Here is a 72,089-nt window from a genome sequence, read left to right as displayed (position 1 = left end):
GCATGCACTTAGCATGAGTGTATACGCACACGTATACACAGTGGCACATTATAGTTTTGACCATGGCTATTCAACAGTGGCTCTGCTCAAAAACATCATTCTTGCTATGAGGAAGTGGATGGGTTGAGAGCCTAAACGTACACACACCTTTAACACTTTATGCGCCAACAATTATGGAAAAGGAAACATCCTTATGTAGGTAGGTGCATTGGCACCTACTCAGTATGTTTAACATTTGAACTGGTTTTGTGACGCACTTTGTGGTTTATATTATGTCTTTTGATAATGGTCTACACCACTCAGTACATATCTTTTTCACACTTCATTAAGTTAAGATGCTAATATGCATATGGTTTTCTTGTATGTTTGGGGATGTGCTCTTACATATTGCTTCAAACTTGGGTGGCAAATATAATTTTTCATTTGAATTAAAGCATACGAATGTTAATGGAAACTCAATAAAATATATTATGGATTTGATCTTGTCCTGGCTTGAAATTTTTTTGGTTGTATTACAGTACATAATCTTGAATGATGGTCCATGTCGATTTGTAATAGAATTGGCCTATTTAATTTGTGAGTAGCGGAAATTAATGAGAGTACTTTTGAGAAATGACTTTGTGAGCATAGCGGGTGAACATAAGTGAAGATAGCAACATAATCATAGCAATTAGTTAACTTGGCATGAACAATACTTTTGCAAGAGAGAGAATTTTGAGATCATGACAACAGTTGAGGATCGGATTTATGTGGAGCCGGTCCCCCCTCCAATAGGCATTTGTATTATGATTTCTCCCATTAAGAGAGACTTGTTACAATACAATCTTTCTGTTCCTTGTGACCTAGGTGATGCAATGAACTTCATGCATCACAAACATAACATAAACTTGAAGAAAGCTTTAACTATCCCAAGCCTCAGTCCCAAGACCTCAAACACCTTCGAAGGTGGAGAGAGCTAGTAGGGAATGAGGGTAGGGAAGAGGAAGAAGAAACATTTCGTAAGAGAAAGAATTAGTTCCTCGCTTATCATAACTCTTGTTGCTAGCATACATAATAGCATAGTAATGAAGAAGAAGGATATGGCAAGCTTAAGCATTGAAGCATGGCTCTTGGTTGGATTTGCACTCCATATCCAAGAGTGTTGGTGTCGGCTCTCAACCTCTACTTGCTTGGAGAAGGAGAGGGAGCTCTTGCACTTTGCATAGCACACAATGAGAGTGTTTGTGAGTGTATGTGGGTGAGTATACCCCCTAAGCAACCCCCTAGCTTGCTTGGGTTGACCCCCCCTTGTAGCTCATGCTTGAAGCTCATTGGACCCCTCCAAGCCTAGCCAATCACAAGCAGGAGGCATTACAAGCAGCAAGGGTAGCCTTGATACAAGTGTCCCCCTTTCCCCTTTGAGAGAGAGGGCTAGATAAATGATAAATCAATTAATTAAATCTCCTAAATTATTATTGGACCCCTTGGGTGGCCAACCAATAGGCTTCAAGCACACCATGAGGGCAACATGAGGAGGAACTTGACAAGTGTCCCTCTTGCTTTCTTTGTACCATGCATGCCTTGTGTGAGTGTGTGGGTGTTCTCTCTCATCCCCCCTCATGTAGGGCTCGCCCCCTCCTTGTAGGGATTGATTATTTGACTTTTTGACACCTCAAGCCCCTCATACATAGGCCCAGTTCCCACCACAAGCTTGGCCGTTAAGCACTTTAAGCTTGGGCTAGGTTCTCACCTTAAGTGCAACCCTAGCATCTCAAGCATGTCAAGCACCTCAAGCATCTCAAGCACCTCAATCATCAAGCCCCTCAAGCACCTTAGTCATCAGGCATGACAAGCAGGACAAGCACCTCGAGTTGGGTCGGGTTCCCGCGCCTCAAGCTCAGCCCTAGCTTACCTAAGGTCAAAGGCCTTTTACACACATTATTGGAGGTCTTCAATGAAGCTAACCCTAAGGTCTTATGCTCCATTAGTTAGCCTTGCTCTATGATAGACCATCTCTCATTTGGGCCCCTTTACCATTGGCCTCGTGCTGAGATAGATCTATAAGCACATGTCTATATCTTAACACTTGTTCCCGTTTATTCTCCCACATTAAGTGATCAATTTAATATGAGAAAATCATTTGGGTTGGTTAGATATTACATATTAGATTTTATGACACGATTGGTTGTCTGTTTATAAACACGTTGTGAAGTCCTTTATTGTGAGTTCAAGACTACTTACCTAACTAAACTGGCTTAACACCATTATGTTTTCAATTCTTAGCTACTACTAGGCTGATTATCTTATGACTTTTTGAATCTTGAAAAGGATTTTGAGCCTTCTACATTGGAAAAAATGACAGTACTGATGGTCATCGGTTAAAAAAACAGCTTGGGAAGTCCTTTATTGTGAGTTCAAGACTACTTACCCAACTAAGCTTAACACCATTATGTTTTCGGTTCTTAGCTACTACTAGGCTGATTATCATAGTTCTTTTTGAATCTTAAAAAGGATTTTGAGCCTTCTACATTGGAAAAAATGACATTACTGATGGTCATCAATTAAAAACAGCTTGGGAAGTTTACTCCTTTTCTGGTTGATGATACACATAGGTTTTGGATTTAATTTTTTGTCCTGTTAGTACTCAGAAATGAAAATTCTATTAAAGATATTCTTCTGTGAGGACTTACATACATAGAACAGGTTATTAACTTGTGCATACTAGTTTTATGACTAGTTTGTTAGCTTAACACTAAGAGAATCATGATGATACTTTTTTCGTCTGGTTGGCTACCATTCTTGAATGACTTAATCATTCTACAAATTGGTGTATGCAATTCCTTTGATGGCATTATTTTCCTCCTTATTCTAAGTCTTATTCTAGCTTATAAAGGTAAGTATACACTGGTAGCCTGGTGGGATTCAAAACTAAAAAATGGTTTGTGAAGCAATCAAATAAATGCAAGATCAAACTATTCTCAACATCTTAAGCTTGTGCGGCAACTCACTCATTATGAAGGTAAGTGAGTTAGTTATGGAAAATCACTTTGAATATTTTATCATACTGAAAAATCATCCTTATCTAATAATTATAAGATTAAACTATTCTCAACATTTGAGCTTGTGTAGAAACTCCTTCATTTTGAAGGTAAGTATACATTGATGGGAATGAAACCTTGAATATTTGGCTTTTGAAGGCATTTCTTATTGGTAATTCAAGAGACTTAATCCTCATGTGAGGGTCTCGATTGAGATGGAAATGGATTGGGTTTTTTGAAAATTGATCCAAATTACAAAGGAGATGCTGTCCAATTTTTTCTATAGAAACAATGATGTAAACATAGTAGAAAATATGGACTCAGTGATTAACATAATACTCGATCTATGCTAAGTTGTTAGTTTTTGTTGTGATTTTTGACACCGATAACAAGGGGAGGAGGTTGTTGACACCTATCTTCCCAATTAATACCAAGTACTGATGAACTTGTGTGTTTCTTGTATGGTGACAGGTAAGAGGCTTCCTCCTTGGGATTACGACAACAACGTCAACAATAACATATGATCACCCATTGCCCAGCTATTTATATAATCGATTGATAGCCCTTTTATATGCTTCTTTGATAATTTCATATATTGACAAATAACATTGTAAATGTCAATGTCTAGTCTATATGTCAAATGTAGTTTTATCTCTGTCAAGTTTAAAGACTACTTCTTATCTAATGTAGACATAGTTCTTGGCTATTATATACACTTTGTCTTGTTTCTAGTCCCATTCTGTGGTTCAATAGTTTGTGAAATCAAACTATTGTTAGATAATCATCCTTAAACATAGACACACACACACACATGCACACACACACACACACACACATTAGAAAAGAGTAGAAGTAGAGCTTTCTTACCTCTTGCATGGTTATTGTATAGGCTTGTTTTTTTGCTTGCTTGCTTGCATTCCTTAATTGTTGTAGAGGCTTGCTGTTTACTTGCTTGCTTGCTTGCGGTCTGTATGTGATTAGTGTAGATTAGTGAGAGAGAGAGAGAGAGAGAGAGAGAGAGAGAGAGAGAGAGAGAAAGGAGAAAGAGAAAAAGATGGATTAGTGTAGATTAATGGTTAATGATCAATTAGTGTTTAATGTTAGAGTGAAAATGTTTGCAATTAGTGTTAAGCTAGAGTGAAAAATTGCTTCAATAATGTTTAGGCTAAGTTTAAGAAAAATATTTTACCTTTTTTCTTTGTCTAAGCCTCGTGGCATAGTCTATGAATGAGCTAATCATGTAAATTTTTTGGGTTTTCTTGATTTTTTTTTTAACACACTCGAGGTGAGTTTTGCAAAAAAAAAAAAAGTTTGAAAAAAAAGATTGAGTGAAAAATTGCTTGAAACATGTTTATGTTAAGTTTGAGAAAAAAATTGAGTAGAAAAATTAGACAAAAAATGTAAACATTATTGTGTGTAATTGCTTGAAAAATGTTTATGTTAGGTTTGTGAAAAAAATTGAGGAGAAAAAATAAACAAAAATTATGAACATCATCGTAAAAAGTGCACTTGATAGTTGAACACTTCCTCTTGAGTAGGTATAATCCCTTTTTTATTGTGGCATTGTGGTCCTTGATCCACTCATGTATGGATTACTACCAAGTACCCTTGGGTTTACCACGATTGATTTAGTGATGATATCTAAAGAAGTACCACTAGACTATTGCCAATATTAGCCACTACTTAGGTCTAATAGTATGGTCCATGTCTATGTATTTAATTATAAGTGTATATATGCAACTTTTTATATGTGTCCATATATGAGTGTGTAGATATGTATGCACGTATATATGTATCTATGTGAGTGTGTGTATATATATACATGATAGTGGGTACTATGTAAGGGAGCATAGCACCTGATATCTGAACGCTTCCTCTCAAATATAATCCATTTTTAATTGTGGCTGGGAAAGAAACAATTGGTGCAGTTTTGCTACAATAAGATCCCTATAGTACCAGGATGCGGCCCATCTACTTTGCTAGTAGGGTCATGAATGCTTTAGAGAGAGACTACACGGAGGCAGAACTCATGATGCTTTCTCTCATGTTTGAGATAAGGAAGTTTAGATCCTACTTGCTCCCAAAACCTTTTGTAATCCTCACCGCAGAGAATTTGTTCCCTTGGGTGTCATCTCAAATGAATCTTAGTACTAGGATCTCAAAGTGGATTATGGAGTTGCAAGAGTTTCAATACTCTTTCAAGGTAGAAGATAGTGTGCGTGCACAATTGGCAGGGATTCTCACTTATAGGGTGCATGAAAAGGAGATTAAGGTGCCTGAAGTAAAGACCCTACCATAGCCACCACCAAAAAGTATTCCTAATGTCTTTACCTTGTTCTTTGATGGAGCTTTTCGACGAGCCACAGGGAAAGCAGGGGGAGGGCTAGTGTTGCTCAACCCAAGTGGAGAGGTGGTCATGAAAGAGAAGGTCAATCTACCAGGTTCAACTAGCAACAATGAAGCAGAATACGACACACTACTTCATGGTTTGAAGATGTGCATTGGCCAAGGGATACAACGTCTCATGGTAAAAGGAGATGCACTTCTCATTGTTAAACAGATTTTAGGCATTTGGGTATGCAAGAATGAAAGCTTACGGACAAAAGTTCATGCCATTCGTAGATTGTTTAATCAATTTGAAGAAGTGCAACTATATCATATTCCTAGGAAACAGAATGAAGATGCCGATTTACTTGCACAGCAAGTAGTTACATGTGTTGAGAAAGAAGTGCAGGTCATCATGGTGGCAGCAACTATCAAGCAACCGAGATACCAGGGATTGGAGTCATTGACTCCCATTATTAGCTACATTTTGGAGGGCGAGTTTCCACAAGACTTCACGAAGGCTCAGAAGAGGAGACTCATGAAGAAGGCAAGCGCATATCTCTTCCTAGAAGGCTCCCTCTATCAAAAAGGGAAGGATCAAGTGTGCAGAAGAGTACCAACTATCGAGGAAATTCTAGCCATTCTAAAAGGTTTGCATGAAGAGGCATGTGGTGGTCATTTTTCCCAAGAATTAACTGTGAAGAAGATTTTGCTTGCGGGGTATGTTTGGCTAAGTCTGCATGTGGATGTCCAACATTGGTGTAAAAGTTATCACAATGGTCAGGTAAATGGGAATAGAAGATTGATTTATGGTCCAAGGCAAATTGTGCTTGCAAATGGACCCTTTGAAAAGTGGGGCATTGATGCTATGGGTCCTCTGCCTAGGACAAAAAATGGTAAACTCTACATTCTAGTGGCTGTAGACTATATGACTAGGTGGGTGGAAGCACAAAGTGTGGCAAAGGTAAACGAGAGGACAGTGAGCAAATTCGTCTACACTCACATTTGTTGTAGATTTGGCACACCTTTGGAGATTGTTTCTGATAATGGTCCAGGGTTTAGAAAGGGATTGCTCACAGAAGTCTGTAAAGAACTTCAAATTCTACATTGTCACAGTACACCCTACTATCCCCAATCAAATGGTTTGATAGAAAAAGCTAATGGTGTCATTGCAGGCATCATTAGAAAGATGGTGAAAAACAAGACAAAGTTGTGGGATGACTTCTTGGATGGTGCCTTGTGGGCGTATCGAACCACATATAGGGAAGCCACGGAGTTCACACCATTTCACTTGGTCTATGGTCAAGAGGCTTTGCAGCCTATCGAGCTCAACATTCCAACAATGCGACTTCATGGAAAAGGAGCACAAGATGATCAAGAAGCATGGATGGATCGACTTCTTACCTTAGCTGAGCTTGAGTGGAAAAGAGAAGCAGCATACGAGTGCTATAAGAGGAAAGCCACACAGACAAAGGAGAAGCTTGACAAGAAACTGAAGGACAAAGACATCAATGAAGGAGATCTTGTGCTAAGGTATGACAATCGACTCGATAATCGTTTTGATGCCAAATTTGAAACAAGATGGCAAGGACCATACATAGTCAAGAAGGCTTTCAATTCTAGTTACTATCAGCTTATGGACTTGAATGGTAAAGAGCACTCCAGGAAGGTAAACGGGTATCGCTTGAAGCCCTATTTGAGTCGCCTTCTACCAAAGGATCTACCAAAGATCTGTCCAAAGGCCGCTGTCTCATGTAAGTATTGTTACATGAAGCATGAGTGTAACTCCAGCCAAAATTCTGAGGGGCCAAACAATAAAGATCTCGTCAAGGACTCTGAAGCACTCTCTTTGGAAAAGATGCTCTATGATGGTACATGAATATACCATCATCCAGGGGGAGGGCTAATGATAGCCGTTTTTCGGCTCTTTGTAATTGCCACAGTGAGTTACCTCACCCTACCAAAATCACCCAAACATTGTGGCTATCCCTACCATTTCACTGTACATAGGCGTGCGTGAGTCACGGGACTTTTCCCATATCTTCTTAAAAAACCCTCAATTAGCTAGTCATTGGGCTAGTTGAGCCAAAAAAATAAAATATATAAGTATATTATGGCCCATGCGTATGTAAATATTTCTTTGTATATAGGGCCTAAATAAAAGATTTTTTCATAATTATTTTGGTATTTATTTAAATATTTCTACCTAGGTGTGTGTTATTTATGCTCTATACATTGCCTCACCATTACCACAATTTTTCTTACCATTTTTCATACTCTTTATTCCATATAGAAATATTTTCATGTAAGCTTCTCTTATATTTGGTGTAACTCCACCCCAACAAAAATCCAAAAAAACTAGTTTTATTTATGTGTATATTTTTTCACTATTGTGATTTTTCACTTCCTACATCTATTTTGTTTTTTTTCTAAAAAATTAGAACACCAAAAATATTTATCTTTTTATGGTAGCCTCATAATGAGAGAGATTTCTTTTGACCCCTTTATATTTTTTCCACATATATTATTTATATTTGACATGTACATATTTTTTAGACCCCTCAATATTTGATTTTCTTAGTTGTACTATTCACTTATGTCATGATCTCAACAATATCTTCAATTATAGACCTACCAAATAAGGTCAAGGGTAGGTGGCACGCATACATGCACTATGGAGGGCTCACTCTTGGAGGTATTCAAAAGAATCATCCAAAGAAGGACCCCACAAGGACCTTGTGTAGTGGAAAAAAACGGTCGGTTTTGTTGAATTTTTAAAGTTCACTTGCTCTCCGAATTTGAAAAGGTGATACAAACAAAAGTTGTAGCTCGTGGGCTGAACTTTTGCCTCAAATTTTTTCATATTTTTTTGAGCTACGAGCTGTGAGCTATGATTTTATTAGTAGACCCCATTTTTCTCATGCTATGCAGCCACACTCTCTCTTCCACTTTATCATTTTCCTCTTTCACACACACTTCTCCACTCATCATCCCCACCTCTCTCACCACTCCTCTCTGCACCCTACTCACCTTCTCCTCAACCTTGAAGAATAAGAGAAACCATGGTGAACTCATACCTCCCACACACAATTCCATTCCAAAATTGACCACCTAGTCTCATTTTTCCTCCTCCAATTTACCCATATCTATAAAAAAAAACCAAAAAATTCAGCCTCTTCTATTAAAAGACAGCATCATGGTGGTTGATTACTCAGCTTCAATTACCTTGTCTCTCAAGGAAGGTCAAGAGTGGAGAAAAAATGTACCGTCAAAGCTAGTGGACCATCAACAAGCGTCAAAATTGGCCCTACTCAAGACACTTGGAGCATCAACCTTGTAAGACATCCACCTTTTCTTACCTCTTAAGAGTTTTTCTTCCTTATTTGTATCCTACATGGATACTCCCATTGTAAATATCCAATTCCATTTGTAAATTAATACTAACTCTACTAACACTAACCCACTATGAAAAGTCCTATCACCTCCATTTCTCTCCTCTCTCTTTCCCCACCAACTTCTTGATAATTCCAAGCAAAAGAAATTAGATAAATTGCTGAAAATCTAACCCAACCATGGTTAGAGGAGTAACCCTAGCCTTCAAAATTGCTATAAAGGAGGGTGTAGCTAGCACAACAAGGGGGAACCATAATCAAGAGCACTATGCTATAGCTTGAGAAGCCAAGCTCAACCTCTCTAGAAGGAGCTCTTGAGTGGAAGCTCATTGTCTTATGCATGTGCATGTGTTGTAATAGGGGATTAGCAAGGGAACTCTATGCCATTGTAAGAGAGAGAGTGATCATTCAATTGAGAGTAGGAAATCTATCATTTCTCCTACTAGTGTAAGCCCAACATTTGCTGAATCAAGGAGGGTGGATTTGGACTAAGCTTGGATACTTTGTCTCCCTTCCAACGTGAAGAAATGGACAACAATGATGCGTAAGTGTCTTGGTGTTTTTTGTTAAGTTCTTGATAGCTTGTCTCTGGTGTTGTCATCAATCTAGCCATAAATCCCACATACTGTAAGAGGGCGACAGGTTGGAGAGGACTCCCCTGGCCTTAAGACAGTGATTGGGGTGGCTTTTCTTGTGATGTGTTGTGGTGAAATTTATGCAAGCTATGTTGAACAAATACTAATCTCACTTTGATTTGTCATGACAGATTTGTAAGAAGGTATTAATGCAACAAGCACCCCCTCCCCCTTTCTCTCTCTTTCTTAAATATATAGTTGTGTTTGCTTGATCATTGCCGATACGTTTCAAAGCAGCCCGAGCACTATCTCTCTCCCTCTCTCTCTCTCTCTCTCTCTCGTGTTTTAGTGTGTGAGAGTGTTCCAGTGGTGTTAGGGTTAGTGTAAATTCCTTGCTTGTTTGTGGGTTGCTCTAACGATTCTCCTCTTTTGCGTCCTAGTTCGCTCTTAAACTAGGTGGTGCCTCTTGTGTAGTTGGGATTTGGCTGTGGGTTTGTTGTTTTGGTTTGTGTTGTGTTGTACCCCAGCCCCATTGAGCAGCACGGGAGCCTTGAAGGGTGTCTAGAGGTTGCTCTTCTTGTTGCCCGCCCCGGACTGCCTCAATATCATCTACACCTAATCGTCTTCTAATAGTGTGTGTGTGTGTGTGTGTGTGTGTGTGTGTGTGTGTGTGTGTGTGTGTGTGTGTGTGTGTGTGTGTGTGTGTGTGTGTGTACATATCATCTACACCTAATCGTCTTCTATTTACCCTCTCTCTCTATGCCCTCTCCATATATATCCCTCTTGATGCTCTCTCTATCTACCTTAGGTAGAGAGATAGAGGTGGGTAGATTAGGAGTAGAGAGAGGTAGATAGATTAAATCTCTCTCTCTCTCTCTCTCTCTCTCTCTCTCTCTCTCTCTCTCTCTCTCTCTCTCTCTCTCTATACATTCTCCATTTACCTCTCCCTCTATGTCCCTTCTATCTACCTTGATCTACCTCTCTCTCTATCTACTTCAGGTACAGAGATAGATGTGTGTGTATTAGGTAGAGACTAGGTGTAGAGAGAGAGGTAGATAGATGTATAAAAATCTATCTAAATCTCTCTCTATGCCCTCACTATCTACCTCTATTTACCTCTCTCTACATCCTCTCTAGCCTGAATTAGCTGATCTAACTCCCTCTCTATCTACTTTAGGTAGAGAGATAGAGGTATTGAGATTATGTAGAGATTAGGTGTAGAGAGAGAGGTAGCTAGATGGATAAAAATCAATCTAACTCTCTCTATGTACTCTCTATCTACCTCTATTTATCCTCTCTCTATCTACCTCTATTTACCTCTCTCTACATCCTCTCTAGCCTCAAATTAGTTATAGATTAGGTGCAGAGGATAGAGATCTACCTCTCTATCTACATTAAGTAGATAGATAGAGGTGTGTGGATTAAGTAAAGAATAGATATAGAGGATAGAGAAGCAATGTAGATTAGGTGTAGATAGAGAGAGAGGCACGATGTATATTAGATATAAAGAAGCAATATAGATTAGGTGTAGAGGATAGAGAGAGAGAGAGAGAGGCACAATGTATATTAGATATAAAGAAGCAATATAGATTAGGTGTAGAGGATAGAGAAGTGGTGTAGATTAGTTGTAGATAGATAGAGGTGTGTAGATTTGGTAGAGATTAGGTGTAGAGAATAGAGAAGCAGTGTAGATCATAGAGAGAGATTAGGTGTAGGGAGGTTAGAGAGAGATTAGGTCAATACTTACAAAATAATCTCTTGTAGATGTCGGGGATGAGACACCACTTGCTACGGAGCAGCCCCCAACTTCTTTCTTTGGTTGGTTCACGTCACAATTGGCCCCCCCCACCATGGTGGCTGTCACCTCCAATTGATTTGGCTCTTTAGTCGGTAAGTCCAAGCAATAGATTTAAGTTTATATGTAGTTATTTAAAGGCACTGTAGCTATCTTCTTGTTATTAGTAGGCATGGCCCTCTTACATTTTTGGTGGGGCTAGCCCATCTACTCAGATTCCTCAACCAGTGATGGATGTGAACCTACAACATGCAATCTCTTTGCAAGAGGAGTACCTGCATTTGACGTGGGCTTTGTTTAGCCGCTTCACTCCATAGTAGCTAGTGGCCTATGGTCTTTCATAGCATACCACACTGTGTACATTCAAATCCTCGCACCGACATCACCCCCTTCTACCATGTCTTCTTACCTCCTTCTTATCGACCCACCCCCCTTCTTTGTAGGAACCCATACCATTCCATTCTACTCCTGCTTTGCTTGAGCCTCATCCACAGTCCATGGGTGGTCGATTAACATCTTTTAGCAGCACACATAGGAATTCCTCTTAGGGTAGCAAGCCTCGTGATAGGTAGAGCAACAAGGCTCCCATTGGAATGCTTGATGGTAGGTGGATTGGATTACTGCTCCAATTGTAGAGGACCAGGACTATGACACACCCATGCTAGATACAGACAGGTGATACTATGGGTTCAAGTATGGTGGCGGGGTCGATTTTGGCACTACATAGGCTAGAGAATTTTGGTGCCACTTTAAGATTCCTATACACTCAACAGATAAGAATTATTTTATTCAGTTTAAAGACCAAAATCCCGATCATGCATGCTATGTTGAGAAATCATTGCATGCTTGCTTTATGAACCCCTCCAATGAGCATTTCTCCATGCAATGGTTAGAGGGGAATATCAAGAAATTTCTAAAAACTAAGCAATCAAGTATACGATTCACTGTGGCCAACTAGGTTGCAGATCTAGAGTAGAGCTATCTAAAAGAGTACGCTTGTGTGCATAGTAAGGTGCGGGGAAGGGAAAGAAGCAGAGGTGCATTGCTATGTGGGTGGAGCAAACCTCCAAGTGGTAGAGAAGCCCCTTATTCTTTTTGGTATATGAAAATTAAGGTATTGCATATGTATACACAGTGGATGGTTGCGTCCCGATTGAGAATAGAGGGGTAATGCCTTTACCCCAATACTCTGCAATGCACAGACAAGTGAGTGCTACTAGCTAAACTACTAGCGTGTATGTTATCATGCCACCACAATGGACGTTTGTAGCATAGCTATTTGGCACTAAAATAATGTCAATACTCAGGGAAGTGACTCAGATAGGGCATTGAGACTCTTTGAATTTGTCAATCTGAAGAAGTGAACCTAACAAGAAAACACACTAACTCAACAAGCAAACCACCACTCAATGATCAGGAAATCTACCTATGTCCTTTCTCACCGCTCTAGGTCATCACGTTATTTTGGCACTCAAACAAATTTGAAATGCAACAAAACTTTAGGCGGAGGTCTAAGACACCTAGGGGGTAACTCTCTCCCAGGATACCTCTCTATGTATTGTTTGAAGAAAAGCAAAGCTTCCTTCACCTTCTTGTTTGTTTTTTGCTTGAAGGCATAGATTTGTGATGTATTGTGTTGTGCTTAATCCCTCTTTTTTTAGAAATCTTCTACGAATTCATGTAAGAGTTGTGCTATGTTTGGGAAATCATCTCTGTTCTCAATGGTTGGAACCAAGTCAAGGCTGTTCCTTCCAATATCAACTCAAATCCCTCATATTGAGTATGAAAATACGCAATTTGTTTAGCTCTCAAAACTTGTTTGAAGACATGAGCATATGGATCCCCTAACCCATAGTACTTTGTTTTAACACATCTATCCACTTGAAATGGTCTCAATTGTTTTGGTCCACTCACCCATCTAATTGATTTGTTGTCTCTTGCAAAGTCGACTCTTGCTCTCCCCTTTCCTTGTGGAGAAAATTCTGGTGTAATCCTCTTTTAATTGTGCTTTGGCATCGTTTTAGGCTGAAAATAAGTAGAGATTTGAGTACCCTTGTATGTATACCTTTCTAAGTCAATTGGATCGACAAGTTTGTACTCTTGTCTATACTTATCTACCATCAATACTTGCACTCCGTGGGCATCTGTATATATGGATGCATAGAGATTCTTATGGGTTGTTAGTTCTCTCACATAGGGTTCTACACACTTGTAGAAGGTATATGGATCTCCATTTGTGAACCTATACAGTACTTCATGAGCATAATCTATTAGAACTCTCATGGCTTCACTGGGTTTTGATGAATCTCACATTTGGTTTGTTGAGCAGAGGATGCCTCTCCTCTGGATACATATCTCTAAGCTAAGTAGAAAACCCCGGTTGTGTATGATTTGTCATGGTTAAGGCTCACTCAAACTCTCAAGATAGTCTTGGACAAGCCCACTTTGGCTTAGTGCAACTTATCCCTTATTTCCCTTAGTCAAGTCTCTCAACAGTTAGGTCTTTGTGGATCTTTGGTCTTTGGAAATTGGTTTTGGGTATCCTAAAATTTTAGAATTAGATAACTTGGAAAAATTCATCTTGAAAAATTTGAGTGTATCCTATTGCTCGCAAGCTTTCTTCCTAGCTATACTTGACTCAATTTAGAGTTGTCTATCAAAATTTAGAGCAATTTTGGTGAACTATACTTAAAACAGCACTCAAAATAGTCCCAAGACCCTGCAGGACACATGAACTTTGGCTTGTATCTTGGTCTCCATAAGGTATTTTGAGCTCAAACTTGAGATTTGAGATGTACTCAAGTATATCTACAAGCCTATCAAGTCAGATACGCCCACTATGAAGAGATACATGGATTGCGATCCATGACCCCTTGTCAGATTTTCACTCCAAATTTTGACAATATGTAGACCATTTCATATCAAGCTCTGTGCAAATTTTCATCAAATTCTAAGGTAGGGGGACATGGATCACGATCCATATTCAACCACATCTAGACTTCATCTCTTGGCAAATTGTTACTCGCTATGTCCACAAGCTAAATCTCACATCTTTTTAGATTTGGACTTGTTTTGATAGGTCAAATGCACAACCCTTGGTCTGCACTATGGTTTTCAGCATGTCACCTGTTTTGCTGTCTTTTGGTCCAAATTTGCTCAATTTTTCCAAAACTAAGCTTGGAGATATGTTTCCTTGTGTATGCAATACTGATATGGAAAATTTTACGTCAAGCTGCCACTATGGAGACATGGATCGTGATCCATGTTTGGAGGCCAAATTGACTTTTCTTGGTACCATCAGGATCATCATGATTAGTAGATACTATGGTCTCAAATTTTGCTGGGTTTGGATCTCTAGATTGAAAATTAGGTCAATTTTGGCACTTGCTTAGAATGCTTGATAATTTTGGGCTTTTGACTTGGTTTTTTATGTCCAAATTTAGTTTCGGAAAGACGACTAGGCTCCTTTTTGTGACCTACTGTAGCTATGGTACAAGTTTTGTATTAATCTGTGACAGAGAGACATGGATCGCAATCCATGTGCCCTTGTGTCAAAACACACTAAAACTTTGCACACAACTTCCCCTTGGTATACAGATCCTAGCTATATGGTTTTTGTGTGATTTGGACTTGATTAGGTCAATCAAAAGTTAATCCCTAGGTTTATTTTGGTGATTTTTCACTTTCAACTGTTTTTGGTCTTTTTGGCCCACTTCTTTGTTGGAATTAGGATTGCAGCAAAATGCACACATCTTGGAGAAGACGAAGGAAGCTCAATGCACACAATAGAGAGTGTGTTACTTAGTGTGCAATGGAAATATAGATAGCCCTAGAATAAATGGGCGTATATACAATGCACAGGGGGAAAAACCTCCTAAAGAGGGAAAAATTTCCCCGATGGTCCTAGTGTGTTCACACACATCACTACTACATGTATATGGTAACAAATCCCCCATGGAGTGATGTGGTGAACAAGAGCTGGCACATGAGTAAAGGGAAGTGTCATGCCCTAAGGACATGATCAGTCCACAAAGGGGAGTAAGCCCAAAGCTTTGCGGAAAGCTTCAAGATTCTCACGAGACAATGCCTCTGTGAAAAGATCTGCAAGGTTGTCCTATGTTGGCACATAAGCCAAGTTGATCTCTCCTAATGAGAGCCTCTCCCTGACATACTGGTAATGCACCTCAATGTTCTTTGTGCGAGAATGAAAAACTAGGTTCATCGCAACTACCAATGCGCTTTGACTGTCAGTGTTGATAGTGTTGGCAGTGTCCTATCCAACACCCAAATCATCCATAAGGCCTTTGAGCCATACACACTCAACCGTAGCTGTAAAGATTGCCCTATACTCAGCCTCACAACTCGAAGTGTCCACAGTAGGTTGCTTCTTGCTCAACCATGATATACATGAACTGCCAAATATGAAACAAAAACCACTTGTGTACACTCGCGTGTCAAAACAACCAGCCCAATTTGAGTCCAAAAAAGCATGTAAGTCTGGTGGCAATGATCCCCCCTTGGGATAAAACAAGCCAAAATCCTCTTGACAACCTGCCAATGCTTAGACCCTGGGCTATGCATAAATCTACTAACCTATGAGACTGCAAACTAAATATCTAGCCTCGTGTTGCATACATAAATGAGGCATCCAATAGCAGTTTGGTAAAGAGTGACATCAGCAGGATCACGAGCATCATGAAGACTCAATTTCAAACCTCTTTCCATGGGAGTGGCAATAGGTTTGCAATCCTCAAGTCCAAACTTACATAGTAATGTCTCTATGTAACTTTTCTGACAGAAGGCAATACCACCATCACAATGCTTAAAATGTATACCCAAGTAATGATGCAGTAGTCCCAAATCTTTCAACTTGAAAGTAGCATTCAAATCAGCCTTAAATTAAAAAATATGTCTCTCATTTGGTCCAGTGATCAGCAAATCATCTACATAAAGAACCACAATGAAAAGTACATCACCCTCACGCTTTACATACAACGTGCTTTTTGTTGGACTATTACAAAAGCCTTGTTTGACCAAATGAGTGTCAGCTTTCTCATACCAAGCACGAGGAGATTTCTTCAACCCATACAAAGCCTTCTTACATCTGCACACTTTGTCCTCTTGTCCTTTCATGACAAAACCGCGAGGCTGCGTTACATAAACTTCCTCAAATATATCACCATTCAAGAAAGCCGTAACAATGTCTGATTGATGTAAATCCCAACCAAAATGAGATGCCAATGCACATAGAAAATGCACAATAGTCATACGACAAATGGGAGCAAAGGTATATTCATAATCTATGCCTTTTTGTTGTGCATAACCCTTTGCAACAAGTCGAGCCTTATGGCAATCGATCTCACCATTCCGCTTGCATTTCAACTTGTAAACCCACTTCGTACCAATGGCCTTGTTGCCAGGAGGAAAATCACATAAAGGTCATGTGTCATTTTCTATAAGTGCATCATATTCTGATTGCATGGCAGCCATCCAATTTTTTTAATTTTGTGCTTCATCAAAAGATAGAGGTTCCTCAACATCATGTAAGCTAGACACAGCCAAAGCGTAACTATCTGATGCATAAGATGCATGGCGAGAGCCTGAATGTGTACGACTAGACAAATGTGCATCCAATTTGCTATCATGCAATGTATGCACTAGCCATTTAGGCATACCTCTAGCCTGCTCATTTTCAGCCCTTTCCTCATCAAGTACATCATGAACATCTGCATCAGTAATAGGCTATCTGTAACATTTTCAGAAACCCCCATAGGCTATACATTTTCCTCATTTGAATTTACATTCATATATTTCCACCATTGAAAAGAGGCAACAAAGTGTCATAAATGTCCTATGAGCTCACATTACTGTCTCTAGTACATGACTGCAAGGGCTGAACAGAATCTTCCACAAACACTACATCCCATGAAACCAGAATATGCTTTGTTTGTGGATGTTACAACCTGTAACCTTTGCTTTCAGCACTATAACCAACAAAAATACATTTGATAGCATCATCATCCAATTTTTTATGTTGTGTTTGTGGCACCAGAGCATATGCCAAATAGCCAGAAACACGCATGTGCTCAATAGAAGGCTTTCTATCAAGCCATGCTTCATATTGGAGTAAGGCACTGTACATTGGTGTTTTATCCCACAACTAGCCAGAAATGCATTAAATTCAGGAGACATATACTCCCCCCCTCGATCGGAACGGAGGGTGCCCATAGTACATTTCCAGACATTTTCATCCATAGCCAAAAATTGTTTGAAGCACATAAAAACTTCCAACTTGGCTTTAAGCAAAAATACCCATTCATGCCTGGAGTAATCATAAACGAATGTCACGAAGTAAAGGTAATTTCCCAAGGATGGAGTTTGTATGGGCCCACAAACGTCTCTATGCACAAGCTGCAACCTGCATGTGGCCCGAACTGAACCATCCTTTGGAAACTTAGAACGGTGCATTTTACCCAAATTACAACCTTCACAAACATTTTTGACAGGTGCTTCAAGTGGTGGCAAAGAAGCAACCATATCAGATTTCTGCAAACACAATAAACTGGCAAAATTCAAATGCCCAAAACGTGCATGCCACAATTTTGCATCTGAAACAGCCCTTGAATCTGCAGCTGCATTTGCAAAATTTTGTCCACACTTGCCATAAAAAGTGAGCTTATACAACCCACGGCACAAAAGGCTAGATGCAACAATTTCATCAACAAAACTGAAATCATGAACTGTACATCTTTCATCCACAAATTTGACTACAAGTCCAAGTCTAGCAAGTGTAAATACAGACAAAGATTCTTCTTGATCCCAGGTACATAAAGTGCATCAACAAGTGTGAAAGAACTGCCATTCGCAACAGTAAGCACAGTCGTTCCAACTCCTTGAACAGGATAAGAGGCATTGTTGGCACAAGCGACTGAATTTCCATGAGGGACAGACTCGAGAGAGGTGAACAATTCACTATGTGAGGTAATGTGCTTTGTAGCACCACTGTCGAAAAACCACACATGTGAATCAGCAGCAACTGACATGCATGCATCATGGACAGCAGGAGTGTAAGTGCACTCTACACTAAAAGCCCATTCTACATCAACATCAACATCACAGTATCCTTTCACAAAAGACTCAACAATGGCTGCATTTGTAGGGGAACCAGAATTTGCAGTGGAACCACCCTCTTTCTTCTTAGCCTCTTTGGCCTTCAACTTAGGACACTGCTTGATCAAGTGATCATTAGCTTTACAATAATGGCAACGCATCTTCTTTTTGTCCTTATCACCAGAATTTCTAGACAAATTGTTGACAGTAGAAGCATTAGGAACAGAAGTCTTGCCACTCGCAGCAGAACCATAAGAAGTGACTGCATTGCTATTACCACCCTTTCTTAGAGAAGCAATAAAAGCATGTTCAACTGCACGCTACCTAGTCCTGTTTTTTTTGGAAAGTGACTCTTGCAACAGCAATGTATATAATGCATCAAACTTGACAACTTCAGGATTTCCTTGGGTCATAAGTCTCCAAGTACTAGCAAAAGTCTGGTATGAATCTGGTAAGGCATCAAGAACAGTCTACACAAGGGAACTGTCCGAAATTACTTAACCTGCAAAAATAAGTTTCTCATTGATATCCTTGACACCAGCAAGGAAAGTGTCCATATCATCTTCCTCATGCATAATCTTGGATTCCAGCTCTTTACGCAGTAAAGCAATTTTAGCCTCATTGCGGCTTGCATAAAGACCTGCTAGACTATCCCAAGCCTGTTTTGCAGATTTCACTAAACGAATGTGAGGAGTAATGGTGCACTTCATAGACAAGGCAATCAATGCATGAGCCTGCACATCCTTTACATCCCAACAAGTTTGTTCTATCATAGGTAAAACAACTCTAATAGTAGCAATCCTTGCAGCAAGACCTGCAACATCCTCAACATTGCCTACATCCGCAAAACCAGGACATACATCAATGCCATGCACAATATTCTAAACACCCTTTGACACAAGACATGTTGCATCATGTAAGCCCACATAGGGTAATTGTCCCCATCCAACCTGTCCTCAGCAGCAAACATCTTGAACGCATCTGTGTTGTTGTCAACCATGGAAAATGTATACACCTGATGTGAAAACTGCCCGAAATGAGGAGAATTTGAGTGAGACTAGCACGTGCTATATAGCACAACCCGTAGTAGACTGTATAGGACATGTCATGCAGTATTTGGCACTGACAAAAAATTTGCACAAAATGACAAAATTGCCTGCACAAACCTGGCTGTAGTGGAAACCGAGGCCGAAAGCTCACAGAAATCAGAGAAAGTGAGCAAGCGTGTGTTGGAGCTGCTGGTGACTAAGCCCGGGAGGATGCAACTTGCTCTGATACCAATTGTTGGAATTAGGGTTGTAGAGAAACGCACACAAGTTGGAGAAGACGAGGGAAGCTCAAGGCACACAATAGAGAGTGTGTTACTTAGTGTGCAATGGAAAGATAGATAGCCCTAGAATGAATGGGCGTATATACAATGCACGGGGGAAAAAACCTCCTAAAGACGGAAAAAATGCCCCGGTGGTCCTAGTGTGTTCACACACATCACTACTACATGTATATGGTAACATTTTGAACTTTTTTGGCAATCCTTCTTTGCGAAGTTTTGTTCACAATGGTCTTTGTCCAAAAATTTACATGGGGGACATGGATCTCAATCCATGTTTGGTCACTTCTGGACTTGGGATTCGGTGAGCTGATAGCTTATGATGTTTATAGCCTACTCCCAAAAAAAAAAAAATCTTTGGATCAATTTTGACCAACCAAATATGAAATCTATTTTTGTCTCTTTTGACCAATTCTTATGACTTTTTTTGCAGATGGTTCTTTTGGGAAAAGTGTTTGTCTATGTTTACTTATGGCACAAATCTTTGAGAAAAATCTTGATAGGGGACATGCATTGCGATCCATGTTCCATCATATCTGAACACCAAATTTGACATGTTGGTTCCTTACAGTGTCTGGAGTCTACTCCACCACTTATTGTTGGATTTGGAAAACTTTTTGTCAGTCAAAAGCAAGTTCTAATGTCTGTCTAGAAGGCAAGGACAGTCCCAGAAGGAGGGAATTTCTCCTTAGAAGGCTGACCAACGGGAACTGCTACATCGGCAGTAATTCGGTAGTAATTATAGCAATTACTATAGTAACTTTGTAAGCCTATAAATAGGACCCGCTATAATGTCTCCAGGGCTTTTTCTGGTTGTTTAGACTTTTGGGTTATGGCTCTTGCTTCTAGAATTTTAGCTTCATAAGCTTTTGGTTTTCAACTCTGTAATCACTTACTCCTTTCTTAGACTTCATCTAAGATTAAGCCTATTGTACATTGTACTGATTATCTTTGTACTATTGATCTAAATCTATAATAACATTCCCAGTCTTCCGGTTTGTGTTTTCCATTTTAGTACATTATTCTAGTTTACTTATGGCTCAAATATTTGAGAAAATTCTTGATAGGGGACATGCATTGCGATCCATGTTCCATCAGATCTGAACACCAAATTTGACATGTTGGTTCCTTACAGTGTCAGGAGTCTACTCCACCACTTATTGTTGGATTTGGAAAACTTTTTGTCAATCAAAAGCAAGTTCTTATGTCTATCTAGAAGGCAAGGACAGTCCCAGCAGGCGGGAATTTCTCCTTAGAAGGCCGACCAACGGGAATTGCTACATCGGTAGTAATTCGGTAGTAATTATAGCAGTTACTACAGTAACTTTGTAAGCCTATAAATAGGACCCGCTATAATGTCTCCAGGTCTTTTTTTGGTTGTTTAGACTTTTGGGTTATGGCTCTTGCTTCTAGACTTTTAGCTTCATAAGCTTTTGGCTTTCAACTCTGTAATCACTTATTCCTTTCTTAGGCTTCATCTAAGATTAAGCCTATTGTACATTGTACTAATTATCTTTGTACTATTGATCTAAATCTATAATAACATTCCCAGTCTTTCGGTTTGTGTTTTCCATTTTAGTACATTATTCTAGTTCGGTTCTCCATTTCAATCCAGTACTTAATTCCAGTCCTCACTAACTAAACTGCCTAGATAATCAGTAGCTATGAACTCTAACACTGGAATAATTGTCTGAAGAGACCAGCTCTCGTTCCATTTTGGCAATCACGATGGCTAGAGCTGATTTCTCTTAGACTAATAAGCTCTGTCTCCCAGTTATAATTCTTAGCTACAAACATGCCGCCCCAGAGTCAATCATGGTTAAAAATCGTCAACCTGGTTTTGCATTGATTCCACACAAGTCGACCCTATTCCAGAAGTGTCAAAAAGAGAGTCTAATACTAAGAGGGACCCCGAGAGTGAGACTGAGGCTCAGGAGGAGGAGAGTAATGTTGAAGAGGCTAGAGACTCTCATCATTCTAGTCACTCAAGGAGGAGGGTTGAGCAAGAGGAATGCAAAACCAGGACTCAAGGTTCTCGGTCCACACACAAGACAACTAAGGCCAAATTTAGCAAAGGTAGTTGTCATAGTACAAGCAGAAAGGCCAAGGTAGAAACTGAGACTAAAACTAAAAAGGAAGGTCAGTAGGATGCCAACAGTGATCATTACAGGAAGTCATCTAGACGCAGTCAGGCTACCAAGACCAGAGGAACCAGAGATGATACAGATAGGCATGATTACACTGCTTCATTAAATATCTATTTTCTAGTGTTCAAAGGCAAAAAAAAAGACGATCCTGATGTCCACATTCAAGCCTTTGATCAATGTATTGAATTAAAGCATATTGATGAAGATGATTGGGGAGAATATTTTCCTCAACACTGAAGGATGCGGCAAGAAAATGATATTACCACTATCCAGCTTGCCAGCTCATGTCTTACAATAAATTGATCAAGGCTTTCAAGCTTGAATACTCAGACAACAAAGGCGATGAAGACATTCTATGTGAGCTGGGCAAGATCAGGCAAGGAAAATTGTCTATAAGAAGCTATGTGGAAAAGTCCAAAGAGTTGACTAGGCAGTTGCAAGAACCACCTTCAAAAAAAAGATTGTTTGCATCGTTTTTTAATGGATTTTGTAGCAAGAGGTACTTGCACTCACAAAGAAGTTTAATGACTTGGTGCGGAGAGCTCTGAAGCTCGAGCAGTAAGCCAAGAAAGAGAGAAGCCATAAGAGCGGAGGTCTAGCAGTAGCAGCTCTTCTATGGAGAATTCCAACTCTAGTGAGACTTCCAACAGTTCTGATAGTAGTTCAGACAAAAAGAGCAGGACAAGGCTAAGAAAGGGTCTTGGTCCTAAAAAATCGACAAAATGACCAGGCAGATTGCAGAAATCAGCCAGACCAAATCACCAATCAGGAAGATGGAAACCTGGTGCTCCAAATGCAAATCCAGAGATCACGTTTCCAATGAATTCCCACATTGCACATATTGCAAAGCGTATGGACATCTGTGGAATAAATGTGGCATTCGAATCCATTATTTCAAAAAAGGTAAGGATCTGTCTCTAATTGCATTTACAAATGCCGAATCAGCTAAGGTAGAGACGACCAATGGACCTACAGAGGAAAATTCAGGTACCAATAGGACTGATACTGGACACGGTAGATACCAAGGGGATACTGGTCGAGGCTGAGGATGTGGCAGTTTCCAGAAGCAAAGTCTTAACTGATGTAATTGTGGGAAATATGGGCACTTTGCATCTCAGTGTCTAGAGGCACCCGATACTAAGGCTACTAAGACAAAAGCGCTAGAACCAGTTCTAGTACGGGCAGTCACTCCCAATAAAGGGGTGATTATTGAAGAACTTCCAGACGAGCATGTGAAACCAGTCATTTTGAAACCACTAAATGGACTCAGCAGAGAGAAGTCTAGAACGCTAAGGGCAAGGAGAAGGTAGTCGATGAATGCCAAGAGTAGAGAGAACTAGCAGCAAAGATCATAGAGGATCTAGCTAAGAAGCTACAGGAATAGCCAGAGAGTTCAGATGCTTGTGTTATTCAGAAAATACCAGGCCTGTCTTCTGAGAAAAGACAGCTAGATCAGTTAGGATCTGGAATCTCTGAGACCATGCTTGTTGTAGTGCAAGGACTGGTGGATGATCTAGGATAGGTCAAATCAGATTTGACTTCAATAGAAAACACTAAATTGGGGAAAGCAAAGTGTCTTTCTCAGTGTCAATCAAGGCTCAGTACAGACACTAGAACAGAGGATTGGTAATGTGAAGATAGTCCTGATTCCTTAAATTCTGATAATACTTTTGACCAGGAGAGAGGAGATCCATGTCAAAATCTGTGAAATAATTTAGAAATTGACGGTCAAATTAGATGATATCAGGAACACTTTGCTTGAAGCAGCAAAGTTTATCAAACAATGAAGAAAAGTTGAAGCTGATGCCGGAGAAATTGATTTTTTGATTGTGTCAGAGATGATGAGAAGCTAGTAATCCAGGTGGATTACAAGGTCAGGAAACAAAGGAAGCCGCTATCCGGTGTTATACTAGATGGAGAGGTAGATGTGAATATTCTGGGGTCACATCTTCAGCAAAGACTTGGTATCATTGATTTAAAACCAGCACCCTTTAAGGTTAGAATGCTTGATCATACAGTTGTTCACGCAACTCGTATGATCGAGAATATGCAGATTAGGGTGGGTAAAGAGAAATTCAAAACTAGCTATCTGGTACTGAATGTCCAAGGAGCATATGGTAAGCTACTAGGACGGCCATGGCTTCGGATGGTGCATGATGTTCATGATTATGCGAATCAAACCATAACCATTCAGGGAACCAATAGGAGAATCCAACTCCAGACAAATAGCACTAGAAGCTGGAAGAAAGCACTTTGACATGAGTAACTTTGCCAAAAAATATGGGATTAAGAAGATTGAACGGATGCTTGTAGCCATGAATATTTTTTCGTTAGCTAAAATCGACTCGAATGCAGTATTATTCGACAAGGCTCAAGTTGAGAAACAGAGAACGCAGTTTCTAGATCAGTTCACATCAGTTCATTGAACTAAATCCTGGAGAGAGACCAATTCAGTTGACTAGACGGCCAAAGGAACCATCTGACTCCAAAGAGGGATATTCAGATTCTAGTACACCAGTGCACATCGAAGAGGTCACTGGAGTTCAGAATGAGAATCCAGAACTAATCGATCCGTCCTGGGATTACGCTGCGGAGTCAACCAAAAGGAAGGGAGGTGGCCCGAATTGGCTCTTCCCAGATGACCAAGAGATTGAAGAGTGGAATTTGTGTTCTAAAGAAAGTCCTCAATTAATCAAGGTGAATAAGTATCTGAACCCAGAAATGAAGAAAAAAGCTGGACTTATGTTCCAAAAATACAAAGATGTATTTGCATGGGAACATACAGATTTGAAAGGTGTAGATCCAGAGGTTTGCCAGCACAGAATACCTCTAAATCCAGATACCAGACTAGTACGTCTGCAGAGGTATAGAAGGAATCCAAACTATTCTAAGAAGGTAAAAGAGGAAATTGACAACCTTCTAAAAGCCGGATTCATCACAGAAGTCGCCAGCAGTGATTGGCTATTCCCTATAGTGGTCATACTGAAGAAGAATGGGAATCTCAGAGTCTGTGTGGACTACCAAAAATTGAATGCTCAAACTATCAAAGATCACTTTCCACTACCCTTCACTGATATGCTTCTTGATAAGATTGTAGGCCATGATATGTATAGTTTTATGGATGGCTACAATGGTTACAACCAGTTAAATATTGCTCCTGAAGATAGGAGAAAACCCACTTTTATTATTGAATGGGGTGCATTCATGTATTTAGTCATGCCATTTGGTCTCTGCAATGCTCCAACAACATTCCAATGTTGCATGATGGAGATATTCATTGAATTCTTGCACAAATTTCTATCTATATTGATGGATGACTTCACTATATTCTCAACCGAGGAGAAGCATCTACTATTTTTGGAAATGGTTTTTTAGCAATGTCAAGAGAAAATGATCTGCTTGAATCCATTCAAGTCTATCTTTCTAGTCTAGAAGGGACAATTATTGGGACATATAGTGTCCAGAAATGACATAGAGATGGCCAATGATAAAGTCAGTGTGTCCAGCAGGCCAAGGCACCCCGCACAACATCTGAATTGACTTCATTCTTGGGATTTATAAATTTTTATTGAAGATTTGTTCACATGTTTGCTACAAAGGCATTACCTCTATATGAGCTTACCCAGAAAACCAGTAAGTTCATATAGACTTCTGAATGTGAAGAAATCTTTCAGTGTCTTAAAAAGGCCATTATCAGTAAGTCAGTACTGTAAGACAGGGGTGACTAGAGCCTGAGAGTCCACCACCCAACCACCCTTTATATAGGAATGCCCTTGGCCCTTTGCCCTATTTGGACTCCCCGTTCCACACCGCCTAGCCCGGCCTTGCCTTATCTAGTCCGGCCTTGCGGGTGTCTTGACATTACTCCCCCCTTAAGAAGAGTTTTCGTCCTCAAAAACAAAACTGGGAAACTTCTTCTTAAGAACACTAATGTTTTCCCAAGTGGAACCTTCTTCAGATCGGTCTTTCCACTTGATTAAGGCTTGTTGTTGTACGTAATGACGTGTACGCAACTCATGATAATAAAGAGCACATTCAGGTTCATGCGGTAGGGTAGGAGGTTCAACGTAATCAACCAAAACCTATTGGTCAATGACATTGTCGTCCCCATGTAACCGCTTTCGTAGACGGCTTACATGAAACACCGGATGAATGCGAGAATGTGAAGGTACTAATAGTTTGTAGGCACGATCACCTACTCGCTTGAGTATTTTGAAAGGCCCACAATATCGGGGAGATAATTTAGGCGTCGGTCCAGTTTTCAGACTTTCTGAATGTTCTGGCACACGTAAAAATACTTCCTCCCCTTCTTCGAAGGTAACTTGCCGACGTTTCTCATCAGCATATTTCTTATACTGATCCCGTGCTTGCCGGACATTCTAGCGAACAAGTTTCAGCATATTCATATGGTTTTGGAGAAAATCCTTAACCTGTTGGAGTTTTTTGGTTGCCAACCCCACTGTAACCGGTGACCTAGGTTGAAACCCGTACATTAGCATGAAAGGATTAAAACCCGTTGTGACATGCTTAGCACTGTTGTAGGCAAACTCAAGAATAGGTAATGAGAGCGGATTTTTTGAGATGGGGCTCAACTCAAGGCTCCCACCAGACAACCACTCCGTGAGACCCTACACACGCATATTTCTTAGGGGCACCACCCTCTTTTATGGAGAAAAAAGGAAACCAAAACAAACCATATACAACACATACACACACACGCACTCACACCTTCCTTATGTGCTTCAACACAAAATGCCCTTCAACCATTCAACACACACTCCTTAAGCAATCCCTTTGAACACTGCACAAACTCACATGCAAAGATTGACCTTCACCATATTAGTGCTCATATACTTCTAAGAAAAGCAAGCACAAAACCTCAAAACTCAAAACACCATAATGCACAAATACTTGACAACTACTTTCCTTTCCCAAAAGAAGAGACTACTTACACACATAAGGCGGCATGCATAGAGAGCTCTTCTCCATCTACGCAGCCCCAAGACTTACTTACACACAACATAAGGAGAGAAGCCAAGAAAATAGACACCATGGTGCACAAAAAGCTTTCTCAACAAACAAGCAACCCAATGAGCACAAAATATGAGAAGCTGCCAAGATATGCTTACCAATTTTACATGCGTTTAGAGCAAAAGTGTGACGATGACACCCCAATTGCAACAATTTGTTGATCAAACCATGAGATAGATCATTGAACTTGATATTCTTTCTCTCATATAGAATCTACAATCCTTATTTAGGGATGAGTATGGTAAGAGAAATGTTTGCAAGAGAATGGTAGCAATAGCATATTGATGCTCTCTCTATGGTGCCGCTTATGATAGCGAGCTTAGGAAATGGATAGGGAGACGAGAGGAGAGAGAGATTAGGGATTCCCTAACCTTAGAGGATCTTATTTGCAGCAATGGAGTAGGTGTGTGTATTTTTGTGCTTGCCAAAGGGCCTTTTTATAGTTGTACAAGACCTTGGGTTAGGTTAAACTTGACTAGGGTAGGTAATTAACCATAGTTAGGTTCCCTTTTGACCATTCCTTCAATTATGCAAATAAGGGACTTATTTTTTCATTAAAAATATCCTTTTAAGTCATGGAGGCTCCATAAGGGTTGATAATGTATGTGGGCCCCACCATGATGTCCCTCCAGTGGCTCTTGCAGAGTGTCCCCATCCTGTTTGTTGTCTCTCTGGAAGCATCTTGAGCTGACCCCTCCACATGCAAGTGGTTTTTAACTCCCCATTGGTATTTTAAAATGTTGGAGAAGTCAAGAAAACTTTTCACCTTTGTGGTTTACCTGATTGTAACTTTGACCTGCAGTAACAGTGTCCGCAGCACCTTGTTTTCACCATAATTTTCAGCCTGTAACTCAGAATTGGGTGTTGTAAAAGACAAAGTTGACCTTCTCAAAGTGTTTAAGCTGATTTTGGAGTGTTCCTCAAGTATACCCACAAGCTAAGGCGTTCAAGATGCATCCAAAATACCTTTTGAACCAAGTCTCCTTGTAGGGGGCCATTTAGCATGCATCCAAGGTGTAGCATGCTTTTTTCAAAAGAGAATCCACCTTAAACAAATGAGGTAGGCTCCAATAAAGTTTGATTTATTGGGGATATACATTATATTTAAGATTTGTTGACCAACACAAGTAAATGATCCAAGAGTTGGGTCACATAGTGGTGGGGAAGGGAAGGCCTACAAGGTTAACCCTACCCTTGAGAGAAGATGGGTAAGATAAGTGCCCATAAATTATTTATTTACAAATTATGGGATGTAGATAGCTATTTAAATTAGTAAAGGTAATTAGTTAAAAGAATATGCAGTAAAAAAACTAAGAGAGTAGAATTAAGTTTACTATTTACATTTAGCATGAAGAGAGAAATATGATGTAAATGCATAAAGATCTAAGAAGGGTAAGGTATTTGTATGGAAAAAGGCTATTACGGAAAGAGAGAATGAACACTAGGTTAAAACTTTGATAAAAAATATATACATTTGAGTAGAAATGTAGTTCAAATGCAAGGTTACCATTTAACGCTACTCATATTAGCCCTCCCCCTTCATCTAGGATCATTCATGCTCCTAGATGAAACAAAAGAGTTTTTTCCTTTTTCTTTTCTTTCTTTTTTTTTCTTCTTTTTTTTTTTTTTTTTTTTTTCTAAAAAAAGGAGGAGTGATATACACTCTTTTACTCCATTAGACCTGCTTTTCATTACCTCAATCCCATAAATCGGAGATGGGAGGGTTGCCTTGGGTATGTTGAGATTCCAAGGCTGGTTCTTCTTTGCACATCAAAGCTTTAAAAATAGGTGGAGCATTTGCCAAGCCGAAGGGAGCTATGCCAATTTGGAGCTTAGACAATGTAGGTAGATGATTTCCTATCAACGGATTGACACGTTGAAAGTAGGGCTTTAATCTCCATCCATTGACTCTGGTCTTGTAGAGTTTTCCTGATAAATCTGCTAATCTGTAACTACCATTCCCAAACTTTGTTTTTATCATGAAAGGTCCCTCCCATCTTTGCAAAAACTTTTTGTCAAGTCAAGTATCAAGTCGGTTATCATAGCGAAGAACCAACATACCTTCCTTCAATCCTTTCCCCTTGAGCTTCTTGTTGATTTTGTCCCTTTGGCTTGTGGCTTGGGCAATGTAATAGTCGATGGACTCTTCTCTATCAAGCTCAAGTCGTTGAAGATCTAAAATTCTTTCCTGCAAAGCTTCTTTTGGCCTCTTTGCTCCCCGTGAGAGAATGCGTAGGCTTGCAATCTCCACCTCAATAGGAAGGAGTGCCTCCTGTCCATATACCAAATGAAAAGGAGTGAATTGAGTGGATACCTTGAAAGATGTTCTGTATGCCCATAGAGTTGCGGTCAAATGACGATCCCAGTTGTTTGGTCGATCTGCAACCTGCTTAGAAATGATCTTACATATCATTCCATTCACCTTTTCAACCAACCCATTGCACTGAGGGTAGTAAGGTGTAGAATGCAAATGTTTGACTTTTAACTTTGCCAAAAGATTATCTAGGAGATCTGCTCTAAACCCTGGACCACGATCTGACAAAATCTCTAATGGTGTGCCGAATCTACTGCATATGTGATCAAAGATAAATTTTGATACCTCCTCGGCTGTAATTCGTGTTGTACTTGCTGCCTCCGCCCATCGTGTCATGTAATCTACTCCCACAATGATGAAGACCTTCCCGGTAGATGTGCGAGGTAAGGGGCCTATTGCATCCACACCCCACTTCTCAAAAGGACCATACAAAATTATTGGAACTCAAGGTTCGTAAGTGAGTCATCGATCTCCAGCAATCTGACAACCTTTGCATGACTTACACCAATGCTGGACATCACGGTGTAGACTTGGCCAAACAAACCCTGCTTGCAAAATCTTCCTATTTGTAATATCATGAGAAAAATGACCCCCACAGACATCATCATGGCATGAAAAGAGGATTCTCTCTATTTCTTGAACAGAGGGCACCCTTCTTAGCACCAAATCTTTCCCTTTATGATACAGATCATCTCTTATGAGTTGGTAAGGAGTTGCCTTTTTTACCAACCTATGCCTTTGCACTTTATCCAAGTGTTTAGGGCACTCACCAGTTTGGAGGAAAAATATGATGTCCTTCAATTCCTCTTGGCCTTGGTACTTTGGTTCGTAGTGCTTCACACCTCCCACCATGATTTGAATTTTCTCATTGGTGAGATAATCTGCTTCCTTGTTGAGGGTTCTCACAACATGTTGTACCTGTGTAGCTTCAAAGTTCTTTATCAAAGCCTTCACCTGTCTAAGCCACTCCACTAGAGTAGGGTTCTTGCACTTCCATATCCCTTGGATTTGCCTAATAACTAGTAAGGAATCACCTCTTATTATAAGTCTTTCGATGCCAAGTTTTCTGCATTCTTCAAGCCCCAACTTTAAGGTGACATACTCAGCCTCATTATTAGAATGAACATTTTTCAAGGTGATACCTTTCTTAACAAGAACTTCCCTTTGTGGACTTAGAATAAGAACCCCCCCTGCTGCCTGATCGTGTTGTCGTCGGTAAGCTCCATCAAAGCACAAAATGTGTGCATTGTCCATCTCCTCCTCATTATTTTGTGGTGTAGCTTTGTCTCCTGCCTTTGGTGACTCTTTCCTTTCTCTCACTTTGTATGTGAGAATGTCTGCAAGACCTGCCCTTGTGCTATCTTCCACAAGAAAAGTGTATTCGAACTCTTGAAGTTCTAGAACCCATTTGGCTATCCTAGATGAGAGGCTCATGTGTAGCACAACATATGGTAAATTGTTTTCCATGGTGAGAATGACAAATGGTGCAGGTAAGAGATATGATCGGAACTTTCTTACCACAAACATAATTGTGAATACCACCTTCTCCATATCGGTGTAGCCCTTCTCTGCAGCGGTCATGACTTTGCTTGCAAAGTATACTGGCCTCATGTAGCATGTTTTTGGGTCTTTTTGCATGAGAACTACACCGATGGCCTCCATTCCTACACTTGGCGTGATGTAATATGTATCCTTTGGATTTGGTGGCATTATTGTTGGAAGAGAGTTGAGAATACCCTTTACTTCAGTAAAGCATAATTCTTGTTCCTCTCTCCATTCAAATGTGGGTTTGTTTGCTAGCTTGTGCAAAGGTGCAATAGCTTCCGCTAGAAGGTGAATGAAACAAGACATGTACCTTACTTTGTGGTTGAAATTCATGAGCTCCTTGGTTGTCGTTGGTGGTTGTAGTGACAAGAGAGCATTTACTTTTGATGGATCCACTTGAATTCCTTGCAAAGAAACCACATGACCTAGCAATACCACTTGTGACTCTGCAATGTGACACTTCTCAGTATTAAGCTGTCCCCCAAATTGATGAAGCCTCCTAAGCCCCTCCTCAACTTTTTGGCAATGAAGTCTTTGGCTACTATAGATACAGAAGTCATCCATAAAAACCCTAATTGACTTTCCAAAGAAGGGCTGAAAGACAAGAGTTGTAAACCTTATAAAGGTACTAGGAGCATTTGTGAGCCCAAATGGCATCACTCTATAGGCAAAGCAACCCCAAAATGTGATGAAAGTGTTTTTTAACTGATCTTCTTCTGCTATTCTGATTTGAAAATACCCTGAATACCCATCACACACTGTGTAACATTCATAGCCGGTTACTTCGTTTAAGATTTCATCTTGGAAAGGAAGAGGAAAATGATCCCTCTTTGTTGCAGCATTGAGCGGTTTGTAGTCAACACAGACCCTCCATTTTCCATTCTTTTTAGGGGTTACTACAATTGGGGACACCCACTCAGAGTTAGACACAGGGTAAATGAAACCAGCTTTGAGGAGTCGGTTAACCTCTGTCAAAAGTGCCTCATGTTGTATTTTTCCTAGGCGCCTTAGCTTTTGAGCCACAGGTTTAGTACCTGGTTTTAATTCTATGCCATGCTCTATAACATCCACACCTCTAATTTGTGAGTAATCAGTGATAAACAAATTGGGATACCTCTTGAGCATATCGATGTAGGACCGCTTCTCCTCAGGGGTAAGATCTTTTGCAAGCATCCTCTCAAAGTCTTCAAAGTTCTTGTGGTCACCTTTGTCATCCTTTGTTTGCTCCTTTGTTGGGTCAACCTCTATTGATGGAGTTTTTGATGTGTTGAAGATGATTCCCATTACCTCCAAAGATGATTCTTCTTCGCTATTGGATATAGTGGTTGAACTTTCCTCGTCGCTTGAGCCAAAACTCTCTTCACTTTCTTCATCAGCCGTGGTCTCATAGTTGATGTCGAGCTGCTTTCCTTCATGCCAATCATATACTACATGTTGCCCCTTTTTGAGAATCAATTGTCCTCGTCCCCATTTTTGATCTGCATTCACAGCAATGAGCCAAGGCCTCCCTAGGATGGTGAGATAGCCCTCCCCCTTGGCTGGCATAACATACATGTCCACACGTGCATCTATATTACATACAGAAACTTTTACATTCTCGATGATCCCTAGGCACTTCACACTTGCATTTTTGGCCAGCCTAGCTTGACAATTAGAGGATTTAGTGATTTCAAGCCCTAGTCTATTCATGGCTCTTTCCGTGATCACACACATTTGTGCTCCACCATCAACATACACATTGGATACCTTCCTACCCCTTACATAAGCATCTACAATAGGTTCCACATCTTGTTGTGGCTTTGAAGTCAATGCCTTTACTGTCACCTTTTCTTTCTTTCTTGGGAGTCTTGTTCTTACAAGTTTGGACCAGTGCTTTCTCACCTTGGGTGATAGATGTAGGAGTTGAGGCCAAGAAATATTGGGCTTTTGAGTTTGCAAATCTTCTAAGATGTTGTAGGGTTCCATATTCTTTCCTAATGGAAAATCGTTGATGCCGATCTCCCTTCGCCTTGACCTCTGCTTCTTGCCTCCTTCCTCCTTGTTTGACTTTTTCTTCCTCTCCTTCCTTGCAGGTTCTGACTCTTCATTCCTTGTGTCTTCATCCTTGTTGTGTGCTCTTGTGCGCTTTTCTGCTGGCATAACATCAAAATGTATAGGGCTCACCTCTATCTCCTCTTCCAGCTTTATGACGTTTACTCCTCTCTCTTCCTCCACTGGTGGGACAGGAGGGATGTTTGCCACTGGAGGTGGTGGTGGTCGACGAAGAATTTGTGGGGCTTGAGCATGCTCTTGCTGCACCATGAGCGGAGGGGGTCTAGGAGGGTATATGTCCCCTGGAAGCCTTCGAGGGTGAGGGCAATTATACATGCCATGACCAACTTCGTTGCAATTCCAGCATCTCAACTCTTGTGCTTGACGTCGTTGATTGCGATTCCCTTCTCTTGGTTGTCGTTGTTGGGGTAGGCCTTGCACTAGATTCAAGGTGAGACTCTCTAGTTGTTGAGTTAATCTTTGCAAGATCTCTTGTTGTGATCCTTCCCCTATTTGTGAAGTTTGGGCAAGAGAGCCCCTAACTTGTGCTCCCATGCATGGTGAAGAATCCCTCTCAATGACTTCATTTAGGTCCCTTGTTCTATGTGCTTGAAAATTTAACTTCTTGAATTTGACCATGGCCACCTCATGTGATTCCTCAAATGTTGATGGGAATGTTAACTCTACCTTGGTCTTCAAAATTGGATACAAGCCAGCCATGAACCTATCTTTCTTTAGAAAGTTTGGTGCACCACCTTGGTTTTGTAAGGTAGCCTCCCATCTATCCCATAGGTTAAGGAAAACGGCCTCATAAGATGGGTAGTCTTCAAGGAATACCTGTTTATGTTGAAGTAGACACTTCCAAAGACCCTCTGGAGTATCTCCTTGCCCAAATTTGGCAAGAAAAATTGCACGTAGCCTCTCCCAATTGGTTTTGTTTTGAGGTTGCAAGGCCTCGTACCATGCCTTAGCCTCCCCTTTGAGAACGAGTGGAAAAGCACGCAGCTTTACCTCTTCTTGATCTCTCCCAGAGATGAGGTGTGCCATCTCCAAATTATCCAGAAATTCTTGTGCATCCTCACCATTTTTAGAATGAAAGGTAGGAAAAGTGCTTGACATTTTTATAATACAAGGAGCTTGTGTACCACAAAGTTTTGACTACGATGAGTGATCACATCAAAATGAAAATATATACATCAAGTGTTAGTTCATAATTTATCATAGGCAAAATAAAAGGGTTGATTGAGGCATTAATTTCATTAAGGCGAGTGGGTCCAAAAATTCTCCTAATGGTTGCTTGAAATCTAAATTTTGTAGCAATTATGATGTGCACAGATTGACGAGCTATGGGTGTAAAAGGAGAAGCAGCTCCAGGTTGGTTCATGTGACAATGTGTTCTCCTTTTTCTTTCTCTTGAAAAAAGTTTCCTTTGAGTGGATCGCTATCTAAACGCCTCTTGTCCCTTCCTCAAAACAAAATAAAAACATGGACATCAAATGAATCATCATAATTAATGAATGGAAGAATGATGGGATTTGGAGATGCCAAGATTTCACCAAGTCTTTCTGCTCCAAACATAAAAGCAATGCGTTGTTGGTAAAAAAAATTGTGATCTACACAAATGTTAATTCTGATGCGTTGTGAAAAATGAAAAGCATATGGTGCAACTCTATTGTTCATGAGGAGAATAGAAGGCAATTAGGAAAGTTCCTCCGTGGGGGCACCACTTTTATGAGAGAGGATTTTTTGAGATGGGGCTCAACTCAAGGCTCCCACCAGACAACCACTCCGTGAGACCCTACACACGCATATTTCTTAGGGGCACCACCCTCTTTTATGGAGAAAAAAGGAAACCAAAACAAACCATATACAACACATACACACACACGCACTCACACCTTCCTTATGTGCTTCAACACAAAATGCCCTTCAACCATTCAACACACACTCCTTAAGCAATCCCTTTGAACACTGCACAAACTCACATGCAAAGATTGACCTTCACCATATTAGTGCTCATATACTTCTAAGAAAAGCAAGCACAAAACCTCAAAACTCAAAACACCATAATGCACAAATACTTGACAACTACTTTCCTTTCCCAAAAGAAGAGACTACTTACACACATAAGGCGGCATGTATAGAGAGCTCTTCTCCATCTATGCAGCCCCAAGACTTACTTACACACAACATAAGGAGAGAAGCCAAGAAAATAGACACCATGGTGCACAAAAAGCTTTCTCAACAAACAAGCAACCCAATGAGCACAAAATATGAGAAGCTACCAAGATATGCTTACCAATTTTACATGCGTTTAGAGCAAAAGTGTGACGACGACACCCCAATTGCAACAATTTGTTGATCAAACCATGAGATAGATCATTGAACTTGATATCCTTGCTCTCATATAGAATCTACAATCCTTATTTAGGGATGAGTATGGTAAGAGAAATGTTTGCAAGAGAATGGTAGCAATAGCATATTGATGCTCTCTCTATGGTGCCGCTCATGATAGCGAGCTTAGGAAATGGATAGGGAGACAAGAGGAGAGAGAGATTAGGGATTCCCTAACCTTAGAGGAGCTTATTTGCAGCAATGGAGTATGTGTGTGTATTTTTGTGCTTGCCAAAGGGCCTTTTTATAGTTGTACAAGACCTTGGGTTAGGTTAAACTTGACTAGGGTAGGTAATTAACCATAGTTAGGTTCCCTTTTGACCATTCCTTCAATTATGCAAATAAGGGACTTATTTTTTCATTAAAAATATTCTTTTAAGTCATGGAGGCTCCATAAGGGTTGATAATGTATGTGGGCCCCACCATGATGTCCCTCCAGTGGCTCCTACAAAGTGTCCCCATCCTGTTTGTTGTGTCTCTGGAAGCATCTTGAGCCGACCCCTCCACATGCAAGTGGTTTTTAACTCCCCATTGGTATTTTAAAATGTTGGAGAAGTCAAGAAAACTTTTCACCTTTGTGGTTTACCTGATTGTAACTTTGACCTGCAGTAACAGTGTCCGCAGCACCTTGTTTTCACCATAACTTTCAACCTGTAACTCAGAATTGGGTGTTGTAAAAGGCAAAGTTGACCTTTTCAAAGTGTTTAAGCTGATTTTGGAGTGTTCCTCAAGTATACCCATGAGCTAAGGCGTTCAAGATGCATCCAAAACACCTTTTGAACCAAGTCTCCTTGTAGGGAGCCCTTTAGCATGCATCCAAGGTGTAGCATGCTTTTTTCAAAAGAGAATCCACCTTAAACAAATGAGGTAGGCTCCAATAAAGTTTGATTTATTGGGGATATACATTATATTTAAGATTTTTTGACCAACACAAGTAAATGATCCAAAAGTTGGGTCACATAGTGGTGGGGAAGGGAAGGCCTACAAGGTTAACCCTACCCTTGAGAGAAGATGGGTAAGATAAGTGCCCATAAATTATTTATTTACAAATTATGGGATGTAGATAGCTATTTAAATTAGTAAAGGTAATTAGTTAAAAGAATATGCAGTAAAAAAACTAGGAGAGTAGAATTAAGTTTACTATTTACATTTAGCATGAAGAGAGAAATATGATGTAAATGCATAAAGATCTAAGAAGGGTAAGGTGTTTGTATGGAAAAAGGCTATTACAGAAAGAGAGAATGAACACTAGGTTAAAACTTTGATAAAAAATATATACATTTGAGTAGAAATGTAGTTCAAATGCAAGGTTACCATTTAACGCTACTCAGTAAGTATTCTTCCCAGTCTAACTGTTTTTTGATGACGTATGCTCTTAGCATATCCTCTAGCACCTGGTTAACCCGTTCTGTTTGACCATCCGTTTCTGGATGATCAGTTGTACTGAGGTTTAGTTGTGTACCCAATAGTTTAAATACAGCTCTCCAAAAGTGGTTGTTAAACTTGGGATCATGGTCACTAACAATGTTACTTGGCAAACCATACAATTTGTATAGATTGTCCACAAATAACTTGGCTAGTTCTGGTGTCTTAACCGTTGATTTGGTCGGAATAAACTTACATAATTTAGTCAACCTGTCTACGACCACCCATACTGAGTCATGACCTCGTACAGTGGTTGATAAAGCTACAATAAAATCCATAGAGATACTTTCCCATTTTCCATTGGGAATTTCCAAAGGATGTAAGAGTCCTCCTGCTTTCAAGGGTTTTGCCTTGTTAACTTGACATTTTTGGCAATGCAAGACATAAGCTTTAACATAAGCTCGTTTGAGAGCATAAGTTTTTCTAATCCCTGGGTGCCTTGCACTTGGACTATCATGACATTCATAAAGAATTTGGCACCAAATGTCCGCGTCCATCGGTACACAAACTCTCCCCTTGTGGAGTAGGTACCCATTGTTGATGGTAAAATACTTCCATCACTGTAGTTCATCACTTGATAAAGGAGAACTAGGTGTGGAGATTAACCCTACACTACCGTCATTGGAGTGAGAAGGATCCCTCTTTTGAACATGTCTCCACACTTTGGAATATGCTTCATCATGCTCATATTTGCCCTTCAGAGAATCTAAAAATTCACTACGAAGTTCCATGAACAAGAGCAAATTGATCTCTGGTATTCTACTTAGAGCGTCTGCCACTACATTGTATCAGCCTTTGTGATACCTTAGCTTGGCATCATATTCCTGAAGGATATCAGCCCACCTGGCTTTTCGACCCTTTACATCTGTTTGTTGTGTAAACCATTTGATGCTTTCATGGTCAAACACAATCTCAAACTAAGCACCATACAGATATTGCCTCCATGTCTTTAAGGCAGACACTATTGCATAGAGTTCGCGTTCATAAGCAGAATAGTTCTGCTCAGCTGCATCAAGCTTCTTAATTTCAAATGCAATCGGCCGTCCGTCTTGTAACAGGACTGCTCCAATAGCACGGTCACTGGCACCCGTTTCCAAAACGAATGGTTTCAAAGGATCTACAATAGCCAGTATAGGAGTTGTAGCTAATGCATCATTGAGCGTATCAAAACTGTGTTGTTGAGCGGATCCCCACTGAAAAGCATTTCCTTTGCCTTTAAGTTGATCCGTCATAGGAACAGCAATTTGAGCATAGTTTTTAACGACCTTCGATAAAAACCTAAAAATTCTTAAAATTATTTGTAATTCCTCTAGATTTTTAGGAGGAGGCCATTTTGTGATGGTGTCCACTTTGGATTGATCCATGTATAGGCCATGAGCTGAAATAACATGCCCTAAATAATGAATTTCATCTTCTAGAAAATTACATTTAGATTCCTTGGCATATAACTTGTTTGTACGTAACAACTCAAACACCTGCCTGAGATGTTGTAAGTGCTCTTCTTCAGAAGTACTATAGACTAGGATGTCATCGAGAAAAACAATGACAAATTTGCCCAAATATGGCTTCAAGACACTATCCATAAGTGTCATGAATGTTGCGGACGCATTGGTTAACCCAAAGGGCATCACCAAAAACGCATAGTGTCCAAACCATGTTCGGAATGCAGTCTTAGGTATATCGGCAATCCAAATAAGGACTTGGTGATATCCTGACCGCAAGTCAATTTTCGTAAAAATGCGAGCATGAGTTGAATTATCAAATAACTCATGTACTCTTGGCAATGGGTATTTGTTCTTAACCGTAATCGCATTTAAGCCCCGGTAGTCTACGTACATGCGCATACTGTCGTCCTTTTTCTTCACTAAAAGGATAGGCGAAGCCCATGGTGAAGAACAGGGTTGTATAAACCCTCTGCTACGGTAGTCAGCAAGCTGACGTTCCACCTCAGCAGCCTCTGAGTAACTCATATGGTAAGGTGGTTTACTAACAGGTTTGCAGCCTACAGCCACGTCAATGCTATGTTGTACTGATCGTGTCAGTGGTAATCCTGATGGCAAATCATTAGGAAACACATCTTGGAATTCCTTTAATAATTATTGTAATTGACTAGCAACGTTTGCTTGTTTAGAATTAGCAATTGGTGGAATAGAGGAGAGATAAGGATGCGACGTTGAGGAATGTTCAACAAACTCAATGTTAGAAAGAAAATGAGACAGTGAGTAACACAAGAAAACCTGATCTATTTCACTATAAAAAACGAGCTGCATAAGCTCAGCGGTACAAATCAGTGGTGATGAAGGTATATCCTTTTCTCCTAACAACAGCACATGTGCACCATGGGATTCAAACATCAAGATTTTGTGCTCATAGCTACGCTTCAGTGATGGTCCTAGGTTATGCAGCCACTCCCTACCAAGAACCACATCAGCCCTTTCCATGTTCATAACCTGAAAATCCAAACAAGTAGAGTACCCTTGTACTTCCAATGGAACAGCTCGGCATTGAGTATCCCATATTTCAGTATCATGTCCATTCATCATTGCTACCTTGTAGCAGTGGGTACTTGGAGTTCGAGATAGTTTGAGCTTTTTCACCAATCCATAATTGATGAAATTGTGAGTAGCACCATCATCTACCAAGATGCACACCTTGTGCCCTTGTAGATATCCGTGCATACGTACTAACTCATGTGTGCCAAAAATTTTGTTGCCACATGGAAGCTGTGAGACAGCATTCATGCACCACCTTAGTGTGTGTTACTTCCACTGTGGAGAATTTTGAGGAAGACTCAAGAGGCAATAGTTGCACCGTTTGCATTGCTTTGTCCTTCCCCTGAGCAGCAGATTTCCCCTTGGGACAATCCTTTTTGCCATGACCTCTCCCTAAACATTGAAAACATAACTTCTCTTTCTTGGCTTTATCAAAATCCTTAGGAGAAAGAGGACCCTTGGACCCCTTGGGTTTTTTAGATGCATCTGAATTAGCAACTAGAAATTTTTTTTTATTGTGCCCATACTGAGTGCGTGTATTACCATGTATACTAGCAGGAATGTTACTATTATGTATTTTCTTCTCATCAGGATCATCATGAATATGTTCTTTCACTATGGCTTCCTCAAGTGTTTTAGGGTTTTGGGTCTTTACATACTTCTTAAGCTCAGGTGTCAGACCTTGTATGAACCCTCGTACTTGTTGAAAGGTATCCAAGCCTTCCAACTTAAGAATAACGTCCCGATAGTGAGAGATATATTCAAGGAGTGATTGGCGCATGGAACATGTGTCCCAAGCCGTCCAATTCCGATCGGCCTCATTTGTAGGCAAAAATTCCTTGCTAAACATTGCTTCAAAGGCTGCTCAACTCTGTGGTATGATGTTCTTCTCCTTGAGAGACATCCACCATTTGTAGGCCTTGCCTTCCAGAGTTAAGCTCGTCTGCAGAGCTCTGACTGCATCCAGAGTACGTCGTAAGGTGTGAATTCCATCCCATTTTTTGAGAAAGATGTTCACTGCATCCTTATTGCGGTCTTGATCTTTGCCCTTAAAGACCGGTGGTTTAAAGTTCTTTAACAAGTCATCCACCTCTTTGGCAGTGAGTGTATGCAACGTATCATTAGTTGGGCCTTTCCCTTGTGTGCTAAAGTGCTCATGCATGTGGATGTCAATAGGACTCTTAGACTGCTGATGCATTAATTGAATTACTAACGTGGAGAGTTTAGTAACATTTTCATTTAAAGCTTTAAAATTTTCATCCATGACTGTCATGCGTGTCTGAAGTGCACGAAATTCTTGAATATCAAGAAACTCATAAGTATCTTCTCCTTCCATAGTGTCACGGTACTCTCCTTGAGAGGATCCGGCCGTGGGCCATCATTGGTAGGATCAGGAGTACTTTGCTCAAAATCGAATGTCATATTGATATCCGAATCCATGGCTACAAAGTGCGGTGAAAGAAGTACTCAGAAAATATACCTGATATTGGGAGCACTCTCAAAGTAGAGTAGCCGTGCTAACTCCATCAAAATCGATAGTAGTTCGCCGTATATGGAACTCCACAAGCTCTTGATAGTTGAATCAACTATGCTTGACGATGCCGACAAAAATTTGTACTGCTTGAAACGTCGTTGACAACTGAATCTTCCCAAAGGAAGAAATTGCAATAGATATTCTTCCGAAACTTCAACTCCGTCAAACTTTAACTTCTATCAACTTCTGCAATTTCTGTAATTCTGACAGTTTGCCTAGAATTTGGTCGCCCCTTGTCTATGCTTGTGTCGGATCTTGTCCGACAACAGCCAAGCACCCTAGCTTGTGTATGGGGTGTGTGCTCGGGTGGGCACGCACCCTAGCTTGAGATTTTTTTGATGAATTGGCCAAGGCCAAAGGCCTTTGGGCGCCTTGTGTGTGAAAAAAAAACCCTACATTCGGCTATGGCGACCAAGGCAGTGCCACGAGGGCGAGGGAGAGAGAGAACTGCCCGTCGGTTGCATACTGGGCGTCGCTCCAGTGATGTAAACCCCTCCCCTCCACAGCCCGCATTGGTCGGGCTAAGCCACTCAGCATACGGCGGAGGTCAAGGTCACCTCCCTCCAGGCACAAGCGGCGCTTCTCACACAATGGGACTTCGTCGTCCCCCTTAGCAGGCGGCTCTTCACGCCCTCAAAGAGAGGAGCATGCAAAAAGCTCCACGCCCTCTTGCCCAAAATAGACCATGCTCTGATACCAATGTAAGACAGGGGTGACTAGAGCCTGAGAGTCCACCACCCAACCACCCTTTATATAGGCATGCCCTTGGCCCTTTGCCCTAGTTGGACTCCCCGTTCCACACCGCCTAGCCCAGCCCTGCCTTGCCGGTGTCCTGACAAGTACTCCGACAACCAGACTGGAATGTTATATTCCATGTGCATGTTAATGCTTTGGGGCTGGCAATGGGGAAATACTGGCTCAACCAGATGGAAGGACAAACTATCCAGTTTATTTTGTCTGTAGAAGATTCAGTCTAGCTGAACAGGGATATACTACCACGGAGAGAGAAGCTCTAGGAATGGTTTTTAGCGCCACTAAGTTTTGGCATTGCTTATTGGGCAAATTATTTCATTTCTATGTGGATCATCAAGCACTACTATTTTTTATCAACAAAATTATTATCCAAGGAAGATTAATCAGATGGATGATATTCCTGATGGAGTTCAAGTTCCGCATACTCCACAAGCCTGGTAAATCTCATTATGGTGCTGATTTTCTTTCCAGAAGTACTGAAGGCTACTCTAAAATGTCCTTGAGGGATGAGCCAGTAGATGCAGAGCTGTTTTAGGTGATAGTTGAGGAAAATTCAGATCCTGAATGGTATGATGTATACCAGTTCCTTTCACGAGGAGGATTCTAAGAAAATTGGACTCAGAATCAGAAGAAAGCTCTGATCATTAAGAGTCTGAAGTTCACCATAATAGGAGGATTGCTCTATAGATTGGGCATAGATGGTTTTCTTTAAAGGTGTGTCCCAATGGAAGGGAGGATGCAAGTCATCTCTGAAGCATACGATGGGGATTTTGGAGGACACTTCTCCACTAATATCACTTATAAGAAAATTCTACAAGCCGAATTATGGTGGCAAACCCTGACAGCGGATGTCTGAAGTTTCTATAAGACTTGTGATATATGGCAGAGAATGGGCAAACCAACAACAGTTGATATGACTCCACTTACTCTAGTACAACCACTGGGAGTATTCATGAAATGGGGTCTGGACTTCATGGGACCATTCAAGAAGGTCACTCCAAGGAAGAACCGGTACATCTTGATGGCTACCTGTTATGTCACTAAATGGGTAGAGGCCGAGGCTCTTCCAGACAATACTTCCAAATCCACTATTGTTTTTCTGTTTGAAAACATTATCTGCGACTACGGATGCCCCATTGAAATTGTGTCTAATCAAGTGACACATTTCAATTATGACACAATGGAAATTCTGATGGAGATGCTCCCAGTTAAGCACAGGAAATCGACTTCGTATTATCCCAGGTCCAATGGTCAAGCACAGAGCAGTAATAAAGCCATCAAGAATATTTTGACCACGATTGTTCAGAAGGAGCCACACCAATGGGATATCAAGCTCCAGACTGCTCTATGGGCCTACAAAACAGCTTATAAAGTCACTGGAATGACATCTTTCAAAATTGTGTATGGTATTGAAGTTGTAGTGCCTATTGAATTTGTAATTCCCACTCTCAGAATGGCAGTTGAATATGGATTAGATTTTAATCATAATCTCAAACAAAGACTGGAGAAATTATTGCAATTGGATGAGTTACGATAAAGAGCCATCCTAGAACAGGAGATTGTTCATCAACGAAGAAAGCACTGGCATGATAGAAGGATAAAGGTTAGGGAGTTTCAGAAGGATGACTTAGTTTTGCTATATCAGTTCAAACTGGGCCCTAAGAAACCAAATTTGCAGATAGCTTGGGCTAGTCCATTTGGAGTTGATTGGGTATTTTCAAATGGCACAGTGAGGCTGAAAGACTTATCTGGATTACTGTTGTCAGGTGTTCATAATTGGGCTAAGATCAAGTTATATTGTTCTAATGACAAGGAGACCTCCAGAGGAGATGATATTGGTATTCCAGGTACTGATGATCAGGGATTGTCAAATTTGACTGTTCTAAATCTTTTCCATGTCAACCTAGTATCAGAACCAGTAAAGTCTCAGTATGACAGGCCAGTGCCAACAACAGAGTCAGTGGAGTTTCAGAATCAGTACCAATCTCTATGGGAAAAAGGGCCAACTGGAATAAATGTGGTTATCATTAAGGCGATTATTGAAAAACATGGCCAATGCATGTGTGCCACATCGCCATCGATGCACATAACTCTAGGAACGGTAAGTAGTGGAGCTTTTATGGCACGTACACGTATAACAGTGAGGCGTGTGGGCACTCTTCCTCACAAGTCTCTTGCGCAATGACTACCTACTGTCACGCACTTGCCATCGCCAAGCTATGAGAACTCTTCGCTCCAACTTGAAACCTCCTCGTTGATAGCTTCTGCTTGTCCCTATCCAACATTGCCTGATACACCTCGCTGCAGGTTAGGATACACAAGTAAGTCTTCTTCCTCTACAACTTCGTAGTCATCGTAGAGTATGGGTCCCAAGAAAATGTCAAAAAGGATGCAAAACACAGTGGATGAGACTATAGCAGTCATTACTTCTATTCAGGCCCCCCTACCACTCATTCCATACAGCGAGATACATAGATATGTGTTTAATGAGCAGGCAGAATTGCTGCTATAATTATGGGATTTGCATGTGGTAGTACAGGCTATGAAGTTTAATTTTGATGTAGCTATTATTAAACAGGTCCTTGATTCTTTTGATGATGATGAAGGCACTGCCACGGTTAACGAAATTAAAATAACAGTGACACCTAAAGATATTGCTTATGCCTTCAGATTTCCCAACAAGAAAAATCCCAGGATAGCATCTGTTTGTCTCTTAAGGAAGATGAAGCATCCAGGAAGAAAAGGAAGGTTGGTGGGCAAGGGATTCCAGTAGCTGCACTAGATGTTCCCTCAACCTACAGGTTTATTACAGAAGCTGTCAGTCTAAAAAACAATCCGACATATGTATCTGAGAAATTGTTTGCAATGCTATTGGCAATAAGGCTGGATGATAAAGCCAAAATCAATCTATTTCAAATTTTATCTCATAACATCTTACAGCAGACTGCTAAGCTGAAGTCACAGAGTGTGTTCAAAGCTTGGTATGTCTGGCAGTTTTTGTACTGGGCTACTGCTCCAAAGGCCTTTCCCCAGGTAAAGATGGCTTGGAGTCCTAAGCCTATTCGATTAACTGACAATGTGGAGTTATCTTCAGATGAAGAAGACCCATGTAATCAACTGGCCATCACTCACAGAAGAGGAATTCCACACGGGCTGAGGCCAGTGGCTCAAAGAAACCCAAGATTCTGTTAAAAAGAGTACTACTCTACTGAAGGAACTTGAGAGTCAGGTCCAGCCCATGCCCACTGAAAAATCTTCTGAAGACCAGACTTCAGCAATTCCCAAAGAGCAGACTCAAACAATAGTCAACACTTGAAAAAGTCAGCAAGAAGCAACAACTGAACAGATAACAAGCCCTGAGCAGGTGACAGCAGCTGATACTGGCAAAGGAAAGGGCGAAGCACTTGCCAGCCCGATCACCAAATCTCCTTTCAATGAATTGGCTTTATCAGTGGCCAAGAAGGATCGGTTGCAACAGTTGCAGAATAACCCTCTCAAAGGCAGATCGGTACTTCAAAAACCCGATTTGCAACATTGCCATATATGGCTCTAGTCATGGTTTATGAGCCAGCTGAATATGATTCAGCTACAGTAGTTGATGGCTACTTAGCGATGATCCAAGCATCATGGAACACTATTGTCCATTCCTTAGGATAGATGATGGATGTATCAACTTTCAGTGAATAAGTGGCTAAATTGAAAGAAGAATTGGAAAGCAACCAACATCAAATTCACGAACTTCAGCAAAAAATGGATGATCAGTCTCTCACGCATGCTATTGCTGAGAATAAATTAACTCAAACAATTTAGGAGCTGCAAACAAAGATGCTGCAATTCCAAAAATCGGTGACTGAATGAAGAGAAGGAGACTACTTTGAGAGATGCTGACAGATTTCAAACTCTGTTACGTAAGCGTGCAGATTTCAAAGAATTACTAACCACCCACACTATGTTAAAGGATTCCCTTGTAGAGAGATACATACAGTAACCTTGTTGATATCCTGAATCCACAAGGAAAAGTAACCTTGAATATGGATAATTTGAAGGCACTCATTGAGACTATTCAGAGTGACTTGCAAGATAAGATCACTGAATATAATACAGTCTTGGTAAATCAAGCCATTATGGATCATATTAGTAAGCAAGCTGATACTGAAGAAGAGTCTGAGCAAGAAGAAGAGCGTGAGGAGGAAGGGGATGACAAGCCGAATCACAAGACTGATGATGATGATGATGATTCTTCTCCTTCCCCACCCTCAGGCTCTGGATCTCGGGGGATTCACCATGGAAAACTTACCGCACCACGTAAGTGCAGGGGAGGGGGTTTTTTTACAAGTTACAGAAGCATATAAGTTAGGGGCAGGTCCCCAATAATTTATCTCCCAAGCTTAAAACTAAGGGAGGGTGTATCGTATTTATGGGGTGGGGTGGGGTGGGGGGGGGAGGGGATGTTACCATATACATGTGGTAGTAATGTGTGTGAACACACTAGGACCGCCAGGGCATTTTTCCCCTCTTTAGGAGCTTTTTTCCCCCGTGCATTGTATATACCCCCATCACTCTAGGGCTATCTATCTTTCCATTGCACACTAAGTAACACACTCTCTATTGTGTGCCTTGAGCTTCCTTCGTCTTCTCCAAGCTCTGTGTGTTTCTCTGCAACTCTAATTCCAACAATTGGTATCAGAGCAGGTCACGTCCTCCCGGGCTTAGTCGCCATCTGCTCCAGCACACGCCTGCTCACTTTCTCCGATTTCAGTGAGATTTGGCGAGCGATCGCAGGTCGACAAAAAATTTGGGTAGACTCGAAGAGCTTGGTCTGCTCAGAATTTTGATTTGGGCTCATTTCGGCCTCCGTTTCCACTACAGGCAGTACTGCACAGGCTATCTCGTCATTTTGTGCAGAATTTCTGTCAGTGCCGTTTTTGCATAACAGGTGCCTTATAGTCTTCTACGGTTTGTGCTATATAGCACAGGTTGTTCCCGCTCCGTTTCTCCTATTTTTGGGCAGTTTTCACATCAGGTGCAGCATTTACCATGGCTGACAACAACAACACAGATGTGTTCAAGATGTTTGCTATTGAGGACAGGTTGGATGGGGACAACTACCCTATGTGGGCTTATATGATGCAACATGTTCTTGTGTCAAAGGGTGTCTGGAACATTGTGCAGGGCATTGATGTACGTCCTAGTTCTGAGGATGTAGGCGATGTTGAGGATGTTGCAGGTCTTGGTGCAAGGATTGCAGCTGTTAGAGTTGTTTTGCCTACGACAGAATAAGCTCGTTGGGATGTTAAGGATGCGTAGGCTCATGCATTGATTGCGTTGTCTATGAAGCGCACCATTGTTCCTCACATCCGTTCAGCAAAATCTGCAAAACAGGCTTCGGATATTCTAGCAGGTCTTTATGCAAGCCGCAATGAGGCTAAAATTGCTTTGCTGCGTAAAGAGCTGGAGTAGAAGATTATGCATGAGGAAGATGATATGGACACTTTCCTTGCTAGTGTCAAGGATATCAATGAGCAACTTATTTCTGCAGGTGAAGTCATTTCAGACAGTTCCGTTGTGCGGACTGTTCTTGATGCCTTACCAGATTCCTACCGGACTTTTGCTAGTACTTGGAGACTGATGACCCAAGGAAATCCTGAAGTTGTCAATTTTGATGCATTATGCACATTGCTGTTGCAAGAGTCTCTTTCTAGAAAAAACAGGACTAGGCAGCATGCAGTTGAACAGGCTTTTATTGCTTCTCAAAGAAAGGGTGGTAACAGTAATGCAGCCACTTCTTATGGTTCTGCTACGAGTGGCAAAAATTCTGTTCCTAATGCTTCTGCTGGCAGTCCTTCGTCTGGCAATTCTGGTGATAAGGGCAAAAGAAGATGCGTTGCCATTATTGTAAAGTCAATGATCACTTGATCAAGTCGTGTCCTAAGTTGAAGGCCAAAGAGTCTTCTGGTTCCACTACAAGTTGAAGTTCCACTGCAAATGCTGGTTCCACTACAAATGCAGCCATTGTTGAGTCTTCTATGAAAGGAGACTGTAATGCTGATGTTGATGCAGAATGGGCTTTTAGCGCAGAGTGCACTTACAATCCTGTTGTCCATGATGCATGCTTGTCAGTTGCTGCAGATTCACATGTGTGGTATTTCGACAGTGGTGCTACAAAGCACATTACCTCACATCGTGAATTGTTTACCTCTCTTGAGTCTGTCCCTCATGGGAATTCAGTCACTTGTGCCAACAACGCCTCTTATCCAGTTCAGGGAGTTGGAAAGATTGTGCTCACTGCTACTAATGGCGGTTCCTTCACACTTGTTGATGCACTTTATGTACCTGGGATCAAGAAGAATCTCTTGTCTGTATCCGCACTTGCTAGACTTGGACTTGTAGTCAAATTTGTGGATGACAGATATACAGTTCATGATCTCAGTTTTGGTGATGAAATTGTTGCATCTGGCCTTTTGTGCCGTGGGCTGTATAAGCTCACTTTGTATGACAAGTGTGGACAAAATTTTGCAAATGATGTTGCAGATTCAAGGGCTATTTCAGATGCAAAACTTTGGCATGCACGTTTTGGTCATCTGAATTTTGCCAGAAATCTGATATGGTTGCTTCTTTGCCGCCTCTTGAAGCACCTGTCAAACATGTTTGTGAAGGCTGTATTTTGGGTAAGATGCAGCGTTCTAAGTTTCCAAAGGATGGTTCAGTTCGGGCCACATGTAGGTTGCAGATTGTGCATAGTGATGTTTGTGGGCCCATGCAAACTCCGTCCTTGGGCAATTACCTGTACTTCGTGACTTTCATTGATGATTACTCCAGGCATGCATGGGTATTTCCGCTTAAAGCGAAGTCCGAAGTATTTATGTGCTTCAAACAATTTCTGGCTATGGCTGAAAATGTCTCGAAATGTACTATGGGCACCCTCCGTTCTGATCGAGGGGGGGAGTATATGTCTCATGAATTTAATGCATTTCTGGCTAGTCGTGGGATAAAACACCAATGTACAGTGCCTTATACACCTCAGCAAAATGGTGTTGCTGAGAGGAAAAACAGGTCACTGACGGAAATAGCACGATGTATGGTCAAAAGTCAAGCTTTGCCGCATTCTTTTTGGCTTGAGGCCATTATGTGTGCCACTTATGTACTTAACAGGTGTCCTACGAAAGCTTTGCAGTCTATTGCTCCATATGAAGCATGGCATGATAGAAAGCCTTCTATTGAGCACATGCGTGTTTTTGGCTGATTGGCATATGCTTTGGTGCCACAAGTGCAGCACAGAAAATTGGATGATAAGGCTGTCAAATGTATTTTTGTTGGTTATAGTGCTGAAAGCAAAGGTTACATGTTGTATCATCCGCAAACAAAACATATTCTGGTGTCACGGGATGTATTGTTTCTGGAAGATTCTGTTCAGCCCTTGCTGTCATGTACCAGAGACAGTAATGTAAGCTCACAGGACATTTATGACACTTTGTTGCCTCTTTTCAGTGGTGGAAATACGAATGTAAGTTCCAATGAGGCAAATGTACAGCCTATGGGGGTTTCTGAAAATGTTTTAGATCAGCCTATTACTGATGCAGATGTACATGATGTACTTGATGAGGAAAGGGCTGAAAATGAGAAGGCTGGACGTATGCCAAAATGGCTGGTGCACACTTTGCGTGACAGTAAATTGGATGCACCTTTGTCTAGTCGTACTCTTTCAGGCTCTCGCCATGCATCTTATGCATCAGATTGTTATGCTTTGGCTGTGTCTAGCTTACATGATGTTGAGGAGCCTCTATCTTTTGATGAAGCACAGAATTCAGAAAATTGGATGGCTGCCATGCAATCATAATATGATGCACTTATAGAAAATGACACATGGACTTTATGTGATTTGCCTCCTGGCAAAAAGGCCATTGGTACGAAGTGGGTTTACAAGTTGAAACGCAAGCCGGATGGTGAGATCGATCGCCATAAGGCTCGACTTGTTGCAAAAGGTTATGCACAGCAAAAAGGCATAGACTATGAAGAGACTTTTCCTCCCACTTGTCGTATGACTACTGTACGTTTTCTATGTGCATTGGAAGCTCATTTTGGTTGGGATGTACATCAATCAGACATTGTTACTGCTTTCTTGAATGGTGACATATTTGAGGAAGTTTATGTAACGCAGCCTCGCGGTTTTGTCATATTGTAAATAATGCACGTGGGAGGTGTGGACACCCTCATTTTAGCCTTCAACTCGCGGCTCGTGCCACGTGGAAAGGGCTCCCCTTCCGCCATAGTATGTTAGTTTAGATAGATAGATAGATGTGGACTCGCATGTACTTCAACAACCCACATGCACTTCTGTGGTTAGCTGTGTCTTTTGGTGTTATTTGGAGAGAGAGAGAGAGAGAGAGAGAGAGAGAGAGAGAGAGAGAGAGAGAGACTTGTCATGTTTCCTGATGAATAGGATTAAGGTCCTGTAAGCAGAAGAGGCTAAAACGAGACCCAGAGCTTGTGCCAGGATTCCATAAAAGGACAAGAGGACAAAGTGTGCAAATGTAACAAGGCTTTGTATGGGGTGAAGCAATCTCCTCGTTCTTGGTATGAGAAAGCTGACACTCATTCGGTCAAACAAGGCTTTCGTAACAGTCCAACAGACAGCACATTGTATGTAAAGTGTGAGGGTGATGTACTTCTCATTGTGGTTCTTTATGTTGATGATTTGCTGATCACTGGACCAAATGAGAGACATATTTCTGAATTTAAGGCTGATTTGAATGCTACTTTCAAGATGAAATATTTGGGGCTGTTGCATCATTATTTGGGTATACAGTTTAAGCAGTGTGACGGTGGTATTGTCTTGTGTCAGAAAAGTTACATAGAGACATTGCTATGTAAGTTTGGACTTGAGGATTGCAAACCTATTGCCACTCCCATGGAAACAGGTTTGAAGTTGAGTCTACATGATGCTGGTGATTCTGCTGATGTCACTCTTTACCAAATTGTTGTTGGCTGCCTCATTTATGTATGCAACACGAGGCCGGATATTCAGTTTGCAATCTTACAGGTCAGCAGATTTATGCATAGCCCAGGGTCTAAGCATTGGCAGGCTGTCACAAGGATTTTCCGCTACCTTAGTGGCACTTTACATCTTGGCTTGTTTTATCCCAAGGGGGGATCATTGCCACCAGACTTACATGCTTTTTCGAACTCAGATTGGGCTGGTTGTTTTGACACGCGAGTGTCCACGAGTGGTTTTTGTTTCATGCTTGGCAGTTCATGTATATCATGGTTGAGCAAGAAGCAACCTACTGTGGCCACTTCGAGTTGTGAGGCTGAGTACAGGGCAGTCTTCACAACTACGGTTGAGTGTGTATGGCTCAGACGCCTTATGGCTGATTTGGGTGTTGGACAGGACACTGCCAACACTATCTACACTGACAATCAGAGTGCATTGGCAGTTGTGAGGAACCCAGTTTTTCATGCTCGCACAAAGCACATTGAGGTGCATTACCACTATGTCAGGGAGAGGCTCTCAGCAGGAGAGATCAGCTTGGTTTATGTGCCAACACAGGACAACCTTGCAGATCTTTTCACAAAGGCATTGTCTCGTGAGAAGCTTGAAGCTTTCCGCAAAGCTTTGGGCTTACTCCCCTTTTTGGACTGATCCTGTCCTCAGGGCATGGCACTTCCCTTTACTCATGTGCCAGCTCTCGTTCACCGCATCACTCCAGGGGGGGATTTGTTACCATATACATGTGGTAGTGATGTGTGTGAACACACTAGGGCCGCCAGGGCATTTTTTCCCTCTTTAGGAGGTTTTTTCCCCCGTGCATTGTATATACGCCCATCACTCTAGGGCTATCTATCTTTCCATTGCACACTAAGTAACACACTCTCTATTGTGTGCCTTGAGCTTCCTTCGTCTTCTCCAAGCTGTCTGTGTTTCTCTGCAACCCTAATTCCAACAGGGGAGAAGTGAGAAAAGGGGAAAATGAGAGGAAGTTTTTGTGTTTCAAAATCATCGCTTCCCAAAAGAGTCTGCCCTCAAACTTGTGAGTCAATAGCTACAAAGATACATGCAAGAACTAACATTTCTTTGTATCAATTGCTTGTTTTGTGATTATAGTTCATTTGTTGAGGGATGAAAGCTATAAAGAATTTGTATAGATGCAAATTTACACGGAGAACCTAGCATAAATTTATAACCATGTTTTTTGAGTAATTTAGATGGGTAAAAATTGGATCAACAGAAGTGGTTTCTTAGTACATTGCCAGTCTCTATGCTATATGCTCCTTGAATAGTATTACTCAGTTAGATCATGTGAGACCTAAATTTTGTATGTAAGATACGGGTATGATAGTTTTTTGCATTGATTATCATATAAGCGTGGAAAGGGGGGTCATATTCCCTAATATGAGTCGTATATAGGGGTTTTATCAAAGTTGTCCGCTCACAAGTGGCATCCCGTTTTGTATATAGAGTGAATCCCCCGGGCTCTAGAGCTGGAGGATCAGTCAACTGGGGGCAGTGGACCCAACAAAGGCAATTCGAGTACTGATCAAGACCAGCAAAACCAGCAGTCGGATCATCAACAGCAGCAAGGCAGTGACCAGCACAATAAGGGCAACACTAGAGAACCTCCAGTACACCAGCCACAGCACATTCCCAACAGCAAAGGAAAAGCCAAAGCTGTGTCTGAGTCTTTTGAAGCTGATGAACAACACTCTTTACAGCTCATCACATTGAATAAGAGATTAAGGCATTAGCAAGATCATATTACTAGACAATATTTTGAGGATGACACTCTTATCTCTTATTTGGAATGTTTCCAAAGGCTATATATAGGAGCCAGGGAGATGGTTCAACACTGGAAGTCGGCTGCTTTTCATGATCAAGAGTTGTGCCAACTACTTGGGCCAACTACCTATTCATCCCAGTAGTATTCAGCTACTGGAAAGGGTTCCTGAGTGGACATTGACTTCTGACGATATGGTGGTCAATTCACATTGGCAAAGACAGTCTACTGCAGATTGCCACTCCATAGCTATCGAATTGGATTTGCTGCTAGGAAATAGACCTACATATAGATGTATGAATGAGGTTAGGATTCAATTAAAAGAACTCTTGCTTCAGATGCAGATTCCCAGAGGTTGCTTGGATTAGAGTGTGCAGACCATCATTGAAGATCAGCCTTCCAGCAGTAAAGGACCCCAAACCCAAATGTCAGTAGAAGAACACGCAACTGCTCTCTAAAAAATATTTCATCTGGTCCGGATTACTAGGAAGATGATGCAGCAGGAGAACTAAATTGTCCTCAATTTTTTAGAGTTTGTACCTGATTCTCCAGTACTCCTATATGCTTTACCTACCAAGGAGACAAAACTGCCAAGGATACTCTGACTCAGAATCAGAATCAGACGGTGGAATCCAGGATAATGCTGGCACTGGGACTTCTGCCAAGGTTTCAGTGGAAGGATACTGGATAGTTCCATCTCAGAATCAGACGGTGGATTTTCCCAGCTATCGAGTAGGGAATGGAATCTCCTTGGATGGGTACCCTTGGAATTACAATTATATGGGTGTCAAGCACTCAACAAGCATGAAGTATGGTATAAAGCTAACAATACCAAAAGAGTACTATCATGAGGAACATCGGACAACTCAGAAAACCAGACTGGTTTTCTCAACAACAAATCAGAATCAGGCGGTGGATTTTTTTTCCTAGTCAGAAGGAAATTTTGGGTTATACCAAAATTCAAGAAAGGAGGGAAGGATGTAGAAGGCGAGGACAGTCCCAACAGGCGAGAACTGCTCCTTAAAAGTCCAACCAACGAGAAGTGCTACATCTAATTACAGTAGTTACTATAGTAGTAACTTTGTAAGCCTATAAATAGGGTCCGCTACAATGTCTCCGGGGCTTTTTTTTGGCTTTTAAGAATTTTGGCTTACGGATCTTGATTCTAGACTTTTAGCTTCATAAGATTTTGGCTTTCAACTCTGTAATTACTTACTCCTGTAATCAAACCTCAGACTTCATCTGAGGATTAAGAATGTTGTACATTATACTAATTATCTTTGTACTATTGATATGATCTGCTTAAGCTCAGACTTCATCTGAGATTAAGCATGTTGTACACTGTACTGATTATCTTTGTACTATTGATCTGAATATATAATACCATTCCCAGTCTTCCAGTTTGTGTTTTCCATTTCAATACATTATTCCAATTCAGTCCTCCGTTTCATTCCAGTACTTAATTCCAGTCCTCACTAACTGAACCGCCTAGATAATCAGTAGCTCTGAACTCTAACACTGGAATAGATGTCTGAATATACCAGCTCTCATTCCAATCTACCTTGCGGTTTTTGACTAGTCTCTGTTTTTGACACTTTTGACCAACTTTTTTCAGTTTTTTGCTATGGTGCCTTTTGGGAAAGTTCTTTCAAATTGTATCAGCTACCTAATGGTCAAATCTTAGCTCCAGATGATGAAGGGAGACATGGATCGCGATCCATGTTGACCGCTTCTGAACATGAAATTTGGTCAACAATATGCCTGCACTCTGTGGATGCAAATTTTCACTTATTTGTGGAGTTGGATTTCAAATCTCAAGATTTTTTCAATTTTGTGTCTAAAATCCTTGTTTTTGATGTTTTTGTCCTATCAGCCAATTCTAATGTGATTTTTGAGTTTTTCTTTCAAATATACTTTCTCATAGCAATGTCCCACTGATGCGCAGTGTCATTGATCTCTTTTCTGCAAAATTGGTCTCTAGGGTACATGGATCGCGGTCCATATTTCTCCATAGAATCTGCTCAAACTTTTCAAATTGCTTCTAAAGAGTCTACTAATGCCCTTGATCAAAAGAAAATTGAATTAGGATCAATTTTCAGGTCTCTACCATCAAAATTTCAGAGTTATGGTGGTTTCGGCCAAAATATGATTTTCACCCTTTTATTCTCTGATCTTTCAACCCAAATTTGATGGTGGTAGTTTCTACTTATCCTACTCTTAAGTACTAAAATGAAACTATGAATAAAAACAAAGAGAACAATACACAATAAAATCAAAATGGAAATCGGTACAACACTCTGAAATCATAGAGAATGTTGAAGAATGTCTTTGGCTATCTCACTCACAACTCTCTTTACCTCTCAAGAATAGATATAGCAAGTCCCCAACTTCTAGACTCAACCAAGTACTAAAATCCATGTACACTTGCTTTACTAATAAAGTGTAAATGGAATGGAAAGACAAATCTTCAAGAAAGAACGCTCTAAATACGCACTAGGTCACTCACCAAATAAGGATCATCCCCCGACAATGGTGCCAATGTTAGCGAGTCGTCGCTACAGATGTCTGTAGCATAACTATTTGGCACTAACATAATGTAAATACTCAAGGAAGTGACTCGGATGGGGCATGGAGACTCTTTGAGATTTTCAATCTCAAGCAGTGAACCTAACAAGAAAACACACCAACTCAACAAGCAAACCACCACTCAATGAGTACTTAAGAAATCTGCCTATGTCCTTTCTCACCGCTCTAGGTCATGATGTCATTTCGGCACTCAACGAAGTCAAAATGCAACGAAACTTTAGGAGGAGTCTAAGAAACCTAGGGCCACTATCATGCCAAGTTTGGTTGCAATCTGATACGGTACCAAAATTATGTTCCATCAGGAAAAAAGGTCCTAAAAATTGGAACATAACCATCCAAAAAGGTCGCCCTATGGTCTAGGAACACTCTCTTATGGTCAAAACGTCAAAAAAAAAAGATTTAAGCACTCAAATATGAAGATTAGGCTTACTAATGCGTAGTCGTGAACCTCAACAAAACTGACAATGCTTACACTCAAATCTGAAGATTAGGCTCACTAACGTGTAGTCGTGAACCTCAACAAAATTGACAATACTTACACTTGAATGAACGAGCAAGGAAAGAGGAACATAATGCAAGTTTTGGAATTGAAAATGGATTCCCCAATCACTAGTTGTGATAATTACAAGAGGGATCTTTGTAGTCGCTTGAGCATACGTACATCGTAGCTTATTTTCCTTCAAAAGATATGCCTCCCTTTCACATTAAAGTTATTGACCTTTATACCTAGGGCTTTCTAAATGGACAATGGCTACCTCACATGGGCCTTTACACTTATCATTATAGAATTACAACTCAAGGAATCGACCTGCTACTCTGGAATCAATATTTACACAGAGTATCACTACACTAGCTTGAAGTGTGGTGTCTAGCTAGGTGTTCAGCCAAGTGGGCACCCATCAGGGCACCCGTTTAGTAGATCCGCCAAGATTCCCCCTTCCTAGCTCATGTCGTCCCTTGACACGACCATGTGCAACCTTGTTGTTAGGGTTGTCTACAGCTTTGTCTTCAAGGTTGGTATTTATCTTCGAAAGTGCTTTGTCGTTGATGATGCTCCCCACTTCCTTGAGTGATTCATATCTCCGGTGTTTTGGTTGATGCATCTGTTGGACTTCAATTTTTGAGGCGACTTTGCAACTTGTTGCTCCTTCTCTTTGTTGCCACTTTGGCCGTCAAGATGGCTTTTGATGTTGACTTGATGATGGACTCGCTCTTGGTATCTTGCAATACTGTTGAGCTCCTTAGTTTTTTCTGCTATCTTTGTATGCCATTCTTTGTTTTCGCCCTGTTTCATAAAGCTTGGTTGTCTACCTTGAATGTAATATTTTCTCTTCATAAGTATGTTGGGATCTACAATTGTAGCTCTAAGTTATTGACGATTCATTTAGATAGCCATCTCCTTATTGCTAATGTAGAAGGAATGTATACAAGAGTATGCTAAAGAGTGTCTCAAGATTAGGGTCTAGAACCTTGCATGAACAAAGGAAAGTGCATGGAAAACTACATCCTCATCTAGCAACCAATGAGAAGGGTGTCACCTCTAGAAGATATGCAAGGGCAAGGAACACTAAAGAAAAACATGACATCACTGTCACTGGCATACAAAGCCACCACTCTAGTATGTTTGAAAACCTCATTTGTATCTCGCATACATCTCCACTGTTGCTTGTTACATTTGAAACATCGACGTCTAATATGCCCTGTGTGACCACAATTCCATCAATGAAAGTATCAACAACTACAAGACTGCCATCTCTCACGAGTCATAATTGTCAGCTCCAAACTATCACACCTCTACAATACGTGAATGTCAAGAAAAAACCATGCCAAACTGGCAACAAAGTGCGAGATTGGAATTGGAGCTGATCTCTTGCGACAGCTAATTCCAGTGTTGGAAGATTTCAGCTACTAGTGTGGGAAGATTTCAGACAGCAGACTGGACAGGAATCAGAGATTAGACTGACATGTGAATACTGAAATAAGAATCAGACTCATGTATTGGAAATAAGGTTCAGATTCAGATTCAGATTCAGAAGATTGGACGAGAAGTAAGTATAACTCAATATATGCCATGATTGGGATTACATATCAAGATTACAACGAATATGATTACAGAGAGAAAGTACAGCCGACAATATTGCCAATGAGTCTCAAGTACAATTATAGCCAAAGCTCTAACTCAAGTGATAATAATTGCCAACCCAATTACAATGTAATGGGCCCTATTTATACACTTCGGGTTTACTGTAGTAATTACCATAGTAATTACTAAGTAATTCGCTGCCCATCTTTTAAGAAGACATTCCCACATAGTGAATAAACAGCCGTCTACATCCTTCCCTTATTTCTTGAATTTTGGCAAGATTCCAAAAATTTTGAAAAATTCCCCTGTCTGATTCTGATGTGAGACTGAAAAATCCATCGTCTGGTTCTGATGTTGGGATGCCAACTTGACCACTGATAGAATGGCCATACAAAGATTACGAGTAGGAGTTCAAGAAGGACCAAGGATTGGACTTGACCAATGATAGAATGGCCATACAAAGATTGAGAGAGGCAGCTGAAAAAGCCAAGGATCACAAGAGGCAGCGGAAAAGGCCAAGGTGGAGCTGTCATCTCTCCCTGCCTGCTGAGAAGAAAAGTTGCCACTGAATTCTGAGATGGAACTACCCAGTATCCTTCCATTGGACCGTCTTCCGTTTTCCTTTGACCTTTGACCTGGACGGTGCCTGAGAAGTCCCAGTAACAGCATTCTCCTTTTGAATTAGTCGGCAAATGGCCTCCTGATCAAGCTGATCCCGTCGGTCGGTGGTCGTCTCTACTTCATAAGGCGTGAGAGAATGATAGGTTTTGGTGTCAGGATCATAGAGTGTATGCCTACCCTTGCTCAGTCTAGTTCTGGCCAGCTTATGACAATGCGAAGTAGTATGGATCCATCCTTCTGGAAGAGGCTGATTAATTTTGACTCGAGCTCCGAAAATAATCTCAGCCATCTCCCTGTACTGTGGTGCTAGACCCGCGGCTTTGCTGCAATGTCTTTTTCAAGAAATTTGGAAGATTCGATCGTAAGTTGTAGCAACTGATTAGTAATCCTGGTCAGTCCTCTGACTTGAATCTTCCACTGGCCCATACACAGCTGAATCCTATGCAGCTCCTCTTTCAGTGCCTAAATGTTATTGATTTGGAGAGCATCATTGAGCAATGTCTGCCAAGTCTTCCATTCCACAGTTGATCGCTCATACCAATCCTGAAGCTCATCAGTAATTTTGAAGTATGTGAGACGATCAACTGGTTCTTGATGTTGAGGATACAGCGCTGGAAAGAATCTTGGCAGCTCGGTTTCTCTTGCTGGAACAGCATACAACAAAACTAGAGAATCGGGCACAAATTCTAAGAAATTGAGAACAGCCTAGTTCTCCTGTTGCATCATCTTTGTAGTGATTCTCACTAGCTGGAACAGTGTTCGGAGAGCAGTTGCATGTGCTCCAACTGACATTCGCATTTGAGGTCCTCTGCTAGTGGTTGTCTGGTCCTCAAGAATGGCTTTGACTCTGTGATCCAAAACACCTCTAGCAGTTTGCATTTCTACCAAAACTTCCTTGAGTTGTACCCTAACAACCTTCATATAGCAGTAAGTTGGTTTGTTACCCAGCAAAAGTTCCAGTTCCAGGGCTAGGGAGCGACAATCTGCAGTAGACTTCCTTTGCCAGTGCGGGTTGGCCACTCTCTCATCAGCATTGAGTATCCATTCAGGAACTCGTTGCAGCAGTTGGACTGTACTGGGATGCGCAGGTAGTCGGCAAGCTTCTTTATCATGGAAACCTGCTGATTTCCAATGTTCTACCATTTCCCTGGCTCCCACATATAGCCTTTGACATCTTTCCATGACAGTCAAGAGATCATCATCCTCCAGATATTGTCTGGTGATGGAGGCATGTTTATGTCTCAGTTGCCTATTCAGGGTAATGAGCTGCAGTGAATGCTGATGATCAGCACAACTGGTCCCTCATCCTGTACTTTCATTTTCCCTTTAGCATCTCTGTTGAGATGGGACTGATCAGTTGGATGATTCCCAGTGTGACTGGGCTGCTACTCTTCAGTATGCTGGTTACCCGACTGGTGCTCTTTGTCCTGTCCTTCCTGCTAGCCCTCGTTCTGGTCTGGCTGGTCTGGCTGTGACTGGCCTCCTTCATTTGACCCTGTCCCGCCAGTACCAGTTCTTGGAGGTGGAGATGGTGGTGGGGCATCATCATCATCCTTTGTATGCCCAGCTTCTTGATCATCCTCCTCCTGATCAGCTTCATCTTCTTTGTCTTCTTCTTCCTCATCCAGAGAAGTCTGCTGCTCAATATAATCCATTATAGCTTGGTTCATAAGAGCATTATTGCACTCACTCACCTTGTCCTGCAAATCGCTCTGCATACTTTCCATCAAGGACTTTAAATTCTCCAAATTGAAAACAGCATTGCCTGATGGATTTAAAATTTCAGACAAGCTATTGTAGATGTATCTTTCAATCAGAGAAGCCTTCAGAGCTGTATGGTGCAGTAGCAGTTTTCTGAATTCCACCCGCTTCATCCTGAGCATTGTTTCAGCCCGCTCTGCAGCTCTCAATGCTTCATTCCGTTGATTCTTGATGATCATTATTTCAGATTCAGCTTTAGCTATCTTTTTGTTTAACAACTCATTAGTCCTTTCTGATTGAGCTTCCGATACCCTGCGTTGTATGTTCTGCTCTTCCTGGGCTCTGGAGCTTTTCAATCTGATGATGTGCTTCTTCTAATTCTGCTTCCAATCCTCTGGAAACGCACCTTGGGAAAGGAATTGATAAATATCATACCATTCAGGATCCACTGATTCTTCTGCCTCTAATTAAAATAAATCAGCATCCACTGGCTCATCTCTCAAGGGTGATTCTGAATATCCTTCCCTACTTCTTGAAAAAAAATCAGCTCCACAATGGTTTCGGCCAGGCTTATGGAAAATTCTGTCACAAAATCTAATATCTAATATCTAACCAACCCAAATGATTCTCTCATATTAAACTGATCACTTCATGTGGGAGAATAAACGGGAACAAGGGTTAAGATCTAGACATGTGCTTATAGATCTATCTCAACATGGGGCAAATGGTAAAGGGGCCCAAATGAGATATGGTCTATCAAAGAGTAAGGCTAACCAATGGATCATAAGACCTTAGGGCTAGCTTCATTGAAGAACTCCAATAACGTGTGTAAAAGTCCTTTGACCTTAGGTAATCTAGGACTGACCTTGAGACGCGGGAACCCAACCCAGCTCGAGGTGCTTATCCTGCTTGTCATGCTTGATGACTAAGGTGCTTGAGGTGCTTGATGATTGAGGTTCTTGGGATGCTTGAGGTGCTTAATTATTGAGATGCTTGAGGTGCTTGACATGCTTGAGATGTTAGGGTTGCACTTAAGGTGAGAACCTAGCCCAAGCTTAAAGTGCTTAACGGCCAAGCTTGTGGTGGGAACTGGGCCTATGTATGAGGGGCTTGAGGTGTCAAAAAGTCAAATATTCAATCCCTACAAGGAGAGGGCAAGCCCTACATGAGGGGGGATGAGAGAGAACACCCACACACTCACACAAGGCATGCATGGTACAAAGAAAGCAAGAGGGACACTTGTCAAGTTCCTCCTCATGTTGCCATCATGGTGTGCCTGAAGCCTATTGGTTGGCCACCCAAAGGGTCCAATAATAATTTAGGAGATTTAATTAATTGATTTAGCATTTCTCTAGCCCTCTCTCTCAAAGGGGAAAGGGGGACACTTGTCTCAAGGCTACCCTTGCTGCTTGTAATGCCTCCTGCTTGTGATTGGCTAGGCCTGGAGGGGTCTAATGAGCTTCAAGCATGAGCTACAAAGGGGGGGTCAACCCAAGCAAGCTAGGGGGTTGCTTAGGGGGGTATACTCACCCACACACACTCACAAACACTCTCATTGTGTGCTATGCAAAGTGCAAGAGCTCCCTCTCCTTCTCCAAGCAAGAAGAGGTTGAGAGCCTACACCTACACTCTTGGATATGGAGTGCAAATCCAACCAAGAGCCATGCTTCAATGCTTAAGCTTGACATCTCCTTCTTCTTCATTACTATGCTATTATGTATGCTAGCAAAAAGAGTTATGATAAGTGAGGAACTAATTCTTTCTCCTACGAAATGTTTCTTCTTCCTCTTCCCTACCCTCATTCCCTGCTAGCTCTCTCCACCTTCGAAGGTGTTTGAGGTCTTGGGACTGAGGCTTGGGATAGTTAAAGATTTCTTCAAGTTTATGTTATGTTTGTGATGCGTGAAGCTTTCCATCTTCATTGCATCACCTAGGTCACAAGCAACACAAAGATTGTATTGTAACAAGTCTCTCTTAATGGGAAAAATCATAATACAAATGCCTATTGGAGGGGGGACCGACTCCACATAAATCCGGTCCTCAACTGTTGTCATGTTCTCTAAATTCTCTCTCTTGCAAAAGTATTGTTCATGCCAAGTTAACTAATTGCTATGACTATGTTGCTATCTTCAATTATGTTCACCCGCTATGCTCACAAAGTCATTGCTCAAAAGTACTCTCATTAATTTCCGCTACTCTCAAATTAAATAGGCCAATTCCATTACATTGGTATCAGAGCATTTGGTTTCTCTTTTCTTGCTAAGAAGAGAGGTCCTTAAGTAGCCTATAAATGGTTGATGTTGTTAATTATATTAGGGTAAGTGGAACTCGGAACTATTATCTGTCATAAAATCTAATATCTAACTAACCCAAATGATTTTCTCATATTAAATTGATCACTTAATGTGGGAGAATAAACGGGAACAAGTGTTAAGATATAGGTATGTGCTTTTAGATCTATCTCAACACGGGGCCAATGTAAAGGGGCCCAAAAGGGAGATGGTCTATCAAAGAGCAAGGCTAACCAATGGAGCATAAGACCTTAGGGTTAGCTTCATTGAAGACCTCCAATAAATGTGTGTAAAAGTTCTTTTGACCTTAAGTAAGCTAGGGCTGAGCTTGAGGTGGGAACCCGGCCCAAGCTCGAGGTGCTTGTCCTGCTTGAGGTGCTTGTCATGCTTGAGGTGTTTTTCATGCTTGAGGTGCTTGATTAAGATGCTTGAGGTGCTTGACTGGCTCCATGCTTGAGGTGCTTGACTTGCTGCATGATTAAAGTACTTGAGGTGCCTTGAGAAGCTTGCCTGAGATGCTTGTGGGAACCCCCCCTAGTTCAAGTGCTTTGTCATGCTTGGTGAGTAAGGTGCTTGATCACCTAAAAGTCAAAAGCATTCCTACAAGAGGGGGGGCGAGCCCTTTTCCTAGGGCATAGAGAGAGAACACCCACTCACACACACAAGGGAAGCCCATCTTGAAGAGGCAGCAAGGACACATGTCAGGCCCCTACCCATGTTACTTTCATGTGTTGCTTGAAGCCTATTGGCTAGGCTTCAAAGGGGTCCAATGATAAATTACATGAATTATCTAATTGTTTTAGCATTTATCAAGTCCTCTCTCTCAAAGGGGAAAGGGGGACACTTGTCCCAAGGCTACCCATGTTGCTTGTAATGGCTCCTGCTTGTGATTGGCTAGGCCTGGAGGGGTCCAATGAGCTTCAGGCATGAGCTACAAGGGGGGGTCGACCCAAGCAAGCTAGGGGGGTGCCTAGGGGGTATACTCACCCACACACACTCACAAGCACTCTCATTGTGTGATATGCAAAGTGCAAGAGCTCCCTCTCCAAGCAAGTAGAGGTTGAGAGCCTACACCAACACTCTTGGCTATGGAGTGCAAATCCAACCAAGAGCCATGCTTCAATGCTTAAGCTTGCCATCTCCTTCTTCTTCATTACTATGCTATTATGTATGCTAGCAACAAGAGTATGATAAGTGAGGAACTAATTCTTTCTCCTACGAAATGTTTCTTCTTCCTCTTCCCTACCCTCATTCCCTGCTAGCTCTCTCCACCTTCGAAGGTGTTTGAGGTCTTGGGAGTAAGGCTTGGGATAGTTAAAGCTTTCTTCAAGTTTATGTTATGTTTGTGGTGCATGAAGCCTTCCATCTTCATGGCATCACCTAGGTCACAAGGAACACAAAGACTGTATTGTAACAAGTCTCTCTTTATGGGAGAAATCATAATACAAATGCCTATTGGAGGGGGGACCGGCTCCACATAAATCCGGTCCTCAATTGTTGTCATGTTCTCTAAACTCTCTCTCTTGCAAAAGTATTGTCTATGCCAAGTTAACTAATTGCTATGATTATGTTGCTATCTTCAATTATGTATACCCGCTATGCTCACAAAATCATTTCTTGAAAGTACTCTCATTAAATTCCGCTATTCTCAAATTGAATAGGCAAATTCCATTACATTGGTATCAGAGCATTTGGTTTCTCTTTTCTTGCTTAAGAAGAGAGGTCCTTAAGTAGCCTATAAATGGTTGATGTTGTTAATTATAATAGAGTAAGTGGAACTGGGATCTAATACCGGTTTTGTTAAGCCCACTATGTGGGGGATGGTGCACACCTCGGGAGCTTTGGAGTTAATAATGGAGTCTTTTTAGACTTGCCTATGGCTTTACCATTATTGAGCCATAAGAAGTCCGAAAGGAGCTAGCCCTTGGCAACTCTGCTATGTTAGACCTACTCCTCTACTCTCTATAATTAACCACTTTGAGCCGTGGGTGTAGATACTTAAGAGCCGATTTTCAAAGGCTAAGAGGAGTGGCAACTAAGGTTTTGAATTGCCAAAGCATACACTAAGTACATACATAAAATTTTGTTAACATGGCTGACAATAATCAAGAGAGTAGAATGAACATTGATAGCTTTGATTTTGCACATGAAGGTGCTAATGATGATGCTCCCATGTTTGTGAATTATCTTGTGACTAGGTTGCAACAAGCTATGGGCAACCCTTCCTTGCAAGCCAAAGTTACTCAACAACTTCGTGCCTATGGAATTTCCCTTCCTCTCCAAGAGGAGAGAGAGCTTAGGAGGCCTCTTGAAGAGACCCCCAAAAGAAGACTCTCTCCCATTCGAGAGGAGGAATCCAAAGAGAAAGAAAGCAATGAAAGTCTAAGTTCTTCTGAAGATGTGGCTCCACGAAGAAGACGGTCTAGACGATCGCCTACTCCTCCCAAGAGGAAAAGAGCAACCCATAGTCCTTCTCCTCATCACTCTCAAAGGCAAGAGAGGAAACAAAGGAAGAAAAGGGCTAGGAAGAGGTCACCCTCTTCTCCTTCTTCTTCACCTTCCTTCTCTTCCGATGAAAGTTATGGCTATTCTCCTAGAGAATACAAGAGGGGAGGGCATCGCAAATCATTTCCTGCATGGCGAAGGTCACAAAAGCTAAAGAAGTTCAAGGAGGGAGGAAAGAGTATCTCTTTTCTCACCTACGATGGCACCTTTGGTGCTACCGACAAAGTGTTGGCCTTCATCCAGCAATTTGATGCGGCCTTTGGGGACGAGGGCTTCACAGAGTCCTCCAAGCTACGCCATGTAGCTATGCACTTCCAAAAATCAGCTCGTCAATGGTGGGCTAGCCTTTGTGGCAATGGAGAAGCCCCAAAGACATGGAAAACTCTACGAGTTTCCATCATGAAGCAATTTCTTCCAAGCGATACTAAAGATAAAGTTCTTACCGAATGGCGCGGCTTGAAGCTCCTCTCTCATGAGTCTATCAACAAGTATGTAGATAAGTTTTGGGATTTACATCTCAAAGCTACTGTCTTTCAAAAGATAGACTTTGCCGAGCAAAGACAACAATTCTGTGCGGGATTACCTGAAGAGATGGCCGAATATATCAACTCTCAACGGCCCGGTACTATTACCGAAGTAATCCACCACACCATGGTTGCTTCACGCATCAATTTCCATCAAGGGGCTAGACGTAATGTCAAGCCCATGGAAAACAAAGATAAAAATGATGCAAAGGGGAAATCCAATGCTCAAAATAATTCCCAAGGCACTTCCAACAACAACAACAACAATCGGTCCAAGGAGAAGGGAGTTTACAAAGGTAAAAACAAACTCTCTCCTGAAGATCTTGAAGCTTTTCGCAAGGACCATAAGTGTTTCAAGTGTGGGGAGCAAGGACATGGCTATCGTTCTTGCCCCAAGAAGAATACTCGCAATGAGACTCCTAGGGCTTCCACCATCAAAGCTCCAAAAGAGGATGCTCATTGCAAAGGATCATCACTCTCCTATGCTTGGGGAAAGGTAAGAGAGCATGATGCCTTCATCTTGTTTGACCCTGGCTCTACTCTCAACTTCATATCAATAGAGTTGGCCACCAAGTTGGGCATTCAAGCTTTTGAGATGGGAGATATAGTAACAGCTGATGCAGCTTTCAAGGGACAACAAGCCTCCGTTACTCCCTTGATTGGGAAGTTGAGGCTTCATGTCCAAAGCTATGTCGACAAAGAAGACTTCTTCATCTCTCCCCTCCAACATCAGGATGTTATCCTAGGGGCACCATGGTTTGATCGCATGGCTGCCAACATGAAGTTCCCTGAAAGGAGAATTTACTTCACCTACAGGGGAAAGAACATGTATATAGATGCTAATGAGCGTGGTCGCACTATTCCACTTGTAAATCCTCTTTCTTTTGATAAATCAATGAAGAGCTCAGTTTCTGCGTACATGATTTATGTCAAAGAGTCTCTAAAAGCTAATAATGTTTCATCAAATGAAAATGATAGGAATCAAGAAGAGTTAGACTTGTCTACTTTTCTAAAAGGATTCCAAGATGTATTCATCGATGATATCCCTATGGACCTACCTCCAAAACGAGGGGATGATGACCATCGTATTGAGCTCCTTCCAGGAAGCTCACCGCCTAACAAACCTCCTTATCGAGTCTCACAAGCTCAACAAGAGGAGATCATGAGGCAAGTACAAGAGTTGGTAGACAAAGGGATGGTGAGGCCTAGTTCCTCTCCCTTTTGTTCTCCAGTCCTTTTAGTGCAAAAGAAAGATGGTACATACCGTATGTGTGTGGACTATCGAGCACTAAACCATATCACTATCAAAAAAAGATTTCCCGTACCTCGGGTAGAAGATCTGTTTGATAAGCTACAAGGCTCTACCTACTTCAGTAGGATTGACCTTAAGAGTGGCTATCATCAAATAAGGATAGTGGATGAGGATATCTTAAAGACCGCGTTTCGCACAACATTTGGTCTTTATGAATATCTAGTCATGCCTTTTGGCTTGACTAATGCACCAGCTACGTTCAATCGTTTGATGGAGAAAATTTTTAGACCATATCGAAAATTCACTGGAGTCTTCTTCGATGATATCATCATCTACTCCAAGTCTTTGGAGGAACATAAGCAACATCTCCAAGTGATTTTTCAAGCCTTGAGGGAGAACAAACTTTTTCTCAACCAAAAGAAAAGTGAATTCTTCCTTCAAGAGATTCAATATCTAGGCCATATTATCTCTCACGATGGTATTCGTATGGATCCATCAAAGTTAGAGGTAATAAAATCATGGCCTAACCCAAGGAATCTACATGAGCTAAGAAGCTTTATTGGTATGTGTGCATACTATAGACGCTTCATAGCAAAATTCTCTCAAGTAGCAGGACCACTACACGACTTAACCAAGAAGAACGTTAAGTTTGTATGGACTGCTAAGGAGCAAAATGCTTTTGAAAAACTCAAAGAGAAGCTTACTTCCCAACCAGTCCTCGTGCTTCCGGATCTCTCAAAGCCATTTGAGGTCCAATGTGATGCTTGTGGTGATTGCCTTGGAGCGGTTTTGCTTCAAGAAGGGCATGCCATAGCATATGAGAGCCGAAGGCTCAATGGTGATGAACGAGTCTTGGGCATTTATGAGAAAGAGCTTTTAGCTGTTCTACATGCCCTAGACACATGGAAGCACTACCTATTGGGGACTCCATTTATCCTACGAACCGACCACCAAAGTCTCAAGTATTTCATGACGCAAACCAAGCTTTCCGACAAACAAATGAGGTGGGCAAATTTTCTTTCGCAATTTAATTTCCATATTGCTCACATAGCTGGTAAGCACAATCAAGTTGCCGATGCACTTTCACGACGACCAAAAGTTAATGCGGTGTCTATAGCTACTCACAATGATCTATCCTCTATGATAGATGAGTATGCTACTAACCCTGACTTTAGAGACATAATGTCAGCCCTTGCTTTGGGGAAGAAAGAGGAACCATTCACCTTGCAGGATGGTTATCTTCTCCACGGCAATAGGCTATGTGTTACCCATTCCCTTCGTGAGAAGGTTATGTATGAATCCCACGCTCCTCCATATGCAGAGCATAGAGGTATTCAACCTACTCTCCGAGGAGTAGAGACGTATTTCTATTGGCCTACCATGAAAGTGGACATACAAGAGTATGTTTCAAAATGTGTAGTATGCCAAAAGACCAAGTATGATAGAGGGAAGCAACCTGGATTACTCCAGCCATTGCCTATTCCAAATTCACCATGGGAGAGTATATCCATGGATTTCATCTTTGGATTACCCAAGTCTATCCATGGGAATACAGGAATATGGACAATAGTCGACAAGTTTAGCAAGCAAGCACATTTTATTCCTGTCAAAAAGACTATTAAGGCACATCAAATGGCAACTCTCTTCATATCTCAGATTTTCAAACACCATGGATTACCCACATCCATCGTGTCAGATAGAGATCCTAGAATGACCAGTAATTTCTGGAAAGGTCTCTTTGAAAATCTAGGAACAAGATTGAATTTCTCTTCGGCCTATCACCCACAAACGGATGGCCAAAGTGAGATAGCCAATCTTACGATACTCGATCTACTCAAGACTTATGTTACCGAAGTAGATCAACGCTCACAATGGGAAAAGTATTTACCGCTAGTAGAGTATGCCTACAATAATACTGTACATACTTCTACGGGCAAAGCACCTTTCGAGATCATAGAAGGAAGACCTAAAAGTCCCTTGCTACTGAAAGTACATGGGAAGATCTTCGCCGCCGATGAGTATAGCCGTGACCTACAAGAATCTTTTCAAAAGATTAGGGAGGCTATAGCCATCTCTCAACAAAGGCAAAAAGCTGCTGCTGATAAGCACAGAAGAGCCTTAATGTTCAAAGAAAATGATTGGGTCTTACTCAAGTTTCCGAAGGCTCGATTAAGGCAAACGACAGGCAAAATTCCTACGGGCCATCAAAAGTATTATGCTAAACTAGCAAAAAGATACTATGGTCCTTTCCAAATCTTGAAGCCTATCAATGAGACGGCTTATCAACTCAAGTTGCCCAACCATTGGCTTATACACAATGCCTTTCATGTAAGCTTACTTAAGCCCTACAAAGGAGAGCCACCAATTGAACCAATTATTGAAGACCCTCCCGAAGTTGAAGACCAAGAAGAGGTGCTACAACCCGAAGCTATCCTTCGGCATGAAGACAAGGTACTACGACATGGTAAGATTATCCGACGGTATCTTATTAAGTTCAAAAATTATCCTTTTGAAGATGCTAAATGGATGCAAGGAGTACAACTTAAGGATAGTATGAACCTTGTCAATGCTTGCAATGCTACATTAGAGTAAGCAAATGTACAAATTTCTTTTAAATAACTCATGTTTTTGTCTTATATGACTAGTCCTCTTTTTAATTGTGCACAAATTTAACTAGTATGCATGCTTAGAATCATGTTTGTGATGACGACGTCTCTCAAACACCAAGTAGAATTTGTCACTCTACTTTGGGAGAATGAAATGGACTAAAGAGCAGACATGCTTGTGGCAGCTATGTCTCCCAAGCACCAAATGGATTAGTCATCCATCTTGGAAAGATGTCATAGGGTAAAAAGGGATCCTTTACCCGCTAAGTACGATTGACTAAAGACTAAGACTTTATCTCTTCTACCTCATAGTCGAGGACGACTATGATTTCAAGAGAGAGGTAATGTCATAAAATCTAATATCTAACTAACCCAAATGATTTTCTCATATTAAATTGATCACTTAATGTGGGAGAATAAACGGGAACAAGTGTTAAGATATAGGTATGTGCTTTTAGATCTATCTCAACACGGGGCCAATGTAAAGGGGCCCAAAAGGGAGATGGTCTATCAAAGAGCAAGGCTAACCAATGGAGCATAAGACCTTAGGGTTAGCTTCATTGAAGACCTCCAATAAATGTGTGTAAAAGTCCTTTTGACCTTAAGTAAGCTAGGGCTGAGCTTGAGGTGGGAACCCGGCCCAAGCTCGAGGTGCTTGTCCTGCTTGAGGTGCTTGTCATGCTTGAGGTGTTTTTCATGCTTGAGGTGCTTGATTAAGATGCTTGAGGTGCTTGACTGGCTCCATGCTTGAGGTGCTTGACTTGCTGCATGATTAAAGTACTTGAGGTGCCTTGAGAAGCTTGCCTGAGATGCTTGTGGGAACCCCCCCTAGTTCAAGTGCTTTGTCATGCTTGGTGAGTAAGGTGCTTGATCACCTAAAAGTCAAAAGCATTCCTACAAGAGGGGGGGCGAGCCCTTTTCCTAGGGCCTAGAGAGAGAACACCCACTCACACACACAAGGGAAGCCCATCTTGAAGAGGCAGCAAGGACACATGTCAGGCCCCTACCCATGTTACTTTCATGTGTTGCTTGAAGCCTATTGGCTAGGCTTCAAAGGGGTCCAATGATAAATTACATGAATTATCTAATTGTTTTAGCATTTATCAAGTCCTCTCTCTCAAAGGGGAAAGGGGGACACTTGTCCCAAGGCTACCCATGTTGCTTGTAATGGCTCCTGCTTGTGATTGGCTAGGCCTGGAGGGGTCCAATGAGCTTCAGGCATGAGCTACAAGGGGGGGTCGACCCAAGCAAGCTAGGGGGTGCCTAGGGGGTATACTCACCCACACACACTCACAAGCACTCTCATTGTGTGATATGCAAAGTGCAAGAGCTCCCTCTCCAAGCAAGTAGAGGTTGAGAGCCTACACCAACACTCTTGGCTATGGAGTGCAAATCCAACCAAGAGCCATGCTTCAATGCTTAAGCTTGCCATCTCCTTCTTCTTCATTACTATGCTATTATGTATGCTAGCAACAAGAGTATGATAAGTGAGGAACTAATTCTTTCTCCTACGAAATGTTTCTTCTTCCTCTTCCCTACCCTCATTCCCTGCTAGCTCTCTCCACCTTCGAAGGTGTTTGAGGTCTTGGGAGTAAGGCTTGGGATAGTTAAAGCTTTCTTCAAGTTTATGTTATGTTTGTGGTGCATGAAGCCTTCCATCTTCATGGCATCACCTAGGTCACAAGGAACACAAAGACTGTATTGTAACAAGTCTCTCTTTATGGGAGAAATCATAATACAAATGCCTATTGGAGGGGGGACCGGCTCCACATAAATCCGGTCCTCAATTGTTGTCATGTTCTCTAAACTCTCTCTCTTGCAAAAGTATTGTCTATGCAAAGTTAACTAATTGCTATGATTATGTTGCTATCTTCAATTATGTATACCCGCTATGCTCACAAAATCATTTCTTGAAAGTACTCTCATTAAATTCCGCTATTCTCAAATTGAATAGGCAAATTCCATTACATTATCGGTTTTGTTGAGCCCACTATGTGGGGGATGGTGCACACCTCGAGAGATTTGGACCTAATAATGGAGTCTTTTTAGACTTGCCTACGGCTTTACCATTATTGAGCCATAAGAAGTCCGAAAGGAGCTAGCCCTTGGCAACTCTGCTATGTTAGACCTACTCCTCTACTCTCTATAATTAACCACTTCGATCCGTGGGTGTAGATACTTAAGAGCCGATTTTCAAAGTTTAAAAGGAGCGGCAACTAAGGTTTTGAATTGCCAAAGCATACACTAAGTACATACATAAATTTTGTTAACATGGCTGACAATAATCAAGAGAGTAGAATGAACATTGATAGCTTTGATTTTGCACATGAAGATGCTAATGATGATGCTCCCATGTTTGTGAATTATCTCATCACTAGGTTGCAACAAGCTATGGGAAACCCTACTTTGCAAGCCGAAGTTACTCAACAACTTCGTGCTTATGGAATTTTCCTTCCTCTCCAAGAGGAGAGAGAGCTTAGGAGGCCTCTTGAAGAGACCCCCAAAAGAAGACTCTCTCCCATTCGAGAGGAGGAATCCAAAGAGCAAGAAAGCAATGAAAGTTTAAGTTCCTCTGAAGATGTGGCTCCACGAAGACGGAGGTCTAGACGATCGCCCACTCCTCCCAAGAGGAAAAGATCAACACATAGTCCTTCTCCTCATCACTCTGAAAGGCAAGGGAGGAAACAAAGGAAGAAAAGGGCTAGGAAGAGGTCACCTTCTTCTCCTTCTTCTTCACCTTCCTCCTCTTCCGATGAATGTTATGGCTATTCTCCTAGAGAATACAAGAGGGGAGGACATCGCAAATCATTTCCTGCATGGCGAAGGTCACAAAAGCTAAAGAAGTTCAAGGAGGAAGGAAAGAGTATCTCTTTTCTCACCTACGATGGCACCTTCGGTGCTACCGACAAAGTATTGGCCTTCATCCAGCAATTTGATGCGGTCTTTGGAGATGAGGGCTTCACAGAGTCCTCCAAGCTACTCCATGTAGCTATGAACTTCCAAAAATCAGCTCGTCAATGGTGGCCTAGCCTTCGTGGAAATGGTGAAGCCCCAAAGACATGAAAAACTCTACGAGTTTCCATCATGAATCAATTCCTTGCAAGCGATGAAAGGACAAAGTGCTTACCGAATGGCGCAGCTTGAAGCTCCTCTCCCATGAGTCTATCCACAAATATGTAGACAAGTTTTGGGATTTACATCTCAAGGCTACTGTCTTTCAAAAGATAGAATTTGCTAAGCAAAGGCAGCAATTCTGTGCGGATTACCTGAAGAGCTGGCCGAATATATCAACTCTCAACAGCCTGGTATTATTAGCGAAGTAATCCATCACACCATGGTTGCTTCACGCATCAATTTCCATCAAGGGGCTAGACGTAATGTCAAGCCCATGGAAAACAAAGACGAAAATGATGCAAAGGGGAAAACCAATGTTCAAAATACTTCCCAAGTCAATTCCAACAACAACAACAATCGTTCCAAGGAGAAGGGAGTTTACAAAGGTAAAAACAAACTCTCTCCTGAAGAGCTTGAAGCTTTTCGCAAGGACCATGAGTGTTTCAAGTGTGGGGAGCAAGGACATGGCTATCGTTCTTGCCCCAAGAAGAATACTCGCAATGAGACTCCTAGGGCTTCCACCATCGAAGCTCCAAAAGAGGATGCTCATTGCAAAGGATCATTAATTTCCTATGCTTGGGTAAAGGTAAGAGAGCATGATGCCTTCATCTTGTTTGACCTTGGCTCTACTCTCAACTTCATATCAACGGAGTGGGCCACCAAGTTGGGCATTCAAGATTTTGAGATGGGAGATATAGCAGTGGTTGATGCAGCTTTCAAGGGACAACAAGCCTCCGTTACTCCCTTGATTTGGAAGTTGAGGCTTCATGTCCAAAGCTATGTCGAGACAAAGAAGACTTCTTCATCTCTCCTCTCCAACATGAGGA

This window comes from Adiantum capillus-veneris, chromosome 28 (genome assembly GCF_014529385.1).
Source record: "Adiantum capillus-veneris isolate H3 chromosome 28, ASM1452938v2, whole genome shotgun sequence".
Classification (NCBI taxonomy): domain Eukaryota; kingdom Viridiplantae; phylum Streptophyta; class Polypodiopsida; order Polypodiales; family Pteridaceae; genus Adiantum; species Adiantum capillus-veneris.
Note: the sequence above shows the minus strand (reverse complement) of the source record.